This window comes from Bos grunniens, chromosome 20 (genome assembly GCF_055505025.1).
Source record: "Bos grunniens cultivar Pamir isolate PY7600 chromosome 20, Bosgru_T2T1.0, whole genome shotgun sequence".
Taxonomy (NCBI): domain Eukaryota; kingdom Metazoa; phylum Chordata; class Mammalia; order Artiodactyla; family Bovidae; genus Bos; species Bos grunniens.
This window is the reverse complement of record NC_141184.1, coordinates 66879930-66950327: the sequence shown is the minus strand read 5'-3', so window position 1 is coordinate 66950327 and position 70398 is coordinate 66879930. Positions and strand designations below refer to the sequence as shown.

Here is a 70398-nt window from a genome sequence, read left to right as displayed (position 1 = left end):
ATCCCCTGGAGAAGGGCACGGCAACCCATTCCGTTATCCTTGTCTGGAGAATTCCATGGACAGGAGGAGCCTAGTGGGCTACAGTCCATGGCATCACAAAGAGTCGAACGCGACTGAGTGACTAGTACACGGCACACGTTTGGCCCCTTTAACGGGGGAGAGAGTAGGTCTAGATTCTTTTTCTTTTTCCCATGTCACTGTTCTGGCGATAGTGTTTTTTAAAAGTATTTATTTATTTGGGTGTGCCAGGTCTTAGTCGTGGCATGCAAGATCTTTAGTTGTGGCGTGTGGGATCTATTTCCCTGGCCAGGGATCAAACCTGGGTCCCTCCATTGGGAGCTCGGAGTCGTAGCCACTGGATCACCAGGGAAGTTCCGGGTCTAATGTTTCCAGCTCTTTCCCTTTCTTTGGGCTTTTGCCTTTGTGGTCACTCTGCATCCTCGCCACCTGTCAGGCACATGGCCGGGGTGAAGGCTGCCAAGGCAAGAGAGGTGGAGGTGGAGGAGAGCGTGTGGCAGGGATGGCTGCAGCCGAGGACATGGCACGGGGCCGCCCTGGCTGTGGGCCGCGCAACCCACCGGCCACCGCTGGCGCCAAGGTGCTCAGGGGCCCCCTGGAGTTGTGCGGGCTCATTCTGTAAGACTGACAAAGACCATACACACGGTTTGAAGTGAGGACACAGAGCTCACAGGGGCTTGCCCTTGGCTTAGATTTGGGAGAGTTGGGGACACCTGTGTAGCCCGCCAGGCAGGCAGGGGGAGTCTGCATGGAACAAGCCAATGGCCTTCTCCTCCACCCGTCCCCCAAGCTGGCTGCACCCTCAGGCTCTCCTCTTTTCCCCATCTGTCCTTTGGCCCCTCCCTGCCTCTCATCACCTTCCCCCTTGCCTCTCTTCTCTTGCTTTTTTTCCACTGCCTGAGCTACCTTCACACCTGAGGAAAGGCTCTGCTGCTGGAACCCAGCTCCAGGGCCCACGAGTGTGAAAATCGGGATCACTTTGGGAGGCCTGCCTGGCCTTGCCCCATCTGTCCATGCCCCAGCACCCTTCCCTCCCACCTCCTGCATCAGCCGCTGCGCAGGAGGGGGCCAGCTTCATTTTAACTTCAGCCGAATCAAAGTCTCGGAGAGGGAGTGGGTATCACTGCGGGTGAGGTGAGGCTCCTTCCTCCTTGAAGCCTCTAGATTTCTCTCTCCATCTCAGGTCAGGGATGTGCCCTCAATTTCTCCGTGACCCACAGATGGGCAGCTTGGTTCTTGGGCAAATGTGGAGGAGGGAAGAGGAGGAGCAAGCAAGGAGGCAAGGAGACATGGAAGAGAATCCATGCCAATCTCCCCCCAGGGTTTGCTGAGGCTCTGGTGCTTGTGACTACAAACCAGTCGTGTCCTTTTTCTATTGGAAGAAGGACACACTGATGGGTTTCCCTGGTGGCTCAGAAGGTAAAGAATCCGCCTGCAATGCGGGGAGACCCGGCTTCGATCCCTGGATCGGGAAGATCCCCTGGAGAAGGAAATGGCAATCCACTCCAGTATGCTTGCCTGGAGAATTCCATGGACAGAGGAGCCTGGCGGGCTACAATCCATAGCGTTGAAAAGAGTTGGACACGAGTGAGTGATTAACACTTTGACTTTTTCAATGTCATTTTTCTATAGGAAGAATGACACAGGGTTGCCACGTGGCTCCTGGGCCCTTCTCTGGCCTGCAAGCCGCCTTGGGAAATTGCTCGTGTGACCTCTGTCTGCCACCCACACCCGTGACCGAGTGCTCCTTGGGCACCCACACACTTGATCAAATGCCAGCATTGCAGGGCAGTCAGGTTTTCAAGCTGGGATATTAGCTTTTTGCGTTTGCTTGTCTGGATTTCTTACCATCTACTTTTGGACTGCTGATGGACAAAGGCAGATGTTTGGGCGATCTTGCAAAGAAGGCGCCTGGAGACAATAAAGCAGAACAGTAGTTAAAGGAGCAATAAAACTGAATTTTAGGTTCTGAGTCACCTCTCTTGAATCTGTGCATTTGGAAATGTTCTGCTGGAGACCTCTTTTTTTCCCCCTAAACCTAACAACAACAATCAATCATAGCAGTTTACCGTCACGGAGTGATTTTTATGTGCCAGTCACAAAGCTCACGTCATTCAACATAGAGACTATTATCACCATTTTACAAATTGTAAAACTGAGGCCCAGGAAGGGGAAATGACTTGCCCCAAATTACAAAGTGAATAAGGCTTAGAGCCGGTATTTGAATGCAGCAGCAGCAGCAGCAAGGCAACTCCAAACGCAGGTGCATTGTCGCGTCCCAGCAAGCTTACTGCCGCTCAGTTCAGGAATTCTGATTCGGAGAAGGCCGGTGATGTGCCAAGGTTGGCTGCCAGGGCTGGGCTTGAAGGGGAAGAGCTAGAGGTCTTTTAAAAGTTGCCCTCAGCCCCCATGCTGGGTGTTCTTGATCCAGGGGGCCCGCTGCCTGGTGGATGGAGCGAGGAGGGCCCCTGAAGCTTCCCCCACGCTCACAGCTCTCCCACTGCCTTCCCTCCTTCATCCTGCCCCTGTCTGGGCCCAGCCCTGAGCAGAGGTGACTGGTGGTTATTCCAACTTCCTGGACAGTCCAGGAGTGACAGAAACCCAGCATCATCTGCTCACATTCACTCTCCTGCAAGTGCTCTGCTGGAGCCCACCTCCCCCGCTCAGGACACTTACTACCCTTGGGAAGGTCTGGAGGGAGGTTCTCCACAAAAAGAATCTTTTTTTTTTTTTAAAGAAATTTTTATGTATTTATCTGTTTATCGCGGCTGCGCCGAGTGGCACGTGGGGCTTAGTTCCTCCACCAGGGACTGAAGCTGTACCCCCTGCAGTGGAAATGGGCCGCTGCACCTCCAGGGAAGGCCTGGAGAGAGCCTCTTAAAAAGGCAAAGGCCAAGGCAAGGCAGGATGGCTGGGGCTGGGGACAGCCTCCCCAAGTCGGTGGCCTGCTCTTTCTTCCTTGTGACGGCTTATAACCCGCATCTGGGCCAGGGTTGCTGGTGTCATCCCGTGGCCCCCTTCCAGGAACAGTGGGTGGAGTTACTCTGATGTTTTTCTGAATTCAAAGAATCTCTCCAATCCCTCAGAACTCAGGGATGGCCTTGTCTTGGCCCTGGAGTGGCCAGGCTGTGTTTTCCCGGCCTTTGGCGAGTGGTAGGATTCCTTGGGTCACTTCTCCGCCTCTCATCTTTGCTTCCCTTTCCTGTCTCCACTCACTCGACCCCGCAGTCCTAACCCCACTCCTGCCATGATGTACCAGAGGTGCATTCTTGGAGGCTCTGCATTTTGCTCTCCCTGCAGGGGCCCTGTAGTTTTGATAGTTTGCGATGTCTCAGGTAGAACTCCCTGCTCTAGCCCTGGCATCCTGGCTGGCACCTGGCATGGCCAATCCCCGTCTCCCAGCCCACAGCTGCAAGATGAAGCATGCCAAAGGGAACAGAGGGGTAGTTGTAATAAGGCCTGGCAGCCCAGGCCCCTCCTCTCTCGGGAGGTCCCTCCTCTCTCAGGAGGCCCCCTCCTCTCCCAGCTCTTCCCAGGACTCTGAGTAGTGCCAAAGAGTGAGCCTCCAGCAATCTTAAGGTAGAAACAGGAAAGGGGAAACTCAAGTGAGAAACAGATAGAAAAAGGAATGTGTTCTGTGCTAAGTCACCTCAGTCATGGCCGACTCTTTGTGACCCCAAGCACTGTAGCCCGCCAGGCTCCTCTGTCCATAGGATTCTCCAGGCAAGAATACTGGAGTGGGTTGCCATGCCCTCCTCCAGGGGATCTTCCCAACCTAGGGATCAAATGTGCATCTCTTATGTCTCCTGCATTGGCAGGCGGGTTCTTTACCACTAGCACCACCTGGGAAACCCAGAAAAAGAGAAGAGCAGCCACTGTTGAATGTGCTGTGCTAGGTAATTCACATAAGTTCTCTTAGTTGGATTCCACATCGGCAGGAGATACTGTTATTCTACAGAAGAGGAGACAAAGGTTCACAGTGGGACACTGGCTTGCCCAAGGCCCCACGGCCCAGTAATAGCAAAACTGGTAACATCTCTATCCCAATGAGTCCTTTTTTATTTTTTTTAATCTCCAGACCAGGCTTTTCTCATAAAATTCCAGACCCTTGTATGAAACTCTGTACATGGCTGCAGTCTGACCAATCAATGGATCCTTCTCCCTGCACAGTGACTGTGACACAAAAGGGGTCAATGAGGGCCCTTGGGAAGGAGAAGCTCTTTTTCCTCTGCAATTGCCAGCAGGAAGGAGGTTGTAAGCCTTCAGCCTCCAGGGGATGCCACATAGCATCTTAGAATGAAGCTGGTGCGGAGGGAAGCAGGGCTGAGAAGAGGGGGCTGAGTCTTCATGTCACTGTCTGAGCCTGGATCCAACTATGCCTGAAGCTGGAACCCCTGGTTTTTTTAGTCCAATGAGGTAATAAACTTCCGATGTTGGCTTAAGCCAGTTTAAATTGTGTGGCTGCCACTGGCAACCAAAATCCTCTAATACAATTGCCAGGACTTGGCCTAATTTCCATTTAAGTGACTTTGTTAGATGTGTCCTTTGGAAGCACCATTACAACTGCCTTAGAGTCAGTCTTGCCCCTCAAGTGGGCTCTGCCCTTTATACTTAGCTATATGCTCCCTAGCCTAGTACACAGAGGTGTTTTATTCAGATTAAATTTTTTTCTACTGTTTTCAAAAATAATAATAATGTTGAGTTCTAGACTAACAGCCAGGAGCCACCTTCTCTCTTGCCTGTTCTGATCTAGTCATGTATTTAGTTCTCTTCAACCCTCTCCCAAACTTTGTAGCCCCTCCATCTCTCTGGTTCCTGTTGCCTTTGGTGATGAGTGGTAGGTTGTGAGTTCTCAGAAGTCTCTTTTACGTTGGTGCTCCCAGGAATAATGTAGGAGCACAGGTTCTAGGGACTGGGACACTTTCGTCTGCCCAGCTTCTGGCCCTCTGCCAGTCTTCCATCTCCTGGGAGAGATGCTTGGGGCCTTAAGCCATCAGCTGGTGGTTCAGCCTTCCAGATTTCTGCTTCACCCAGTGAAAAGTGTACACCGAGAAGTGAAGAGGCAAGCTCAGCTGGACTGCAGTCCTCTGCACCTCGGGTGGATTTGGCAGTCTAGAAAGTTCTCTATAAAAAAGCGTTGGCTTGGTTTTGGGCGACTGTTGGAACCTGGGTGAAGTTCTCACTTTATCAGACACCGCTCGTTTCCCGGAAACGATCCCCTCTCCCTCCATTTTAGCAACAGGAAAACTGAGGCAAAATCCCCAAGACTGACCTCCTCGAAACCATAATTGAGCATCTGACCTTTGGACCTGGAATCCCACGCTGAGCAGTTCTGCACCACGTAATTCCTCCTGCTGCTTTATTTGGTTCCTTCCCTTCCGAGCCAGGGGGAAACACAGCTGCTGAAGCTTTGGGGGAGGATGTCATGCTTATTAGGACCACGGCTCCCCAGGCAAACGGTTCAGCGGGTGAACTCCTGACCCTTGGGCTGCTGCAGGAAGTGTGACGTAGCGACTCCGGCTGGATTCTCAAGTCTGCGGAGAGAGGCAACAAGCCGGACTGAATTCTTCCGTCCAGGAGGTTAAAAGTCTGTAAGGGAACGACAGCGCTAAAGTGCTGACGCGCTGCGCTCAGCTCCCCGAGGAGTCGCCCTGCTGGAATGCCCTGTGAGCATCCGCGCGCCTGCTGCTGGGAGGGTCCCGGCAGGATTTGGTGGGGCCCTCAGAGGCTGCAGGTGTGGGCGCTGGGCCTCCAGGCCGCCGCTGGATGCCTGCAGCCTCCCTGTACTGCCGGGAGCTTTCACAGCTGGGAGTCTTGGCCAGAGCAGGTGGTGAGCTGCAAAGATGGGGTGAGGGGATACACCTGTCCCTTCTCTGGGGGCTGCAAGTTCTCTTCCGAAACCCAGCTTTTGTTTGGGGACTCTCCTTTGGGAAGACAGGGAGTACCTTGGAGGGAGGGGGATCATCCGACAGAACGGTGGGCCCCAGACGCAGGAATCGTGGTTGTGAAGTATGCCCAGCCTCCTTTCACCTTTCTGCCAAGTGTGTATTAAGCTCTTTAGATTTTTTGCTGCCCAGAGAATATTCCCCTTTCTTTTTGGTAACAGGATCTTGATTTTCCTGTGAGGAAATCTCAGCCCACATGATTAAGGTGGGGCTGGCCTCAGTTTCCTGGTTCCCTCGTTGGGTGTGCAGCTCAGTCGGGTCAGTCACAGCACCATACCCTACTTCAGCCTGGCCAATCAGAGCACCGTACCCTACTTCAGGCTGGCCAATCAGAACACCATACTCTACTTCAGGCTGGCCAATCAGAGCACCATACCCTACTTCAGCCTGGCCAATCAGATCAGCATATAGGGGTGAGTCTATATGCTCACTCTATATGAGTGAGGGGTGAGACTCACTCACTATAGGGGTGAGTCTGCGTCCCAGGCTAGACATACAGGGCATGTATTAGTCAGGATAGACCAAGTTAAGCTGCAAAAACAAATAAACCCTCAGAATCTCTTTACAACAAAAGTTTTTGTTTGTTTGTTTTGTTTTGAGTACCTCTAAACTACTGAAAAGAGAAGCTTTCTCTTCCTCCTGAAGTTGCTAAGCTGTAGGATCCATGTCTAGGGAGCCACCCTAGAGGGAGCCAGCCTTGGAATGACACTATCATAGAGGAAACCAGAACAGAGAACGGTGGATTCCTGATATTATCTGAGCACCTCGATCCAGCCATGCCTACATTTCATTACATGAGTCAATGCAGTTTCCCTGTATTTTTTCTCCTTGACTCCTTCACTCCCCCTTCCTACTTTTTCTTGTCTTTTGGGGCTTAAGCTACTTTGAATTAGATTGCTGTTGCTTGCAATCAAAATAATTCTAATATATTCTCTATTTCTCTTAGTAGCTGGTTCAAAATTCACCTTCTCTAAGAAGCCCTCCCAGATTAATGGCCCCTCTCTCTGATTTACTTATTTTTTCAATGCTTCCTCAGGATTTATGACTTTGGTGTTCATAGCATCATTTTGTCCTTATATTTCATTTTCTCATGAAGTTCTTTTTTAATCTCCTTAAATAGATTATTTTCAAGTGTAGTCAAAGACAAAGATATTTACTAAGCTCTTCTGAGTACCCTGCATTGTGCTGGGATCGAGTAAGAGTCAGTCATTTTAAAATAACAATGTGTACTCAGTTGCTCAGTCATGCCCAACTCTTTGCAACCCGGTGGACTGTATCCCACCAGGCTCCTCTGTCCAAGGGATTTTTCAGGCAAGAATACTGGAGTAGGTTGCCATTTCCTACTCCAGGGGATCATCCCTATCCAGGGATCAAACCTGCATCTCCTCATTGGCAGGTGGATTCTTTACTGCTGAGCCAATAGGGATAGAAGATTAGAATTGAGTCAGAGACAAAATGCATGCATTGGGAAGGTCCATTCAAACTGGAGGTGTCCAAGAAGAGGTCATGGATAAGCAAGACGTTGTTCTGAGTGTTGTCACAGAGTCCTGGGGCTGCTTTGAAGGCCACCTGTTTGGCTGTGATGATTTGGAGGAGAAGGTCCTTCTGAGCAGGTGGACAGGAGGGAGGTGGCCAGGCACGTGCTGCTTCCTGAATTGCCTCTGGGGCTTCCCTGTCCTCTCATCCCCAAACATTCGAAGTTGCCTCGATTGCAGACTCTGGCATCAGCTCCGTGACTGATTAGGGAGAGTGAAAATTTCCTCTAAGTTCTCTCTGGCTGAATCAGCATTATGTCACCTCACTCTGACCTACAGTCCAGCAAGCCTATCTCTTGTCATATTTCCTGATGACCAAGCCTCAAGGCTCTACTTGGATCCTTCATTTGACAGTAGATTTCTTCTTGTGGCCTGAGTCTTTGCAAGACTGAGCCCTGTCCCTGAGCCCTGGGCTGGGTCCCTCCTGCTGGCCTCTGCACTCTCTGCCCCGCCCTTCCTGACTACCTGCCACTTTCCTGTTGGGCCATCTGGGCTCTGCGCTTTGACTGGTCCCCATGAGCCTGTTGTGTCCAGACAGACCTGGTTGGATGGGTGCTAGGGGCAGTAAGCTCCTGCCCTCTGCAAAATCACCTTCGTCCCCCTGAGAGCCATCTTATTCTCCCCTGAGAGCTGGGGTGCAGGAAGAGGAAATGGGTGCCCAAGGTCACTTGGAGGGTCTGCAGTTTTATCCAGAAACACTGGTTAAACATTTTGGGATTCTTGGAAGGGATGCAGTAGAGAACTCACATTAGATCAGCCCAGACGGACCTTCCCTTCTGGTTTTGGAGAAATTGGAAGGGAAAGGCTTGGAATTCTATATGCTCAGGCTCGTGGCCTGGGCTTGACAAAAGCCCTTTCAGGATGGAAATAGCTCACGGCTCCCAGCTCTGCCACCCATCTCCAGGACCAGCAGTGCTTTTCCTTTGTCTGCAAACTGCTGCGCTGGTGTTTGCAGAAGAGGTTCCTGCCTGCTAACTGTGTACTCTTTCAGCCCTGCAGAAGGCAACTTCCTAGGAAACAGGGCCTCTCATCCCACCGGGCCTCCCTGTTGTTTATCTTGTCTTCAGATGAGTCATGGCATCTTGTGACTTATTGACAGGCCTGATGTGACTCTGCAGAGAATCCAAAAGCTTCGGGTGGCCGCCCAGACCCCTTGGAGGAGTGCCTGTGTCATGGAGGAGAGAAACCAGGACTCTGTCTTGGGGATTCCTGAGGTCAAGTCCTGGCCTCTCCAGATATGACCTGCAGGAAGTTACTCAACCTCTGGGAGTCTGTTTATCTGTAAAGGAGGAATAACAGTTTCTACCTTTCTGGGGTCTTGTGCGATTTTTATCTTTTAAAAGCTGTTCTAAATGTGGAAGGCTAGGAAAGGTTTCTGGAGAAGGCAATGGCACCCCACTCCAGTACTCTTGCCTGGAAAATCCCATGGACGGAGGCACCTGGAAGGCTGCAGTCCATGGGGTCACTGAGGGTCGGACACGACTGAGCGACTTGGCTTTCACTTTTTACTTTCATGCATTGGAGAAGGAAATGGTAACCCACTCCAGTGTTCTTGCCTGGAGAATCCCAGGGATGACGGAGCCTTGTGGGCTGCCGTCTATGGGGTCGCACAGAGTCAGACACGACTGAAGTGACTTAGCAGCAGCAGCAGGAAAGGTTTCAGAGCTTGGGGCTATCTGAAAGGTTGTTGTTGTGGAGTTACTTGGCCCTCACATGGATTCTTGCCCTGGCGTGCACCATCCAATACCTTAATTCCATATATCACCTCCTTAGTTTTCCCTCTGAGCCCCCTCTGGCTCCCTTGCTGTGGTGGGAAGACTGAGGTGGTGGTTACGCGTCATTAGGTGTTTTCTGCTGCCTACCTGGGACAGATGTCGCCTGCGGTACAGTAATGCAGCAGAACTACTCTTCACTGTGCTGTTGACTGCTCATGCTACTTCTTTTTGTTCAAATTTTTATTTTTAAATCAAAGTGATACCTATATACAGTTAAAAAATTTAAACATGAGTCCTAATGACAGAGACTACCCTCTTCCATTGTTGACGCATGGCTGTTCAGATTAGAGAAGATTTTTTTCCAGCCTCCCTTGCAGCTAGGAGTGACCATGGGACTCAGTTCTGACCAGTGAGATTTAAACCAAGGTAAGGAGCAATGGCTGTGCTTCGCTGGAACAGCCGTGAAGAGATACCCCACGCCCAAGGTAAGAGAAACCCAAGTAAGACAGTAGGTGTTGCAAGAGGGCATCAGAGGGCAGACACACTGAAACTATACTCACAGAAAAGTAGTCAATCTAATCACACTAGGACCACAGCCTTGTCTAACTCAATGACACTAAGCCATGCCAATGGGGCAACCCAAGATGGGCGGGTCATGGTGGAAAGGTCTGACAGAATGTGGTCCACTGGAGAAGGGAATGGCAAACCACTTCAGTATTCTTGCCTTGAGAACCCCATGAACAGTATGAAAAGGCAAAATGATAGGATACTGAAAGAGAAACTCCCCAGGTCAGTAGGTGCCCAATATGCTACTGGAGATCAGTGGAGAAATAACTCCAGAAAGAATGAAGGGATGGAGCCAAAGCAAAAAGAATACCCAGCTGTGGATGTGACTGGTGATAGAAGCAAGGTCCGATGCTGTAAAGATGAGATGGCTGGATGGCATCACTGACTCGATGGACGTGAGTCTCAGTGAACTCCGGGAGTTGGTGATGGACAGGGAGGCCTGGCGTGCTGTGATTCATGGGGTCTCAAAGAATCGGACACGACTGTGCGACTGATCTGATCTGATCTGATCTGTCGTGGGGTTGCTTTGGGGAAATACAGGTACCCTTTTTCGTCTTTATCTCTTTTTCCATCCCACTGGTTGAAATGTGGATTTGATGGCTGGAGCTGGAGCAGCCATATTGAAGCATAAGGTGGTCTTGAAACTGGAGCCAGTGTTTGGTATAGCAGTGAGAAAAAGGAGCCTGAATCTTTGAGACCTTTGTGGAATAGTCCTGGGTTGTCTATCTCCAGACTTCTACATTTCCGTTTTAATTAAGGGGTTTTGTTTCAGGTTCCTGTTTCTTTTTGCCAAACCTAATTCCAGCAGATTCAAATGATCTGGCCCACACCTCCCCAACACTGAATGCTACTCCCCAGAGACAACCACTTGCTGCTCTTCTGCTATTTCTTCTTGTATTTACATTCAGAAGCCTCACTGCTGAACACACTCACTGGTATTTCTTGTTTATTTGTATATTTGATTTTACACATGATCTGTTGACTTCCTACTATAAAATATTAGGATTTGTCTCTCTTTACTCACCCCCAGCCCTCTGCAATACATAAACGCTACCCTTTTGCTCATCCTGCCAATAGAGATTTCTGGTTGAATCCGCATATAGTGTATTTATCTATTAGAACTGTGTTCACAGTTCACAGCCAAATGAGGTCCATATTACAGGGAGTGTCCTATGGTTATATTTTCTTTTTAAATATGTTTTTATTTTTCATGAAATTAATAATTTTTAAATTTATTTCATTTTCTTTTTTTCCCCCCGTACTTTTCTGGGGAATAAATTAACACATAATAAAGTGTATTTTAAGTTCCTCGATTAATGACTTTTAAATACAATATGCCTGTGACACCAGGACGTACCTGTCATCCTAGAAGTTTCCCTTTTGTCCTTGTCAGACTTGATCCCCTACAAATAATACTATTTTGAATTCTCACCCCATGGATTAGTATTTCCTGGGTATGAACTTTTGTAAGTAAACTTTTCTGTCTTTTCTGTGTTCTTTTCTGTCTCCTTCCTCGCTTCGTGTTTTGAAGATTCGCCCACACGGTTGTGTGCGTCACTCATTCCTTTCGATTGCCAACTCGTATTCCTTGGATGGAAGAATCATGCTTGGTTTTTCCGTCTCCAATTGGATGGACATTAGGGCTGGTTCCAGTTTTTGGCTATTATGCATAAAGTTACTCAACATTCTTGTACTAGTATTATTGTGGCTCTGTTTGTGTTCATTCCTCTGGATGTGTTCCTAGGAGTGGGGTTTCTGGGACACAGGATGGGCATATGTTTAACTTTCTAAGAAACTGCCAAAGAGTTTCCCGAAGTGTTTGGACCACTGGTGCCCCACTAGCAACGTGTGAGAGAGCCAGTTGCTTCATTGCCTCTCCAGTGCTTGGGACTCTGTTATTTGTTTGATCTATTCTGCTGGGTAGAGAGCGATGATCATAGGCGTTTTAATTTGTATCTTCCTATTGACTGATGATGTTGAGGCCTTTTTCATGTGCTTATGGGCTATTTGGAGATCTTCTTTGTGAAATGCCCATTCAAGTCTTTCCCTTATTTTGGTTTGCTTAGTCTCCTGTAAGTAATTTAACCATTGCTAACTTACCCCTCAGGACCTCTGGCCAGACCATGAAGTGATCCTCTGCAGTCCCCATGGTCCTCTGCTCCCAGGGGGGCTGGCTGCTCAACTGTCAGCCTGGGCTTTTTTTTTTTTTGGCATGCCATGTGGCATGTGGGATCTTAATTCCCAGATCAGGGAATTGAACCCCCACCCCCTGGAGTGGCAGCATGGTGTTTTAACCACTGGGCTACCAGAGAAGTCCTTGGACTCTTCTTACCATCATCCTGGGAAGCCCCTTCCCTCTCTCCTGGGCTAGGTCTCTGCTTCCTGGATCTGATTATGTCTTTGTTCTAATTTTACTCCCTCATTTTGGCAGCATGCAGCCTTCAGGAGCTTCCTGTGAAAGGATATTTCAGAAGGAAAGTTTTTGAGACCTGGCATGTTTGAAAAATATCTGGATTGTACTCCACTTAATTGATAATCTGACTAGGGATAGAGTTACTTTCCTGCAGGATGCCAAAGCATGGCTCCTTTGTCTTCTGGCTTCCAAAGTGGCTGGTGAGGAGTCTGAGGCCTTATGGATTCTTTTTTTAAAAACCTTTTTATTCTGTACTGGAGTATAGGCGATTAACAATGTTGTGATAATTTCAGCTGAACAGCAAAGGGGCTCAGCCACGCATATACATGTATCCATTCTCCTCCAAACTCGCTTGCATCCAGGTTGGCACATAACATTGAGCAGGGTTCCCTGTGCTATACAGCAGGTCAGTGTTGGTTATCCATTTTAAATATAGCAGTGTGTACATGTTGATCTTGATTCCTTGTAAGTCTTTTCCACTCTTTGGAAGCATTTGGGCTTTCCCCCTTTACCCTTAGGAATTTTGAACTTTCACAAGGATGCATATTGCTGGGGAGTTTTTCATTCACTGTCTTGGGTCCTCATTAGGCCTCTTCAGTCTGAAAGCTCTTGTGCTTCAATTCTGTACTATTTTTAGATAATTTTCTCCCTACCATTTTCTTCTCTTATTCTGGAAGTCCTTCTGATTGGATAAATCTCCTAGATTGATCTTTCTCTTCCATAATTAGTCTCTTTCTGAAGGATTTTCTTAAATTTACCTCCCAGTTGTTTTATTGATTCTTTTTCATTTTTCTCTGTTACATTTTAATTACCCAGAGCTCTTTTTAGATGTTCTAGATGTTCCTCTTTGCATCCCCCGAGGAAATGGAGTGGCCAGGAATGGCTGAGATGCATCCATGAGTTGGCAGGCGGCCTGCAGAAGTCAGTCTGGTCAAGTACGAGGGAAGCAGGCAGGGAGTAAGACAGTAGGGAGTGATGAGGACTGTGGTGAGCTGGAATGTGGGCCAGGATTGATGGCTATTATTTTTTAAATTTACTTGGACACGTCGGGTCTTTTTGGTTGTGGTGAGCGGGGTCTGCATTGCAGTGCTTGGGCTTAGTTGGCCTTGGCATGTGAGATTTTAGGTCCCTGCTCAGGGGTCAAACCCGTGTCCCCTACACCGGAAGGTGGAGTTTTAACTACGGGACCACCAGGGAAGCCTCAGAACTGATGGATGTTATTATTTTTGAAGGGAAGCTGGAAATTTGGATTTTGGTGGCTTCTCTGTGCTGGCAACTAATTTAACTTAAAAAAAAAAAATCAGTGTGTGAGTCAAACGAAACCTCAGACTATATGTGACCTGTGAGCCATCGTTTTGCGAACTTCTAGTAGGGGCCTTCTAGTTTGCTAATCACTGTTACCTTAATTCTTGTACTTGTTTTGGTTATCAAAGGGCTTACCAAAGGGCTGGTAGAACCTGTTTCAAGAATTGAATGCTCTGTTAAAGGATTTATTTTTGTTGTTTGGGTTTTTAATTAATTATTTTCTTGCAGTATAGTTGATTTACAATGTTGTGTTAATTTCATGTGTAAAGTGATTCATATATACACACATAAAGAATCTGAAAACGAACATATATATATATTTCAGATTTTCATATTCTTTCCCATATAGGTTATTACAAAATATTGAGTGCCGTATTACAAAATATTGAGTGCTATATCCCATGCTATACTATAGGTCTTTGTTTACCTACTTTATATTCATCCCCAAATTCCTAATTTATGCCCCTCTCAGCTTTCCCCTTTGGTAACCAAAAGTTTGTCTTCTGTCTGTGAGTCTGTTTCGTAAATAGGTTCATTTGTATCTTTTTTAGATTTCACATATGAGAGACGTGTTTGCCTTTCTCTGTCGGACTTACTTCACCTAGTACCAAGCAAGTTTAAAAAAAGCGGTAGGGGTTCAGTCCTCTCCGACTCTGCAACCCCATGGCTTGTAGCCTGCTAGGTGCCTCTGTCGATGGAATTCTCCAGGCAAGAATACTGGAGCGGGTAGCCATTCCCTTCTCCTGGGGAATATTCCCTACGCAGGGATCAAACCCAGGTCTCCTGCATTGCAGGCAGATTCTTTACCATCTGAGCAGCAGGGAAGCCCAAGTTTAAAAAAGGCGTTGGCTGAAGTTTAAGACGGCATTGGCTGTTAGGTAGCTGTAGAAGGGTGCTGCTCAGACCTCCCCGCTGTGAGGAGGGTAGCCAGTTCAGCTTCCACCTGCCACTCCTTCCAGCCCATCGCTGTGTGCATGCCGAGCCACCCTCTTCCCAGGCTGCTCCTGGCAATGACTGAGCTCATGGTGGGGGTTGGGGCAGAGCCTGCCACTCCTGCCCACACAGAGTGGCATCCCTGGGCTCTGCACCCTCTTGGCTGAGACTTTCTCAGAGCTGCCTGCAGTCCTGCTCAGCGCTCCTTCCTTCCCTGGCTCCCTTCCCTGGTGTCGGCCCTGCACTTTGGTCTGAGGCGCCACCTGCCTGCTTCTTCCTCTCACCTGGCTTTCACGCTGTTTCTCTTAACAGATCTCTCACAGTTTTAATTCTGTCTCTGCTTTCCCTCACCAAACCAGTTTCCGAGGTCCCAGGCCCTGGAAAGACGGGTGTGGAGGTGCTTCCCACGCTGCTTGTGGTTGTCTGTGTAGCGGGTCCCAGGCTGGTAAAGGAACCTCAGGGCGGCCACAGCTAGGGGAGCGACCTCAGAGGGCAGCCAGTCAGCCCCACGCTTTCAGTTTCTGGGTGCCTGAAGACCCCCTGCCAGGTGTTGGCAGCCGTTTGAGTGGTCCAGAGGGACAGTCTCGGAGGTGCTGGGATAACCCAGCGTGCGGAGGGCCAGGAACTCTCTTCTGGTTTCCTGTTTTCTGCTAGAATGTAGGGCTGCTGTCAGGGGAGGCTTCCCACCCTAGCCTTGCTTCTGCACAGTGGGACAGCTGGCTTTGGTCTGTCGACTCCCGCCCGGGTCCTCCCCTGCACATGTCATTGTGCTCCCCAGCAGGCTGGCCTCCCTGCTTCGCATCCTCCCAGGACACATGATGATTCCCCAGTGACAGGAGCCTTTGGGTAAATGCCAAGCAACTTGGAAAGGTTGACGGGCCTGATAGGCTTGTGCGAGGGGTTCACAGTTCTTCGGCCACGCTGAGCTCTTCTTCCTAATTTTTCCTCTTCTAGAAATGTGAGTTCCATGCTGAGGGGAGGTGTACTCCAGCATGAACCCAGCACTGGGTGAGCTGGGGGGCGTAGATACAGAGTTGTCAGTCAGCGGCTTCTCTCTCTCTTTTTTTTAATGACCACCCTGCTCCCCCCTTTGTTTTAACCATACCACGTGGCCTGTGGGATCTTATTTCCCCAAACTAGGGATGGAATCAGTCCCCTAACCACGGGACGACCATGGAAGTACCAGCAGCTTCTCTTTATTCTCATATCTCTTCGCAGTCTCCATTTGACACTTCTGCAATCAAGGTCATCTGCCCTTGGCTGTTGCGGGTAGGGGGTTAGTGTTGAGAGTTGCATCAGCTTCCAGGGAGGGAGCCTGCTTCCACGCCTCCCCCACCCCCCAGGATTTGATGTATGGAATGAAGCCAGGGAGGAGTTTGAAGGGCATCCTAGCCCCTCCTCCCAGCCTTGCCCTGCTGGCTGAGTGTGAGCCTGAATGTGAAATGAGTTTCTATCTAACTCCTCTGTGCAAAAACCGCCCCCATCTTCAGAGTCAAAACTGTGGAGGAGCTTCTGCACTGCTGGGTCAACCCCAGCATTTCTCCTGCAGAGGTGGGTACCAGCCCCTGGGGACCCCAGACCTGGAGGGCTCCGAGGGCGTCGGGCCTGGCAAGCCTGGAAGATGCTCTTCATTTTCGAGGTGTTATTCTTGGTCTGGAAGCCCTCGTGAGCTTGTTAGCGTTTTGCAGATTGGCCCCGCTTTGTCTGAGAAGGCATCTGGACCCTGTCCTGGGGCTCCATCTCATTCCTTTGTGCCTCTCATCGTTTCCCTTTTTAAAAATACATTTCTCTTTATTTCAGCTGAGTCATTTTCCTCCCCCTCCTTCTCTTCTTGACAGTCCCAGGAGCCGGAAGGAGTCCTGTCCCAAATCCTTGGCTCCTTCAGGCCAGATCTTTTCCAAATGTCAAACTCTCAGGAACCTTGGCACCCAGTGGAGTGGACTCTGGCCCCGAATCTCTTTCCTCCCTCATCTCTGTCAGTCTCTGCTTTCCTTTCTCATTAAGGAATTTATGAACCGGCTCTTTTGTGGGTCCCTTGCCTTGAGGTTTGCAGAGGGAGAGCCTGACAGGAAGGCCCTCTGCTCCCCAGCCTGTAAGTGGCTCCCCAGCCCAGTCTGCCACTGGGGAGCGGCTCAGGGGCTGCTCTCACCCCTCTGGTTAGGCTCTGCCCCCTCATGCCCGGTTCTAGCCCACCTCCAGCCTCATGCCCCCTCCTAGCCCACCGTGAGGGGCTGACCCTCTATCCTGGCTATAGAAGACCTCAGACCAGGACAATGGAAAGGATGGGATGGCTCATCCTCTCTGTGCTCTTGACTTTAGACACAAGCCTTTCAAAATGGCCAGGAGAAGTAATCCCCACTGTTGACATGGCATCCATGCTCTTCAAAGCATCCCCTGTGTATTGTCTCTTTCGTATAGCTTCAGTCATTTTCTCCTTACTACCCCTTGTGAGAGAAGTGGAGTGGCTGTCAGTTTCCTTATTTTGTAGCTGAGAAAGCGTACTGGATTTTCTAGGATCTCGGGGCTAGTCCTGACTTTTTCCAGTTGTTATTTAAAAAGAATAAAAAGATTTACCAGGTGCAAGACAAATGAGTGGTTGGATTAATATTCTGTCTCCTGACTCCAAAATTATTAGACTTCTCTGTGTTCTGACACTCACCCACGGACCCACTGACATGTTGGTGCTCCTTAGAGGACACAAGGGTACATTTCCTTTAGGAGTTAAAGTGCGTAGAAACTTATCTGATTTGACAATTTGGCATCCTTTTGGACAAGAGGTTTCACTCATTCATTCATTCTAGCTGTGTGATGGCAGGGTCACTGGAGGGACATGAAATTGTGTGCAGAAGTGATAGTCTCTGCCCTTGTGACATTCATTTCCAAGGATGAAGTCCAAACCCTAGTTTATATCTGCAGAGTGTGCTGTAAAATTCTCCATCCTCTCTTGGGGAAGCCAGTCACCATGAAAGAAGGGAGACTGACCACCCTGAAATGGCCACACTTTGCAAGGCCTCAGGGGTGAGAGGTCACGTGGAGAAAGAGCAAGAAGGGGGAGGGGGAAGGGACTGGGAGCTCTGAGTAGTCACCTTGACTACTTGAAGGGCACATCCATCCATCTGGGAAGGCAGCTAACGCCATCTGGGGAAGAGACCAACCACCCAGCAGAGCCCTTTCTAAGTTTCTGACCCACAAAATTGTGAGCAAAATAAAATCGTTGTTCCAATGTACTAAGTTTTGGGGTTGTTTGTTAACACAGCAACAAACGATCAGGACAAGATTCCAGGGCCTAGTTGTCTTCCCTGCGCGAAGCCCTCTCCGGTGCCCCTCCTCCTCTGCTGAGTGCTCTTCATGGCTTGTGAGGGCGAGCAAGCCGGCGGTCCCCAGCCTTGTGAGTGTGCCACTGCTTTTTACATGGGCACTCCTTTGCTTTAAGAGCCACAAAAATCTTTGGAAGCTCTCCAGTGGAACATGGAACTAGCCAGTTCTCCTCTGTACCTTGTGAACAGTTGACCTGCATCAGAATTCCTGGAGGGGCTTCTCTTGCCTCTCCCAAGCTTTAGCTCACCCAGCTGATGTTAAATGGTGCAGTGGGCACATGCCCAGGTCCTGTGGGACAGCAGGGTTCATCCTGCTGAGTGAAACAGGGCCCATTTCATGCATCAGCTTAGGTTGGCTTTGTGGCTTTCCCCCCATTTCTCTTTAGGGAGTGACTTTTGAATTGTATGTTCTTTCTGGGGAGTGATAAAAACTGAACTTCTTATGCTAGCAGCCTCATATGACTCCTAGCCCTAGGCTTGTATTGATCTTTTCTCTGACCCCACAGAACAATTTGACATGAAACTTGTTCTCTGGCCAAGACTTGTTCCCTCTTCAGTAGGAGGCTTTCTTTTTTGTCGACTTTAGAATAAATTCAGATTTCTGTCTCCAGATTGTGGGACCCACAGCTCCAGCTTCCTTTGAAAACTTTGCTTAAGTCCAGCATATTTGGAAGATCTTCTTGCCCTCCCACAGCCTCATCATTCCTGAACCAGTGGACTGGAGCAGTTCTGAGCGTTGGGGGGAGGGAGGTAGCTGCATTTCTGAACACTAGGTGTATTTAACCCACATTTTCACATCAGGGGTAATCGACAGATAGAAGACAATGATGACTGAGCCCTGCCACCCCCTGGAGCTTGCTAGCCTTGTGATGGCTCTAGGCAAATTAAGATGCCTTTGGGCTTCAATTTTTTCATTTGTAAAATGAAGCTCAGAAATGGTATCTGTAAAGCACCAAGCAGCACAGGGGGCACGTAACAGAGTCACAGGAAACTGCAGCTATCGTGATGAGGGGGATGGCGGTGGTGAAGATTTCAGCGAAGCCTGACGTCTCAAGACAGGGCTGGCGACTGGGTGGGTTTAGTGGAGAAAACTCAGTCTGCATGGTCACTCCAGCCAGCCACTCCCCAAAGGCTTTCCTTAGGAACACTTAAGAAGCATCTTAAAAAAAAATTACTCATATGCACTGAAAAGGATCAGACTCTGTGATTTTCCTCCTCTCCCTTAATCTGAACTAAAATCTGTCTTTGCAGAGAGGAAAGGTGAGAGCATCAATTTTCCTTTCCATTCTAAAGCAGAATTCCTTGGAGGCCTGGTGCTATAAATATAAGAGTATAATTATTCTTTCTTTAAGCCCTGTGTAAAATAGAATCATACTGATTGGTTTAAATTAAAAATAAATCGTATGTGAAGAATCTGGGCCTGAAGTAGGGGAAAGCATGAGGGCTTAGAGTCACAGATCTGGGTTCGAGTTCAGATGTCCCCCACCCCCACCCCTGCCCCTAGTCACAGGGTTTGGGAGAAGTTGCTTTACTTTCCTATACCTTGGTTTCTTCACCTGTAAAGTGGGGATAATATCTTCTGCATGTGGGATGTAGTAGGGATGAAGTTACGTATGCAAGATGCCTGGCATGGTGCTGAGAACATAGTAGGTATGCCAATGGTGGAATAAACCATAAGATTAGTAAATCAGGGACTCCAGCTCTCCAGTAGTGCTCAGGAAGGGAGAGGTGAGGAGGAGGTTTCCCTGCCTGTGCAGAGCCCCTGGCCCCTGAGCTGTTTTCTGACAAGACTTAATTATGCTGGTGGCGTCCTCTGTAGGCCCCATCTGCAAGAAAGGGTAGCTGACTCCAAGGTCTGTGCACTCCAGAAGGAGCTGTGAGGACCACCCTGATGGCCCTGGGGTTGGTGCTTTCAGGCTGGCCACAGAAGCTCAGCCTCCTCTTTGGGTGGTTCAGGCAGGGTTTTGGACAGAGTCCCTGTGGGGGAAGAAAAGCCCAGAGTAGTCTTCTTCCCTGAGTTCCTCTCCCTGTAAACTGAACATTCACCATTACATTTTTTAAACTGACATATGATTGATTTACAATGTTGTATTATCTTTTGCTGTATGGCAAAGTGACTCAATTATATATGTATATACACACACACACATATATATTCTTTTTCACATTATTTTCCATCACGGCTTATCATAGGATATTGAAAATAGTTCCCTGTGCCATACAGTACGTCTTTGTTGTTTTTTCTTTTGGTTACACCATGTGGCTTGTGAGATCTTCTCCAACCAGGAATGGAACCTGGGCCACCACAGTGAAAGCCCAGAATCTTAACCACAAGGCCACCGGGGAAGTCCTGGGGCCTTGTTTATCCATCCTATATGTAACAGTTTGCCTCTAGTCCCAAACCCCCAACCCTCCCAGCCCCCTCCCCTTTTGGCAGCCACACCTCTGTTCTCTACATCTATGAGCCTGTTTCTATCTTGTAGATATCTGAACATCCAGTATTTAATGGACTCAAAGTCCACTTGCTCACAGCCATCCCCTTGGCCCACCCAAAGCTCTCTCAGACAAAAAATGCTACTCAAGAGGAAGTCAGTTATTTAAAACCTTTATTAAGGCTTGGAGAAAGATAATGCAATGTGACAAAGTACAGATCCTGCTGCCTAAATCCCTAACAGAAACAGATCTTATACCTTATCACGGTGCTGATGCTAAGATCACACGAGGGCTGCTCTTCATTAGGAAAACGGGCCCTGGAAGCGTTGTTTGTCCATGTTATTCTAAACGAAGCCTTTTCCTAGGTTCGAGCTGAAATTTCTGTGTGTGTGTCTGTGTGTGAAAGTACAGCTACAGCTCTGGGCTAGCATTTTCTATTTATTTAGTTTTGAGTGTCAGCATTTCACTCTACTAAGGCCTCTCATTTCAGAATAACAGGGCTATTTATTGATACAAAGGAGAGGTGTTCGGATCATCTTGTTAAGATGCAAGGCTCAAAATAAACATCATATCTTTATTTGGAAATCCACATCCTTCCTCAAAGGAAGGCTCAGGAGTAAATTTGTATGAAGTACGAAGCCCCAAGTGGAGGGTCTAATTTTAAGGACGACTTTGCTTACATTTTAGACTGTACAAATGCCTCTGTCCATGCTTACAGGAATTTGGATTTTCCCCAGTTTTGAGATAAAGAATCTCAGCAATAAATACTACTGTAGGCTTCAAAACTTTAGGAACCAGAATGCAAGGATTTCTACCTGACTTTTGAGAAGAAACAAAGCAGCGGCATGAAAAAATATACAACAGTGATCAATGAGGGGGTTCAGAGCAACATAGGAAGCAATTTTATGCCTCGGGGGAAAACACCGAGATAATAAATACAAATGACAAATATTTACAACAGAAGCAACACATGGGGCGTCAGTAGCGAACATGTAAAACATTTACACTGAGGAAAATGTAAAAGTGATGCCTTTCACCCACCCAGCCCAGAAGCGGGCGAACAAATGAGCAGCTGACCCAGCAACGCGAGAGAATGTTATTGCTTCAGCTTTTGAGTGATGTAAAGAAAACAGTCCACGTGCTGTGTGGCTTCAGACGCCATGGCTTACGGTCAGTTGCCATGGCAGAGCCTGACACACCGGTCCTCCTCTCTCGGAGGGCAGAGCTGGATCAAGCACATCTCTTTTCTGCAACTCCCGCTCTTTCTAGGTGCTTCTCCCAGCCTTTTGTACCCCTCCCCCCAACAGATGGTTTCTTTCCAACATGCATCGTGAGAGATTGGGAAAACGGCACTCTGGCACCCTGTCCTGGCAGCAGTGAGGCTGGATTTAGGTTATCTAAACACTAGCTGGGCTTTGGGTAGGGCATTCTGGGAACAAATCATTTTTTAGCAGATAAATATAGCCTCTTTATCTCTGGCCTCAGGTTGCTTTGAGGGAGAGCTATGAGTTGATATAAATGGAGGATGCATACTTTTTTGCCCAGTCACTAGAACAGCAGTCAGCAAACTCAGGCCCAAGAGCCAAATCCAGCTGGGCGCTTGTTAAATAAAATCTTAATGGAGTGGAGCCAAGCCTATTTGTTATGTGTTGTCTATGTATGTTTCTGCTTTCAGGCAACAAAGGCTGAGTTGAGTAGCTGCAACAAAACCCATATAACCTGCCAAACTGAAAACAGTGTATTCACTATCTGGACCTTTACAGACAAGGTTTGTTGACCCCTGTTCTAGAAGGACCTGGCCCAGAACATCCATCCATTCCTTGCAATACTGGGCTCCTATTTGAGTACTGGCTGCAAGAAAGGACAAGCTCTGTCAGAAGAGAGAAAAGGCCTACCTCTGAGACCTCTTCAGTAACCACAAGACATCCATTGCCAGTGCTTTCTGTTCTAATCCTTTCCCTGTATTCTCAGTTCTGTCTCTCCTCCCTGCTTTTCTTTGTCCACTCTGACTCCTTTTCTCATTGCTAAATTTTCATTCTGGATCTGGGAAATCTTGTCCCCCAGTGATGTGCAGCAGTCTCCTCCGTTTACATAAAAGGTCGGCATTCCCTGGTGAAAATTACCAAGTAGTCCTTCTGTGTTCCCCTTTTCCAGCCTCTAGCATGGACAGGCCAGCTTTCCAACTCGGCCCAATGGAACCAGGGTCTGTCTTGGCTGAGGATCAAGGCGAGGTACCAAAAGGCAAAGGGAATTCTGTCAAATGCACTCCTGTGTGCATTTTTTCCAGGGTGGGCTTTGTGCTAGTGGCAATGAGCCCATGTCAGGCAGTCAGACATAAAGCTACATCACTTTTTGATTACTTTAAAAATAGCACTTAAAAAAAAAATTCAGCCCCCAAAGATGGGTTGCTTTTTGCTTTCCTTTGAGCTGGTTTTAATGACCCAGTTGCTTGTTTGAAAGCTATTTATTTAGACAGATACGGAGATGTAACTGGATAAATAAAAAAGTGAAATCGAGACTCGAAGCAGTGGTTAAAATACAGACACACAGGGGCCACTCCCTGCAGCAGGGTCCCCTAGACAGAACAATGGCTCAGAAATTACACTTAGAATCCCCGCCCCGTCCCAAGTTATTCCAACCTCAAGGTCCCATGCAAGAAACTGGATTTCTGTTTGGCACCAAGCACCCACACGGCCCTGCCCCCGCTCCACCCTTCTCCCGATTCCCAGGGAGATTTGCACACCCACTCCTGCGCCGGAATCCAGCTGCGCTCCGCTAGGACTGTCTGCACAGAAGCTTGGGGCGGGGCCCAGCACCAAGCGCACAGTCTGGCCCCCGCGGGTCACCCCTCCCCTCTCGTCACCTCCCAAGGCAAAGGGAGCCGCAAGCCATAGCCCAGGGTCTCCGCGGATGGAAAGAAGGCAAAGTTGCGAGGAGGACGACCTCCCGTTGGGATGTGTGGGTGCGGGACACACCAGGCACAACCGAGCCCTCGCTGCCGAGGGAGCCTCCGCCTCACCTGTTCATGCCGCTAACACAGCTCCAATCAAGTCCGCAATCCCCATCACATCCTGCGAGTGATCGCCCCCCTCTTTAATGGCAAATGTTTTGGAATGTCCAGAGAGAAGAAAATGGACGGCGTGGAGGAAAAGATTTCCCGGCCGGGCCTTTCATTTCACCTCCGGATATCGGAATACTCAGACTGTTCATCCTCCCACTCGCTGCTTCCAGAAGTTCCCTGGGCCCCAGGGCCGGCCGCTCTGCCCCGGGCGTGGGCGTTGGGGTGGCTCTTGCTACCTCGCTCACCCTTGGCACCTCGGCCGGTCTCCCGACTGCTGGGCTCCGCAAGGTGGTGACCCATTTCCGCGGGGTGGCCCCTAGAGAGCTTGGCCCTGTCGCCCTGGAGCTGGTGCTCGGGTGGCGCCGTGGGGGGTCTCTGGATGGCCGAGGTGCAGAAACTCAGGATGGAGCACAGGCTTCCCCAGCTCTGCTCACACTGAGCCTGGACGCTGTGGGTGATGGCCTCCTTCACCTCCTCCCCACAGGTCAGCAGCAGGTTCACTAGGTCCACGTAGGGTCTGGGGATTAAGACAGAGACCGGGGCTGGAGAACGCCTCCTGTGGGCTAAGGAGGGCAGGACCCACAGGAGGGGAGAGACCTGGCCAATGCTTGACTTGGGTTTGGTTTGGCAAAAGATGTTCCTGGAATTACTGCAAGCCTTTACCTGGATTCTGTGGAGTACTGGGCTCCCTGCCAGGCACTGGAGGGAACTGGAGCCTGGGGGAGGGAGCCCGCCACAAGAAAAAGGGCCCCTGACAATACACAGGTGTCTGTGCTAGAAGCCTAGAAAGAAGCCCTGGGGAGTGAGGCACACAGCTGTGGGAACGAGGAGGGCAGGGGAGCTCCAGGCCCGTTTGTGCTGTGCTCTGAGTAGTTGCTCAGTTGTCTCTGACTCTTTGTGATTCCCATGGACTGTAGCCTGCCAGGCTCCTCTGTCCATGGGGATTCTCCAGGCAAGAATACTGGAGTGGGTTGCCATGCCCTCCTCCAGGGGATCTTCCCAACCCAGGGATCAAACCCAGGTCTCCGACATTGCAGAATTCTTTAATTGTGTGAGCACCAGGGAAGTCCCCAGGCATGTTTAGGTGTGCTAACTAGGAGGATTTTAGCAGGAGGGGAAATGGGTCTTGGAGCCAGTGGAATACTACTTAGGCAAATGGTGACGGGCCTTAAATACTAAACTGAGGAGTCTTTATGGCAGGGAAGCGAGATTGGCTGGCTTTGCACTGGGTGTCCTTCTCCTCGATAAGCCTAGTCTTAAGTTAGGCTCCCCCAAAACCACTTTCCCCATGTGTGTATTTGCTCCTGGTTTGGGCTCATGATAATGAAGGGTGTTTGGGGAAGTTTCTGGACGCATTCTCCTTTGTATCTGGAGGCGTCTGGAACAGGTGAAGGGTGGGGCTGGGGTGTAGATTCCAACCAAGATATCCCTTCCTTGGTGGCAGAGGCTGAGGCGGGGGAGTGGCTGTCTGAACAGCTTTATTTTTTCGTTCTGGGCTTCCCCACAAAGGGAGGTGAGAGCTGGCCTGGCAGAGAGGGGCCTCTGTGCTTGGGACAAGAGCCAGCTGTCTGTGAAATAAGCATGCTTGGTTCCCAGGGGGAGGACCAGTTGCTCAGGCCGTCTTTAGGAAAAGTGCTGAAGGAGGAATGACTACGTACCTTCCTCTTGGGGGTGGAAGTGTGTGCAGAAAGCCGGAGCAGTATGCCTATTTTAGGGCCCATCTGGCAAAAGGTGCCCCCAGCAATGGGATCTCCTGGCCAACTCACCAAGTCTTTCTTACATCTCACTAGACTCTTAAAATCCCCAAGGTGTGGAGAGGGATATGGCATGTTCCAGGTGGCTAATAAGCTTTCTTAAGCAGCCCTCACTGGCAGAATTTCTGGGTCTTTCTGTCCATGCACTGGGCCATCCCCTTGGGCAGGAAACCACTCTGGCACGTGAGCTCATTTACAGGAACAAGCCTTTTTTTCCTCGGTGAGCCTGCACCACTGGGACGCTGCCCTACAGACCATTTGAATCTTTTCTCTGCACGTTGGCTGTTGTTGCCTAGCAGGAAGGGCAGACTATTTGAAGACTTGTGAAGCAGTTTGCTGCCATTTTTATGAATTAGTCCTCAAGTTGTAATTGAGTGAACTGTCCTCATGTCATAGATAGAAAAACAGAGACATGGTGGGGGAGAAAGTGGCTTTTGGAAGCTTCTGGGCCGAGAAGGCCTGGGGCTGGGCTGAGAGCGGAGAGGAGGAATGTTCCGGCTGACAGAGATCAAGCTGCCTTTTAAGGCTTACTTGATGCCTTTGGAGTCGGAGAGTCTGGGCACAGCTGATGGGCAGGGTGCGGAAAGTCTTGAAGGCAGGCCCCTCACCGTGACAAGGACAGTGATGACCCAAGTTGACTTCAGCCGAGAGAGGAGGGCATGGGCACACGAGGGACGTGCTCCCTGCATGTCCGTTTCTTTCCATCTTTTGAAAACTAGCACTGACAGCCTCAGGGAGGTCAAGTTCACTGAGTGTCTGCTAGAGCATCATTGGGATTGTAGCACCTGATCCTGCCTGCCACCTCCTGTGGCTAGATAAGCAGATCACAGAGACTAAGCATCTGTCTTTTGGGGATGCTTCTGGGGAAGTTTCTTTCCCCAGAGTAAGGAGAGGAAGGGCCCTCTTGGGAATCCATGGACTGCCTATTGGCCTCCTTCAGTAGGGCATCCTGCCTGACAGATGAACTTGCTGAATCCCAAGGCGGATCCCAGAAGGCTGGACTACCCCACGCTCTTTTCTGCCCTTGGCAGTCTCTGCCGAGGAGAAAGCTGTGAACCACGGGGAGGGGTGTGTTCATCTAAGCTGTGTTTCAAGCTGGCATGGTGCCTTCTCAGGCTGCTAGCTCAGCCCGTGTCTAATGACAAAGCCCAGCTCTCTCCACCGGGCGTCAGCAAGGCTAAAGGGTTTTTAAAAATACTTGGAGGGGGATGTGCCTGGAGGCTGCCAGCACCCAGTGACAGGGTGTCTGATGGCCAAGCGGGTGATATGGAGAAAGTGGGACGGGAAGCAGTGAGGGGAGCAGGGCAGCGGTGAGGGGAGCAGGGCAGCGGTGAGGGGAGCAGGGCAGCGGTGAGGGGAACAGGAAGTCACTTTAACTGAATGTGAGTGTTTTAGGGGTTAGGTGAGGGTCAGGTTGAGGGATGGGGGTGATGTGGATTCTAGGATGCCTATGATTTCCTTCTCTCTAGAGGGAAGAGCAAATTCAGTTTTCATTTTCTTGTCTGTGGCCAAGGTCACACATTCTTAAATGGCCTTCTTGATATTCGGGGACTGATGGGATCTTTGGTGCCCAAATCAGTTAAGATAGTTAAGAAAAACTAAAAAAAAAAAATTCAGTTCAGCTTTAAATACTAGTTGACAGAGTGCCATTGCAGCTTCAGAAGGGAAGGCAGTGGGATTTTGTGGGGAGCTAGAATTGCTGGCTTAGTAAGAGGAACTGCATATAGCCACACTGAGTATTCAAGGAAAAGGCCCAGGTTTGTTTTTGGGGTAGACCACCTGCATTTCCAGAGCAGGCTGGGGTAGGGGCTATATGGGCTCTAAATGATGCATGGAGCCTTTTGGAAGTAAGGGTCCCATGGATGATGTTTCCATGGAGGAGACATCAGAAAGCCATAGTGCTTTCTGTCTTCTTAAATGCAAAGGTGGGGTGGGGTGGCAAAACCCCTCAAAACCTTCAGTTTTCCCAAAGACTTTTCTCCAAAGAAACAAAAGTCTTCTTGGCTCCAGGAATGTGTTACAGAATTAAAAACTAGTGCCCTGTCACCCATTTTTGAAGCCAACAAACTATCTCTGATGGAGGAGAGTGAGTTGAGAACAAATGAACTTCATGAGTTTCTCAGCAGTGGAGTGTCTGCCTCTTGCAGGGGCACCTGAAGGAAGGGAATCTCAGTGTTCTGCTTGTGTAACGGGCTGTTTTTGAAAAAAGGGAAAAAATCTTGCTGCACCTGGGAACCAATGAGCCTTTAGTTGGTCTAGTGGGGAGAATGGAGGCCAGGACAAGGAGGTTTGAGGTCCATTCCTGACAACTGGCTTCAGAAGCACCAATTCCCAAGCTGGAAATTAGGAATTGAATCTCAGAGCAAGATCTTTAACTTCTTAGCTTCACGTTCTTTCTCTCTTGTGTGGGGTTAGTATTCTCCGGCTTGTAGCACTGTTGGGAAAGGTAAATGAGATAATCCAGGCCAAGTCCCTGGCCAAGGGCCTGGCCCACTCAGAAAATGACAGTTATTGTTATTGCTATTGTTGTTGATGCTATTCTTGGTTTGATTCTTTACAGAGATTTGGAAGAATAGAAAATATTTTATTGGGCATTAGTATAACTCAGGCTTTCTAGGTGGTGCTGGTGGTAAAGAATTCGACTGCCAGTGAAGGAGATGTAAGAGATGTGGGTTTGATCCCTAGGTCAGGAAAATCCCCTGGAGTAGGAAATGGCAACCTGCTCCAATATTCTTGCCTGGAAAATCCATGACAGAGGAGCCTGGTGGGCTACAATCCATCAGCCCACGAAGAGTCAGACATGACTGAGCGACTGAGAACACAGTGTAACTCAAGGCAAAGGCAACATCACTTTGCTCCTGGCAAGAGCTGCCTATAGAGATTCATGGTGTATCTAATAATTCTAACACTGCACCAGGGGTGTTGCAAGGTACCTAGAGCCTTATAACCAAGTGGAAAGTGACAGGTGATGGCTGCTATTCTCTGTGGTCTAGGTGGTGTGGGTGGGATGGGGAGTGGCCTGTTTAGTGACGTAGTTGAGGGAGGCTATGGCATGAACTAAGGAGCAAGGATTGATAAAATTGTACTGATTTGGCGCAGTGAGTCACTGGGCAAAGACTAACAGTGCAGTGACTTGTACTGGGCTGCTTAGTTAGTACCTTACTTTCTGCCCTGAGTCCCCAAGAAAGGAGCCATTGTATGCTTTTAAAGGAAGATATCCTGGGTTTATGATTGAATTGCAAGTCTTCCAAAGAGTATGTTCCTATCCCCTCATTTTGGCATAAAGGTGTTTAGCTGATTAAGGATTTTATCATTTGTTTTGCATTTTCTCTGGGAGGGCATGAATGTTGGAGAAGGTGAATTGGACCTTCTAAGGGAAAGCAGAGCTTATGGAGGCAAGGGAAAAAGCTATTGATATTTAAGAGTATAAGTCCTGGAGCTGGACTGCCAGGCTCCTCCATCATTGTCTGTGTGACCTTTACCACACTGAATCTCAGTTTTCTCATCTGTAAGATGGAGATGAGAATGGTACCTAGCTCATGGTGCTGTCATGAAGATCAAGTGAAAAATTCATATGAAGCCTTAGCACAATGCCTGGCACTCAGTACGTACTCAGTATATATTACCAACCCTTGGCCATCTGCTGGGGCACCTACATGGCAACTCGGAACACTCAGAACTGTTGGGATTCTGGCTGAAGGAAAGACAAAAGGTGTTCCTGAATTCCACACATTTCACGCTCAGTGAAAAAGATTTCCTGTTGCTATTGCTTTGAATTTTGAAACTGATGGTGGAAATTTCTTTTGCTTTTCCTGAAGGCCAGCCAGAAAGGGACGCTCAGGGGAGTCAGTGCAGCTTTCCTTGGTAAACCACAACTTCCCATTTAACAGGAGAGTTCAGCCTCTACAAGTCAACCCATCAGACTGAAGAAGACTGTCTCTGGACCACAGCAGACTTCTCCCTCCATCCACGTTGCATCACCCCACCCCACCCCCGCCCCACCCCCACAGGGCAGCACTCACTCATGCAGCAGCAAGTCCTTGAAGTGAATCATCTCCACCATCACCCGGATGTTCTCCTGTGCGGCAGAGCACAGATCATGCTTCAGGTAGCATTCCCGCTGTAACTGGAACACCATTTCCTTGATGGCTGGACACTTCCGGCTTATACAGCTGAATCTGTGCCGCAGAGCGTGGGCCTTACACTTCAAGGCATCTTTGATGAACGACTTGCCCTGAGAGCGGAGGGGACAGGGAAGGGAGAGGGGGTGGAAGAGACCAGTCCTTATTACACGCTTTGACAGTCTGACCCTTGTTGGGCTTACATGGGATTTTTCTGACGACTGAACCTTAAGGCCTCATCCAGATGGACGTCTTGCAGGTGACAGGCTGAGGCTACATCGGGAGGTCTGTCCAGAGTGATGTGAGACCTCTGCCTTCAGCCCCAAAGGATGTTACCTGGGAGACTGACACGGTTGCTTCCTTCCTCCCAAACTCCTCTACTAGCCTCCCTCATCCTGCGGCTCCCGTGGCCCTCTGTCCTCAAGGAAGCCCAGTGTTGACTGTATGGTGGCAAAACCCCGAGGGAAATTTGGGCAGGCATAAGCCCAGAGCTCCTGGGAGGTGCGCGGCGAGAGCTTTTCCCAGGTGCCTGCGTGTGCAGATCTCTCCTCTTTCCTGCTCCTTCTAGTGATGTGAAGGTCGGGTGCTAGCTGGGCCTGCCTTTCCTGCCTCAGTGCCTCCCGCCGACCCCAACCCGTACTCTTTCTCTCCTCCTCCTAGCCTTTATGGAGGAGCATTCTTTTCCTTTCTGAAAGCAATTCGACTCCTTTAAACTGTTAGGGTTATTGCCTCTAAAAGGCCCGCCTGGCACACTGCCTGCCAGCATCTGGAGCCTGAACTGCCCGGCTGACGGCCCCTCCCCCTCGCCCCAGGCCTCCGAGTGGCGAAGGCAGCCAGGCATACATCTGGCCTGCAGTTCTCTTTCCTGGCAACCCCATGAGATTGTTCTCATCCTAGAGAGGAGACAGCTGTTGGTGTGGGGGCGAGCCTGGGCCGTTAGCTTCCTTATCAACCTCGCGGGGCACAGAGGCACCGTGGGATACCCACCCAGAGATCTTCACATCCCCTCTTCTACAGAAGTGAGCTGTCATTGGAGAGGTCACCCCTGTGTTTTAGACAGGCCTGGAAGTAACGGAGTTGAGAAAGTAAATGGGTTTAGGTTGGAAGTGGGATGCCGGCCAGTGCGTTTATTTGTCCTCTCCTGAAGAAGCAGCTGAAAGGTCTACAGATAGTCTGATCACTGAAAAGCCACCTCATGGTGATTCCCTTTCCTCTGACGCACCAGTGGGAGCTGAATAGGATGGAGGGTAGGGTGTGCCGGTTGACTAAGTAGTTATGGGCTGAGACCTGACTTGAAAGGGATGCTTCTAACTTGAGAACATACTCCTGTTGGTTGAGGAAAAAAAGGAAGATGAATTTATGCAAGGGCTGCAGCAATCTGTTCTCAGTATTCTTCCCTGACATCCTGTGGGATTGCCCTGAAATACACATCTTTCCTCCGGATTTCCTATACGTTTCCTAATTCCCGTTAATCCAGAAGGGATGCTTTATTAGGGCATCTCAAGGAGTTCAAACACTTTGCTCCTCTTTCCTTCCCTGGTTTCCCTTGCTGGCACCCCACATCCTCTGTAGGGGAGGCTGCCAGCCCTGTCGCATCCCTTTCTGGTTCCCAGGCGTTGCTTTGTCAGGCTGTCTACAGGATGTCAGTACATGGTAACTGGTGATGTTCATAAATCACACCTCAGCTGTTGGCCTCATCCAAACAGTCATGGCTCTCCAGTGAAATGACAACAGGGTACTTCACAGTGTATATACAGGCTGGGGAGGACACTAAGGAGATGAGCCTAATGGTCCACTCCACCTGAAATGTGTTTGTATGGTGTGCACTGGAGGCATAAGGTTACTTGTTGGGTTCTTTTCCTACTCATGCGGCATCTAGGCTTTTACCCTAGGGATCCCGGGATAAGTGAAGTGGGTCAGGCCCTGACTATATTTATTATATAGAGCGGGACTCATTCAGGGTTCCAACTTTTCAGGTTGGGAGAGGAGGATCTGCTACTTAGGAGGAAGAAAAGTCTGCTCTCTGGAGGCCCTGATTTATCCATGCTGCCTGCCCACATGTCCTCTAGGAGATGACAAATTTCTACAAATTTCATGTCTCTTTTATTCTTACCTATTAGGTGAAAATAGCTTTTGGCATGTTTAATTGGAGTCCCCGAACTTTCCTGCCCTACCCCCAGCCTAATGTTATGGTCCTCACAGACTGGGTTCTGGGTAGCCAGACACCGTGTGTCCCTTACAAGATGTTTATTATTTATTATGAGTTTTCTCTGCTAAGAATCCTCAAATAATTGTTCAGCTTGGTCTCCATCCCATTCTGTGCATGCAAACTTCCTCCGAGTGGAGGAAGACTCGGCCGATATGACAGGTCCAGAAAGCTGAACCCCAGGAGTGGAGTGGGGAGTCACTGGCACCCTGCTGCACACCTGGAAGGTCTCTGGCAAGTACTAAAAGCCACCATGACGATCAGCTAGGAAACTCTGTTAACAGTTTTTTCCATTGAATGTTTCAGTCATGCTCTGCTAACCCAAAACATTCTTGGTGCTCAATATGGTTTTTACCTGGGCATCAAATTTTCCAGCGTTGTGCAGAAAAGTCATGCAAATTCCGTGTAAGCCCCGAATCTCACAAGAGTTGTTCTCGAAACATTCAAACACGCCACACCCCACATCGCCAGCGTTGACCAAACAGTGCTGGATTTCCGCTAAAATGAGAATTACACACAATCATATACAAAATTCTCTGTCATGCTGGGGAATGCAGAGAGAGGGTGGTTGAAATAAAAGTAATGACTAAAAGGAAAATTAAGAAAAAGTGTTAGAAATGATTGTTTTGGGATCCAAAAACCAAGGAAAGAAAATTTCATCACTTAATCTACTTATAAAGATAACTAGTATTTGTAAATTTTTGTAAAAATTAGCCAGACCTACATTACAAAAGTCACAAGAGAAGTTAGGTCAGAACACTCCATTTTTTCATCCTTCTCATCTTATTAAAGTATTTGTGGGAATATTTGGTTTGACAGCTGAAGATATTTCAGCTTTCTAAACCCACTGACAAAAATAAAATTTCAACCCATTAGCTTGGTCTTTCCCTTCTGTCCTTCATCAATGAAATACTCTTCTGTACTTGGATGAAGCTGCTGCTATTAAATCACGGCCATTTCCTTCCTGACCCCCAAATGAGAGCGTCCAAAAAGCAGTTTCAATTTAGCTTTATGATTCAACACCTAAAAATCAAAACAAAACTCCTATTAAGGCAGCGCCTCCAAACCATTCGCATTAAAAATACCAGGCTAGGGAAACTGCGGTTTGCTTGCATGCAGGCTCAGGAGTCGAGTCAGATGGGGGTTAGTCTGCAGAAACGCAACCTTTGCAGTTCGAGGTTCCTTTTTAATAGAGATCTGGGGTGAGATGTCGCTTAATTCCCTAGACTTCTCGCGACCCGGGTGTCCGCTGCCCTCCTTCGCAGAATGTGGCCCCAATTCGCCTCTCTGAAAGGACAGGCTGAGAGGGAGTTAACTATCAGGCTGCAAAGCCTCTCTCCCTTCCTTCCCCCTACCCAATTAAACCAACCACAAAATTACATCAGAAGAGTATATTTTGGAAGAAGGGCGGGTCGGAGGAGATAATCCGCATTCAGGTTAAATCTGCCGAGAGAATGAGGGGCGTGTATTTGTTGAGGGTCACCAACTAGCGAAAATCACGTTTGATTCTCAGGGAAAGCTCTGGGAGGGGAAAAGGTAGGTGAGACGAGCGGGGCGCGAGCCGGAGGTGCTGGCATCTGCCTATGGAGGTGGGAGACTCCCGGACGGTCCCATGCGCGGCCCCGGCGCGCCGGCCCGGAGCGCGCAGGGCCGCGGTTCACTCGCTCCCGGCGCCCCTAATGGGCACTCGTGCATTCCTGCTCGTGCGGTGAACGCACGCACGGCACTGCCGGGTTCGCAGGCCCCCTTAATAAAGGGAGGGCCGTGAAGAGCGAAGAAGCGCTAGGCAGATTTTCTTCCTCTCCCTGGAGCTGGGAAAAGGGCCAGCCCCGTGCCCTGCACGCCTGGTTGTGCTTGGCAGCTCTCGGGTAAACGGAGAGCCGGTCGAGCAGCTGCGGCGCACGGTTCGGGCCGTGTCACCATTTCTTCTCTTGCTGACCTGCTCTGGAGCCGGGGACGGAGGCAGCACCGCAGAGGTACGCTTCAGTGCACCCGCCCCTGCCCCTTCCGAAAGGAATGCCCCACAAGGGGGAAAGTTCGCCATGCAATTTGTCTCGCCTACAAAGTTCTTGGATGTCGGGCATCTTCTGAGGAGGGGGAGAAACAGTCCTGCCGCGGCCCGCCGGCTGGGAAGAGAAGTTCTTCGGTTCAGAGCGCAGCCCGGTAGCGGGGACGCTCCGTGCCTCCTGCAAGCCGGTTAGGATGGAGCAGGGAGGTTTGAACCGGTCCGGGAACGCTGGAGCCGACCCTGGCCGCGTGATGCGGTGCTTCCTTTACCCTCGACCCCGGGAGGACAGCAACAAGTCCTGCCCCAGCCATCTCATCACCCGGCCAGCACGTGCGGATTCCGGACGCGCGGAGCCCGGTGTGGACCTCGCTCTGCCGCGCGCTTTCCTCTTCACGCCCCGCTCCACCCCAAGAGTTTGCGCGGTCCAGGTTGGGCGCCCAGTTCTGGGCGAAGCGCCCGGGGCGCGCTGCGTGGGTGCGGGATGTCTTCTCCCAGCAGCTCCCCGCCTCGGGGGCTCACGCACTTACCTGTGTTCTGCAAGGACAGACGGCCTTTCTGCTGGGAGCTCCTGTCTTGGGGACCTTCGGGCGTGTTGGTGGCGTCGGTCCCTCGAGCTGGATCGAAGGTAACCAGCACCAAAGCCAGGGTCACGAACTGGCCCAGCCGCTCGGCACACATGGTTCTTGGTGTAAACCTCCAGCCCGGAGACCTGGATTCTTTGTGCTCCCCTCCGCCTCTTCCTCCTCCTCCGCCGCTTCCCCTCCTCCTCCCACTCTTCCTCCCGGCTCGCCTTTTCCCTCCTCGCGGCCGCGGCTCTGATAGAGGTTACCCAGCGCCCTCCCGTAGCTCTCTGGAGAGCATGTGACCAGGCCGTTAGCAGCGCCGCGAGTGCCGGGCAATGGCAGGGACGGTGCCTCAAATATCCCTGGAAGCTCTGGTGTCACTTGAATGAAGGAGTCGAGCAGGTGTTGTCCCAGCGGCTGGACCAATCCGAGACCCCCGCCCGTTTGACAACACGGCCGGGAGGCGGGGCCTGCGCCCAACTACTACAGGAGGAAGCCGAGCGCCGCTGGGAGCGCCCGACAAAGTTGCCGACCTGGCGACGGCCACGCGTTTGCGTGCGTGTGTGAGTGTGTAAGAGCGCGGCCGGAGATACATGCGCGTGTGCGGGTGCTCCAAGGCAATGGCCGAACGGACTTAACTAAAAGCGAATCCCAGCTCCGGTTGCAGCTAAAGAAAGGCGAGAGGGGATGGTCTGCGCTGGGACAGCGTTCCCCCTCCCCTCCAACCCCCTCAGGCTCCTGGCTCGCATCACACCCGCAACTGGCTAGGAAAGTTTCCTCTTTCTGCCTTTTGTAATTTAGTTGAGATTCCCAGCCCCGAGGCCTTGACAGATTGGAGAAGTTTCCTGGACACAGTGGTGCTCGGGGCAAGCTGGGCACAGATGGGAATTCCTGGCGGTGTGATGCTTTGCATTAAAAACAAAAAATCCTCCAAACTATTTTAAGATAGGAGCAGAAAGCACTAGATACAGGACTCTGCCTGAGCGGCTGCCCCATCTTCTTTTCGCCCCGCCGTGGTGGGCCTTGCCACACCTTAGGTGTCAGATTCTTGCCCCTCCCTCAATCCAGACGGATTCTGGGCTGGGCTGCAGGGATCCAGGTGAGAGACTGGACTTGCATCATTTACAGGCGGGTGGCAGGGAGGCCCGGGCAGCCCTGAGTCAGCCCGCGGCGGAGCATCGCGTGCCCCAGAGGCTGGAGCTTGAAAGGCAACTTTACGCGTCTCCAAACATACTCTTCCATTTTCCCAAAGCGCTACTCGCCGCCGCGTTCTGTGTTCCCTTTACTCTTCATTCATCGGATGGAAAAGGTCAAAAAAAAAAAAAAAAAATTCTCCCTAAACCCTAAAAACAGAACCCGAGGAAATTCTCTCCGTCTCTTCTCCTTTCTTGTTCGAGCTCCCTCCCCAAGCACGGCCGGGGCTGGATCGCCCTCGACTGCTTTCTCCCCCCGGCTTGCGGAAGCAGGGAGAAAGTTGGGCGCCGCTGGGAGCGCCTCTTCCCCCGCTGTGTGTGTACGTGTGCACGCTCACGTCTCCCCCGCGCCGAGGCCGGGGACAGGAACTGCTCCGGGCACCGTCAGTCCGACGGCGCAGCTCTGGGGGCTCGTAGGGCAGGGGGAGGGCGGGGACGCGAGCGCAGCGCCACTCACCCCGGGTGACGCGCTTTCGCCCCTCCCCCGCCGTCTCCACCCTCCTGCTGGAGAACAGGTGAGCTTGGGTACCAGCTCCAACCCCTCGCCCCCGCCCCGCTCCCAGCCCGCGCCCTCTGCGGTAATGCGCCCCGGAGGTTTCATCACCCACTGCCCGCGGCGACGCGGCTCTGGGTCTCCGCGGCGGGGCGCACGGAGCGCCTCATTGGGGCAGCCTTGTGACACGGTTGGGGGAAGGGGTGCGGAGACGCCGGGGCCAGGTCGTCCTCTGTCAGCCGTTCGACTTCCCAAGCTCCCCTCCCAAGGTCCCGGATGCAGGAGGGCGTTAGGAACGGGGATGGGGGCAGGGTGGGCACCAGTGGCTGCGGCTGTCCAGTGTCCAGCGGCCCAGAGGTGGGAGAATGATAGGAGGGGGTGGGAAAGGCACCTTCGAGTAGGCCCTCCCAGGGGTTGCAGCGCCTGGGAGCTAGCTGCTGTCCACCATCCCCATCCGATTTCAGAACCCCAAGAAAGGGTCACTTTGAAGGTCTGAGTCTACGTCGTGACAAAAAACTGATCACTCGTGCCCGTGATTCCAATAACAATGACCTCTTACAGCCTCAAGAGTTTTGGGGGGAAGGAGGTGGGGTACAAGTCCATTATATTAATAATAGATGGTGCGCACTTCCCACTCTGCTTTTGTTATGGTATTTATTTCCTTTATTAGTTTATGAAACACCATCTCCTGTAGATTCTTAACAGACAAAACATAACAAAAAAACCAACAGCAGTCTGGCCTCCCACGAAGTCCATAAGCCTCTGAATTTCCTGGGTAGGCTTTCTTTCCTTGGAGAGCCTCTTTTGTAGGTGAGAATATGAGTAATATTGGCATTAAAAAGGGCATCTGGTCTCTTGGCTCTTTAAGCAACACAAACAGGAGCGGTCTAGCAGGTGGGAGCAAGCCCACCTTTGTGGGATGCAGACACTCTGAGTCTTCTTGTTAGAAGGCTGGGCCACCACCTGGAGTAGGGGCCAGGCAGATGCAGGTCTCTGGGCTCCTGCATCCCAGAGCTGGGGCACAGCCTTTTGCCACCACAAGGCCCTGGGACTGCCCTCAGAGGACCTGCATCAGAAAAATTCATCTTGAAGCTATTTGCTCCAGTTTCACAGGGGACATTCGTGTCTCCTACCTGAGCCACCTGCCCCTTTTAGAACTAAAAAAAAAAAAAAAGTGGTAGTTGTATTTGCCGTATAGCAAGTACAGTTACCAGTTCTTAAGAGTTTTATATTCAGACCACTTAGCCAGAGCCAGACATCCAGAGAAGAATGCCCATCCCAGTCTGTCCCATCAGGGCTGAGAAAATTCTGCAGAAGCAGGAGGCAGTGTACTGGGATTACCAGTCGAGGCCACGGGCCTGGGGTCAGAGTAGGGAGAAGAGCTCAGGCTGGTGACTGTGCTGTGATCTTCCCTTTCTCCTTCTAGCCTTATAACTCAGGCCTGGTTTGGCAGCCTGTGGCTGGTGACAGTAGGGAGTAGGTAAGAGGCAGTAATAATGATAGTATTATTATTACTGTAAAGGAAACATGAATGGGGAACAGACACTGGGCCATGCATTGTGCTTGCAGATTTGGTCTCTCACTAGGTGGGAATTGAGCCTTTGGAGATGTAAGGACAGTCCAGCTGGTATTGCCCTGAGATTCAGCAAGGGTTCTTGGCTGGATGGGCCCTCCTTCTCAGTTTAAGACCCAACTGGCAGTGGGAAGGATGAGGCAGGCTCCCTTCGTGACATCTGGGGGCTTCTGTGGTTAATGCGTGGAACCGAAGTTTTCCTCTCTCACTCTAATTCACCAATTAAAACCAAACAGTGAGGGGGTTAATTTGGGTTTAAGTTTGAAAGGGGAGAGGATACTGACAAGTGGAAAAGGAACAGAGGGTATCATAGGAGGGAAGAGCATCAGGGGTAAATGAACAGAAGGGACGGTGCATTTCATAGGAGGAATAGGAGTTGCCCAGTTTGGTATTCAAATGCAAGATAAAGCTGTCAAGGGCGTCTGGGGCCTTGTCGCAGGGCCTTTGTGAACAAATCTGTGCTCACCAGAGAAGATTTTGTTATCTCATCCTGGTGGCATTTAGGGATGAAACTCCAGGATGCTCTTAGACTAGATTCCCTTTTGGAGTTAGGAAAAGGTCAGCGGCCCAGAGCTGCACTGTGAAGGAAGGGATGGATGAGAGGAATGCTAAGTAATTAGTTGGAATCTTTATGTGGATTGCTGTGCCTAGAAGGATGTTCTTACTTGGTTGTGAGCAGGTGGTGCCTTGGAGGATGGGAAGTTGTTGAATGATGAGGCAGTGTTGTGTAGGTTGATGTTAATACTTGGTGGCTGGTCCAGGCTGTCTGAGTTCCAAAGCCAGAGTGGGAAACGTGGCTTCCACGTGTAGAGCTCCTCCTCCTGCAAGCCACGCCCCCTTGGGGGCCCGACTGTCTGGACTGATGGCACCACCTTATGGTCAGAGAAGGAACTGCCTGTCCAAATAGTGGACTCTCTTCCAGGCTCAAAGACCTGAGACACTAACACCGGGTCTTCCACCTTCTCCTCAATTTCCTTAGCAAATAAGTTAATACAGATTTAGACAGTCTCCTCCTTGCAACCACATGCTTTAATCACCCCATCAAGGAAATCTCATTCAGACTTTTTGCTTTTCCTCCCCCATCCTTTGATGTGAGCCTCAAATCTGTTCTTATCATGGCTCCTTTGTGTCATGTCTGTGACGGAAAATGGCGAAAAAGGTGTACACGTGAAACCGGCCAGACAAAATAACAATAAAGTGCTGCTACCAGCCTCCAAAATAAGTAGAGGTCTTTCCCTAAAAAGTCTCTATCTTTCCCTTTGTTTTCTTTCATTGATCGGGTTGTTTCATTAAATGGAATTCAAGAGAAGGGATACTGTATCATCCATCTTTGAGTCTGTGTATTGGTGTTACAACAAAATTGCTCTCCACTCATTTTCACAGTAGAAGTCCAGGGCCTCAATAACATTATGAGTTAAGAAGACTTTTGTGGGGCTGCTCTGGAAACCTCACCATCATTTATAGTATTGTTTATTGGAGGAAAAACTATCCTAAGTTCCCAAAATAACCAAATCCCAAAGGTTTGGAGTACACCACTTTTGTGAATGGGACATTTCCTCTATGTTGTAGATTAATAGTCAAACCAGAGTTGTGGACTGACTGGAAACAAAAGATAAATGAGAATTTAAAAAACCCCAAGAGAATAATAATACTGTCTCCTCACCGTAAAGAATCAAAAGCCGTAATCATCAGGCGTCCGATCATGGTCTGAGTTTTGTTTGTGCCTTGCTCTGAAGCCTGCATAGTATTCCACTTGGCATCTCTGTTTTCCTCGGGTCGTGGTTTTTGCTTCCTCACTGTGTGCAGAGACAAAACTCCAGGAGGAAGTGTCCCAGGATCTGCCGAATCTCTACAAGGAGTGCTCATGGGGCCTGGAGGGGAGGCCCTCTGGCCTTGGAGCACTGTGGCGCTTTCTCTACGATGGGTTTGGTCGGAGAACTGTGAGTAAAGGACGAGTTGTTGTTTTACTGTGTGTGTGTGTGTGGGGGGCAATTTTCCAGGGAGCCAGATTTTGAAAATCTTCATGAAATGATCAAATCTGTTAATGTGATTTAACCAGCAGTATGCCATTAGGGTCCATGGAACTACATTTTCATTTTTGAGTTTTTTTTTTTTTCTTGAGGAGTTCTAACTATTTGTAAAGGTTAATATTTCATGATTTTGGTTCTTTTTAAAATAAATCTTGCAAAGATCAAAGAGAACATTTACTTTTTAAACAAAAACAGAATAAAACCCATTCTATCTTGAATGTACCATGTAGGACCATTGGGGCCATGTATAAATCTAAGACTTTATGAAATCTGATTTTTCTTATATCTTGAAACACTTTTCATTTTATCATCCTTGGAATTATTTTATCATTACCCATCAATTATTACCACTTATACTAAAAAATACTAAAATAATAAGAAAATGAAAGAATGATGGCATCACCACCCAGAAAGATGATGCAGTAGTGAAATAAATCATCATGATTGCATCACCCTTCAGTTTTCTTATTACATTGCTTAGAGGATTACATCATCTTTCAGGAAAGTTTAAAAGAGGCTAGAAGATACCATCTTTGTAGTTTTATTATTATTGCTTTCATTGCATGCCATTGAGAATAGAGAATTTTTCATTGCCTGCATAAAATGGTGAAGAGAAGAAAAGGGACAAAGGAAAATGTTTTTACAGTAGTCAGACAAATCGGAAGAGACAGTAGTGGCAGTAAAATTCACTTTGTAAGCAAAGTCTCAGACCCTGAGTTTTACCATACAATAATCTGGAGGGGTTTCTCACACTCCAGAATCGACAAACAATATATTTTTGAGGACAAAGAGAAAATATGATATTCTCATCCAGTTAGTCATTCAAGAAGAATGATTTCATCACCCAATATTTTGCAATAAGAACCGGGACCATCCTGTTTTGCTCGAAGAAGCAGGAACCAATGTTCTTTTACCTTTTGTGGTGTTTGTTTAACAAAATTTTCTTGACACAGTTTGAAGGGGACAAATGACAAAATCAGGTGTGTTTGCAAAAGTGATCCGGAGAATATTCTTGCCAGTGTTTATAAGTGTAAAAATGAAAAGGCTTTGCAATTATGGAGAAAGATGACCATCTTCTCTTTAGCAAAGTTATGACCCATCAGAGGTTTCAAAAGTACTGGTTTTATAATGCAAGAAGAACCAGAAATGACAATAAATTAGGACTTATTGGAGAATTACTTGAAATATGGAATTAGTATTTGTGAGATGGATCTGCCCCAGGTTCACATCTGACAGCTCGTGAGTAGTTAATTGCATGTAGAGAATATTGCTCATTTTGAATTTATATACCTTCAAAGTCAGGAGAATAGGGAATGAAAATGTGCTATATTTAAATGATTGAACGAATTTTGTAGTAAAAATGTAAAAACTATCCCTTTATTATTACTTCTGTAAATTACTCAGAAAAATAAGAAGACTTCCATTGGACCAGATGATGACAGCTTTTTCTTGCTGTACATACAGCAGGGCCTGAGGTTACATACATAGAATATTTTAAAAAAAGTCAAATAAACTCCTTCAGGTAAGCAGGAGCCAGTGTAGAAGACTCCGTCCATCTGTCTATTCTCAGCCCTTCCACCACCCCACTTTCCTTAAAGCTTGAAATGGCAATCCACTCCAGTATTCTTGCCTGGAGAATCCCACGGACAGAGGAGCCTGGCGGGCTATAGTCCACAGGGTCTCAAAGAGTTGGATACGACTGAGCGACTTCACTCACTCACTCACTCACTCAAGGATTAATGACTGTTTTACAGCAGGGTGCTTTGAATGAAAGACATTGTCATATAGCCTCTCCGTTTTTTCTCCCCTTTAGTGGAACTCAGTATTTCTCAAAATTCAATGGGGGTAAGAATCGCTGTATATGACATAAAATATGGATACTGCATTTTAGTGTATGGTAGGCAGGATTTGTAAGGTTCATTTTGACCATTCAAGAATTTTTACTTTGTGTGAAGACTTTACAACCAACCTGTCTTAGTCCACTGAGGTGGCCGTAACAGAATACCATTGTCTGGGTGGCTTAAACAACAATTTTCTTTTGGCCTGCCTGTACGGCTTGCCTGGTTCTTAGTTCCCTGATAAGGGATTGCAACTGTGTCCTTGGCAGTGAAAGTGCAGAGTCCTAACCACTGGACTGCCAGGGAGTTCCCACAAATGTTTATTTCTCATAGTTCTGGAAGCTGGAAACCTGCGATCAGGGCGCCAGCCTGGTTGGGTTCTTGGTGGAGGCCTGCTTCTTTGATTATACATAAAAAGAGGGAGAGAGAGAGAGATGCTGAGAGAGAGCTCCATCTCTATAAGGGCATTAATCCCATCATGAGGGTCTCACCCTCATAAACTATCTAATTACCTCCTAAAGACTCCACATCCAAATTCCATCACATTGGGGGTTAGACTTTCAACTTAGGAATTCAGGGAGGACACAGACATTCAGTCTATAGCACTGAGCCACTCTGACATTGATTCATTCAGTAAACTTTTGTGTGTGTATGTTTTAGACCTGGTGTTACATACCGGGCAGGAAGGAAGAGCTAAACGCAGGCATTGCCCTTCTGACTTCCCTGGTGACTCAGATGGTAAAGAATCTGCCTGCAATGCGGGAGACCTGGGTTTGATCCCTGGGTTGGGAAGATCCCTTGGAGAAGGGAATGGCAACCCACTCCAGTATTCTTGCCTGGAGAATCCCATGGACAGAGGAGCCTGGCGTGCTAGTATCCATGCAGTCGCAAAGAGTCGAACACGACTGAGTGACTGTCACGACTGCCCTTATAGCAGCATCAATCTAGAGAGGAGGAAGCAATAATTTTTCGAGCACTGTGTGGTCAGAATTACTATGGAGATGAGATCAGGGTATCCTGGGAACTCAGAGAATGGTTGCCCTCAACCATTGACACCTCAGTGGTTGACGCTTTACGAAAGGTGTCAAAGATGAACATTACTAGTTTTTACTTTCACTTACAAAACAGGAATTGAAGAGGAGAATGGTTAGGAGGCATTTGGAGGGTGGAAACAGGGAGAAAAAGCCTCCAGGCAGCAGGGCCCAGAGGAGTGAGAGAGAGCAGGCAGGATGGGGAGCTGGGTGGTCTGGTGTGGCCGGGCAGGATGGTGTTTGTGGAGGAGAGGACTCTCGGCTGGACACTGAGTGGGATTAGACCCTGAGGGCCTATTGTGTCTGTCTTCATCTGCAAGTAACGGAAAACCCTGAGCAAAAACCTTATTAAAGGCAAGTGTTTTACTCCCCAAACCTCCGAGGGGGGAACACACTGCGGAGTCAGGTAGCAAGTGTAGAGGTGGTTTTGAGAAGCGTGTGGGGGGCAAAAGGACAGGATAACCAACTTGTACACTTGAGGGGTAAGTGGGAAACATGGCGGCAGCTTAAGCCTCCCTTTACCTGCCCTGTGCTCCCCCCTTCTCTTCCACTCCCCACCCACATCTCCCAATCAACGCTGTCACTGCTTTTCTGGGTGTGTGTGTGTGTGTGTGAGCCGCTCAGTCTGTCCAACTCTTTGTGCCCACTAGGCTTGTAGTGGGCTTGTAGCCCACTTGGCTCCTCTGTCCATGGAATTCTCCAGGCAAGAATACTGGAGTGGGTTACCATTCCCTTCTCCAAAGGGTCTTCCTGACCCAGGGATTGAACCCAGGTCTCCTGTATTGCAGGTGGATTCTTTTACTGTCTGAGCACAAAGACCAGGAGTAATCTTCCATATGGAAACGAATCATTTTCTCCTTCCCTTTGCATGCCTCTGTGTGGGACTTATCAATTCATGCTGTTTCTGACTCCAAAATACCTGTCAGCTCTGTTCACCTCTCTACATGTCTCCCGTCCAAGCCTCAGTCATCTCTGTCTTGTCCTACTGTGGAGCTGACCATCTGCTCTCTCGCTCCCACTTTTGCTCACCAACACTCTATCCAGTCCTAATTCTCTGCACTGTAGCCAGACTGATAAAATAAAACAAAACAAGTAGCCAACAAAAATAAAACCCGAACCCGATCCTGTCACTCTATTGCATAACTCCAGAGGCCTCCTTAAAATCCAGGTCACACTCCTGACCATGGACCGGACAGCCTGGTTAGATCTGGCCCTGCTGGTTTTGCAGACCTCAGGGGACTCACTCCCTCAATCGCTCCCTTCCAGCACCTTCTTTCTATGCTACTATTAGGCCAAGCTCTCTCCTGCCTTAGGGCCTTCATACAGGCTGTTCCTGTAAATTAGGGGCCTTGATCAGTTATTACACTGTTGCCTTATTTTGTTTGTTGTCTTTCTCCCACCCAAAATGTATTACAAGGGCCCTGAAGGAGAGGGTATTATCCAGCATGTTCAATGTTCAGTCCCCAGCACCCACTACCCTGACTCACAGCAGATTGTGTGTGTGTGTGTATGTTTGTGTGTGTGGTTGTTGCGTGATGAAATGCCTCCTGGTTCCATTAGCAGAACTAGGACTTCCAGAGGGAAACCCAGTTTTGGGGAAAGACGGTGGCTGTAAAGGGTTAGTGGGCCATCAAGGTGCGATATGCAATGCACAATTCAACAACACCCTCCTGTTTTGCATTTCATAGTTCAGCCAGGACCCTGATTCCATACTACTTTATGCTGAGATAATTTCTAGGTTAAAAGTATTTTCATATATGGGGCCCCTTTAAACCTCTCTACAACCTTGGGAGGGAGTAACATTATTATTCCTTTACAGATGAAACTGTAAATCTCTCAAACTCAGAGATTCTTATCCAAAAATCACATATAGCTGGAAGGCTTCCTGTCCAGATTTGAATGTAGGTATTCAGATTTCTAGATCTTTGTATTTTATTGTTGTTCTGAGTTCATAATCTACTTCTCCATCCCCAGCAGTGACAATAAGGCTTGTAGATCGTGTTGCAGAACATTTTCATTTTGATGATGAGCAAAGTGAACTTAGCTTGATGGCCAGAGGAATCCAGTGGCCATGTATGTGCGTATATGTATATGCATTTTTTTCTCCTGAAGACCTTAAAACCTTGAGAGAGACGGAAGAACTAGGAAAGGAGAAAAACAAAGAGAAAAGTAAAAGAAAGTCCTCAGAAGAAAGAAATGAACAACAACTAAGATAAGATTATAATCTAAAAGAAAGTCACAGAATGTGTTTTAGACTCTTCTTGTTCTTTGGCTAGGTTACAAACAAGAAAGATGTGGATAACAAGATAAACTAGACATACAAAACTAAAGCAAGAGGGCTGCTAAGTGACAAGAAAAGAGTCCCCATGTACATGTGTGTGGAGGCGGCCAACGGAGGGAGAGGCAGGCCAGAGGGATGCTCTGCAAGCAGCCTGGGTTCATCATTAGCAGCCAAGTGACGGTCACTGCAGGCTGGTGGGTGTTTAGGAAAGACAGAGACACAGAGACACCGTCGTCACGGACGGTGGAGAAGCAGACGGGAAAGGAGAGCTAATCTGTGGAGTGTGGAGGTTGGGGCAGCTTCTCGGGGGTGGGGATTTAGGTGCTGCGGGCTTCAGATCTTAGCCTTGGTGCTCATTTGCTGTGTCTCCTCAGCTAGGTCCTTAGCCTCTCTGTGCTTCAGTCTGCTCATCCTGTTTCAGGATCATGCTGTGTGCTTCACAGGTTGCTGCAGGATTAAACGAGACAGCGTGTCAAGTGCCTCGCTCTGTGAGTGCTTCTCCCGGCTTTTTCCCGGGCGATCAAAGCTAGCGGTGGGGGCTGTGGCAACTCTCTGACCCACATCTGGGTGTGAGTAAGAACCATGACCTTCTGTTGCTTGGGACACTGTCAGATCCTCAGAAGCAGGAAACAGAGTCGGTGAGCTGCCCCCTCCTCCTACCTTGAGTGATAGTGAGATTGGGGTGGGTTTCATCTGGGGGCTGCTGTGTAGGCGGCAAGTGGATCCATTTATATTCACAGGTTACTGTGTGCCGTTACTTAGCAAATTTGCTTTTTCAAAATGCCTTAATGGACCGCTATAGTAAAAAGAGAAAAATCTTTTCCTTCGTATGTGTGTGTCGGCCAAATGATATTTTTAGAGATTTATTTTTGTGTGTTCATGATGTTCTTGAATAATGTTTCCACAAGTACAGTCAAAGATAAAACATGCAGTGCACAAAATCTGGTCGTGCGTGTCTTAGCATGTGGCTGTCTCTTGAGCAGCCCCGGGCCCCGCTTCCCCAAGCTCTGCGCTGGCCGTGTCTCCTCAGGAGGCCTTGTGTGAGCTGGCTTGCTGAGGCCAGGCTGGGGGGTGGTCCTCGTCCGGTGTCACCCCTCCCCCATTTCCACCCACAGCGCGGCTCTCTGTCTGGACTCGCGGAGGCTCACTGGGTTAAGAATCCACCTGCTCAGTTGAGAGATCAGCCCGGAGTAAGCTGGAGTCTCTCTGCTGTAATTCCAAATTCTGAATAGCTCCCAGTTCTGATGCTTTGTGGTCAGCGGGGTGGGGCCATGTGCTGTGATCCCGTGGATGGGGGCCCATCCTGGGACTCCGTGGGCAGGGTGGGGGCGGGGAGCAGTTCCCTAAGATGGGACCTCATGGTAGACAGGGCACCAGGAGGCACCCAAAAGTGTCAGCTCTAGAGATCTGGAGGGAAATTCGGCACTTGTGAATCTGCCTCTGTTCCCACTCAGCTACACCCAGCTTTCTGGGCTCCTAGGTCAGCGTAGGACTGGGCAGGGAGATGGCTCTCCCAGCCACCACAGAGAGGGCAGCACCAAGAGTCTGGGAGGCAGGAGAGCCGGACCAGGAAGCAGAGAACTGAAGAGCTCTAGAACTGGGTCTACTTGGAGCCCGGCTGGAGGGTGCCGGGGTCCTCGGCAGAAGAGCCTTGCCATCGGGCTTTGGGGGGTGGCTGTCAGGGTGACAGAGCTGCCCAGGACGTGACCTGCCGGTGTCTGCTCCTTTCTCACCGCCTCTAAAAGTGAGGTCCTCTGGTGACTTTTGCTGCTGTAAAGTCATCGGAGTCTGGAGTGGCTTCTTGGGATCTAGGTGATGAAGTCAGAGTGGAAGGAACATTCTAAGCACCTCGGAACTGATTAGGGTCTCCATGACTCTTCCTGAGCCCCACCCTGGGGTCCCTCCAGCCAGTCACGGGCTCCCTTTTCTTGTCTCCCCAGTGCTAAAGTCAGCTTGTCTCTCTTACAGACTTTCGTTCCATTCTCTCCCAGTTTCCTTGTTCTTTCCAACAAATTAATGGAAAACTTCCTGAAGTCAGGGGTGGCTGTGGGCGTTCTCTTTTCTCTGTGACTCACAATCCTGGACATGGCAAAGGGTCTCGGTGAATATTTGTCCACTGAATTGAAAGCGGTTTGTAAGTCTGACCTGTTCCCAGTTAACCAAGGACCAAAGCGGGCCTGTGGGCTGGTTCCATATCTACGCAGTTAATGTCAGCATCACCAGCCATGAGTCATTTGCTTATTGCCTTTGTGGCTTTTACCAAACCTGCATTCTACCCATGTGTTTACTACTTTTCTCTAAAGTGGCTTATGTTTTTCACTTAGAAAATTAATTTTAACAGGAAACTTTATTCCATACCCATGCATTAAAACCAGTTTTTATCTTCCTGGAAATGGAAGATACACATCTCTTCAGTAGAAAGCACATGTCCATCACCCAGTGAGTGATCTCAAGGTGTCCAGTAGCACACACATCACACTTTGGGGAATTCTGATTTATGTGATGGGTGAGGATGCATTCAGAAGAATGCCCGCTCAAAAGAATGCCAGCTGGCCCTGGGCACACTTCTGGATCTTGGGCGACTTGCCATTCTGTGATCTGCGGTCACAGCAGCCAGGCGCTGCTACCTGCTGTGGCTCTCACTGAAAAGGCAGCTTTGGTGACCGTTGAGAGGGCCCATGAAAGGGCTGTGGTGCCTTTCTCTCGTCTCTGGGGACCCCCTGCTCTTTGCCCTCCTGCCCCATTCCAGGCTCCTCCTGGCAGAGTAGAAGCCACTCTTTTGTCCCCATCATGGGAACAGCTATGGTGGAGGAGGTAAAGCAGACAGAGGAGCTGGGGGAGGGAATGAGGAGAGGGAGGGGACAGAGGAGGACAGGAAGGAAGAAGAGGAGGAGGGCGAGGATGAGGGGGAGGAGATGAGAGAGGAGGAGGAAGAGGCCAGGCTGTGTGGGCTTAGGGAACAAAGCCTGGGCAGTTGTCTTGGAGAGGAGAGAATGGGGTGAGGGGTTGGACAGTGGAGGAGAGGGGTGGAGGGTTGGCCATAATACTTTGCAGCAGGAAAATGGTTTTGGGTGAGAGGGAGAAAATAGCACAATGTATATTTGTCTCTTGAGTCTTAAGACCTTGGCTGGGTGGACAAGCACAAAATCAACATTTTGGTTCTTATGTTGCAATTGGTAACCCTTCTGTAGGGTGAAAGGTTTTATCAGTAAAAGTGAAAGCAAAGTCGCTCAGTCCTGTCCGACTCTTTGCGACCCCATGGACTGTAGCCCGCCAGGCTCCTCCATCCATGGGATTCTCCAGGCAAGAGTACTGGAGTGGGTTGCCATTTCCTTCTCCAGGGGATCTTCCCGACCCAGGGATCGAACCCGGGTCTCCTGCATTGTAGGCAGACGCTTTACCATCTGAGCCACCAGGGAAGTAAAAGGCAAGGTACAAATGTAAAAGCAATAGGTTATTTTTTAGGGCAAAAATGGTCTCTCTCTGTGTTGGATGTTTGGACTTGCCTTAATCACCAGTTTGGATTTTGGCAGGTTAAGAGGTCAAGTGACACAGCAGATCATCAGTATACCTCCAGGTTCCAAATCTGTGTTCTGGCTCAGCGTAGACACGAGGCTCCTAGAGCCGACAGGGACCTTGGTGTGAAGCATCTCCTGAGCTACTTCCAGCATACTCAGCATCTCTGGAATCTGACTGTGAGTCTGGTGGGGGACTTGCCTGGCAGGTGAAGCCCTAGCTTCTCAGGGCCCCTCCAGTATCATCCAAGCTGTGATGCTGGCCAGCCCCTGTCTTCTGGACCATGGACCTCTGGCTCCTGGGCACAGATCATGGTGGTTTAGGACAAGTCTTTGCAAGGATGTTGGGAACCAGTGTGCCTGGCTAAGGACTGGAGGGGGCATTGCAAGCTCCTGGCGAGTGTTCTTCTTCTCCCTCCAGATCAGGGTACCCAGAGGATGCTCCAGGCTGTTGTGCATCTGGGTGGGTAAACCAGCCACCATATGTGTATGCTTGTGGAGTTCTGCATTTCTCTTCTTGCTTTATTTCAGACAGGGCTTTTAGCCTCTCCACACCTAAGTTGACAGTCTAATTTGAATCCCAGTTCTGCCACTTGCTAACTGTGTGACCTTTGGCAGGTTCTTAACCTCTCTGTTCCTCTATTTCTCTGTAAAATGGTGGTAATTATCGTACTGCATCTCTTTAGGGTTGTGGTGATTCAGAGACTTGACATACATTAGCATACAGAGCTCCTTGAGTTGTGTCTGATGGTCAGTAAGCACCATGGAGAAGTGTGAGCTGTTGACATCATCTGGGGCTGCTGCCTCTACCATCTCTTGTTTAAAGTAGTCTTTTATTTTTTCAAGATCCAGCTGTTCCTCTTTTTCCACCACCCCTGTTGTGCCAGGCAGGGGTCTGAGGCAGTGCTGGTTGGTGATCACCAACCATCACCTAGTGATGCTATGCTAGCCCTTCCGTCCTAACACTGCTGCTAAGTCGCTTCAGTCGTGTCCGACTCTGTACGACCCCATAGACGGCAGCCCACCAGGCTCCCCCGTCCGTGGGATTCTCCAGGCAAGATCACTGGAGTGGGTTGCCATTTCCTTCTCCAATGCATGGAAGTGAAAAGTGAAAGCGAAGTCGCTCAGTTGTGTCCGACTCTTTGCGACCCCATGGACTGCAGCCCTCCAGGCTCCTCCGCCCATGGGATTTTCCAGGCAAGAGTACTGGAGTGGGGTGCCATTCACTACCACCACGCTAACCTTCATCCTTGCCTTGAGCCTCAGTATCCTGTGAACCGCAGAGTGAATCATCTACTTTGTCTATCAAGGAACAAGGTGCTGCTCCTCCTGCCCTCCCCCGTGGTCAGCTGCCCCCTCTCTCCCCCAGTTTACGCTCTCTCAGTGGCCTTTGTCTCTGTTACCTGCTCCTCCACTTTCAGTAACCGGTCCCCACCTCGACCCTACTAGGTGTCTGGGTGCTAAGTAGACCTCCACTGAAGTCCAGCGCACGTCCACCCATCGTCTCCTGGGGGTCCTCTGCTCACCCCTCTGGGGCTCAGAAGGGCTGGGGAGAATTTCAGGGAGAAACTGCTTCAGCCTCCCACTTTGATCACACGGCCCGTGCCCCAGGCTGTATTCTTCTCTCAGGTCCCCTTGCAGGTGGGAGAGCCCCTGAGGGCAGGTCATGTTTCTTCCTGGGGTTATGCCTAGCTGCTTGGTCGCTGTGCTGCTTCTGCCATTTGGAAAGCTTCTGCTTATACCCTGGTCTGCACGATGGCTCTCCACTCCCTCTGTGGCCTGGCTGGCATCTGTTGATGGCCCGTCTGACTTTCTGGTTCCGTCCCCTTGGTTTCTGGGCTCTTTGGCGCCATGCTCTGAGGCTCAACTCTCCAAACTGTTCTTTTCGGTCTCTCCCTGGGAGATGCCACCAGATGAATTAGCACTGGCCCATTTCTCTCTGTGGTCACCTTGAGCTCTGCTCTGAGTGTGGTTGTGTCCCCTGGGGGCTCAGTGAGTACACCCTCAAGACCCAGGACCCCCAGCCTGACCTCCAAGCTGGCTTCTGCTCTTGATCCCCACTGCTGCCTTTGGGGATGGGGGTGTCCTTTGCGGCTCAGGCCCCAGCACTGTGTCTGTCCCTTGCATCTGTCTGGGCTTCCTGCCTCTTGTAGCCATTCATCCTTCCGCTCAGCTCCTCTCCTCTCACCAGTCTGGGATCTGGTCCTTCCCTTGGGTGGATTCATGCAGATTTCTCAGTGGTCTGTTCTTCCTGGTTTATCCTCAGGCTCCCTGCAGACTGCAGAACTGCCTGTATCATGGGAAACCTTCAGTGAATCCAGAGGCTGGGTCATGCACCCCAAACCTCTGAGCACAGAGTGCAGAACATCCGAGCTGACACCCAAGTGGCAGTTCCTGCCCCGTGATCCTGTTTTCAGCTCACTGCCTTCAGCTCTCTGACCCACCATTCTCTCCTCCACCCAGCTGGGCTCCACCATCCACAGCCTGCCCCTTCTTGCTTCCTCTCTGGAGGCCTCCTGGGAGCTTAGTTTTACGTGTCAACTTGGCTGGGTCGTAGGCCCAGCTGGTCAATCAAATGGGAAGCTAAGTGTTGCTGCTAAGGTATTTTGTGGATGTAGTTAGCATCTACAGTCAGTTGACTGTAAGTAAAGAAGATTGCCTGGATGATGTGGGTTGTTCCCATACAGTCAGCTGAGGTGTCCCAGAGAAGGAACTGTGCCTGCAGAATGCGGTATCAACTCCTTCTGTGTTTTCAGCTCACATTCTGTCCTAAAAATTCAGACTTGTCAGCCCCCATGATCACAGGAGCCAGTTCCTTACAAAAAATCATCCTGGGTGTGTGTGTGTGTGTTCAGTCGTGTCTGACTCTTTGCGACCCCATGGACTATAGCCCACCAGGCTCCTCTGTCCATGGGATTTTCCAGGCCAGAATACTGGAGTGGGTTGCCTCCAGGGGATCCTCTAGGGGATCTTCGCGACCCAGGGATCTAACCCGCGTCTCTTGCGTCTCCTGCATTGCTGGTGGATTCTTTACCACTGTGCCACCTGGGAAGTGTGTGTATATGTGTGTGAACATACACACACACAGATATGTGTGTATATAGTCCTGGTTCTGTTCTCTGTGAACCCTGGCTGTGAATACCTCCTGTGGCTTGGCCCAGACCTCACTTTCTGGACCCCTTCTCTGAGTAGCCAGCCTTCAGAAGCCGTGCCTTCCCACCTGCTCTGAGTGCCCTGACTGGATCCCTGTGGTTTTGCTCACCTAGTGCCTGATAGGGTTATATAGCTCTAAGGCTGTACACCCACAATTCCACTGCTGAGGAGAGGTATCCATTTTGTGCTTTTAAAAAAAATTGAAGTATACTTGATTTACAATGTTGTGTTAGTTTCAGGAATACAGTAAAGTGACTTAGTTATACATACATATATGCCTGTTGTTTTCAGATGCTTTTTCCTTATCAGATCAGATCAGTCGCTCAGTCGTGTCCGACTCTTTGCAACCCCATGAATTGCAGCACGCCAGGCCTCCCTATCCATCACCAACTCCCGGAGTTCACTCAGACTCACGTCCATCGAGTCAGTGATGCCATCCAGCCATCTCATCCTCTGTCGTCCCCTTCTCCTCCTGCCCCCAATTCCTCCCAGCATCAGAGTCTTTTCCAATGAGTCAACTCTTCGCATGAAGTGGCCAAAGTACTGGAGTTTCAGCTTTAGCATCATTCCTTCCAAAGAAATCCCAGGGCTGATCTCCTTCAGAATGGACTGGTTGGATCTCCTTGCAGTCCAAGGGACTCTCAAGAGTCTTCTCCAACACCACAGTTCAAAAGCATCAATTCTTCGGCACTCAGCCTTCTTCACAGTCCAACTCTCACATCCACACATGACCACTGGAAAAACCATAGCCTTGACTAGACGAACCTTTACCTTATAGGTTATTACAAAATATTGAGTATAGTTCCCTGTGTTATACAGTAGAACCTCATTGGTTATCTGTTTTATTTATAGTAGAGAGTATGTGTTAATCCCTAATTCCTGATTTGTCCCTTCCCCACTCCCTTTTCCGCTTGGTAACCATAAATTTGTTTTCTCTGTCTGTGGGTCTATTTCTGTCTTGTATTTAAGTTCATTTGTATCATTTTTTTTTTTAAGATTCTACATGCAAACAGTATAGTGTGATGCTGGTCTTGGTTGGCTTGCTTTGCTGAGTATGGTGATCTCTGGGTCCACTTCGTGCTTCTCTGGCCCTGCTTCAACTCCCAGAAGAACTGGGCACATAGTGGGTGGCCACCAGGTCTTCGCTGGATGCCTGTGGGGAACCGGTGAGTTGGGGATGGGGGTGGCTCTAAGCTGATTGCAAACACTCTCCTAGATTCCTGGTGGGGGTAATCAAGGGTCTCTAACCCAAGGTCATTTTTCAAAGAGTTGGTTTATTCCTTTTTTTTTTTCTTTAATATTTATTTGTCTTCTCTAGGTCTTGAATCCCAGGGACGGGGGAGCCTGGTGGGCTGCCGTCTGTGGGGTCGCACAGAGTCGGACACGACCGAAGCAACTTAGCAGCAGCAGCAGGTCTTAATTACAGCATGCAGATCTTTAGTTATGGCGTGTGAACTCTGAGCTGTGGCGTGTGGGGTCTAGCTCCCTGACCAGTTACCGGACTGGGGCTCCCTGCATTAGGAGCAAGGAGTCTTAGCCATTGGACCACCAGGATGTCCTAGTTTATTCTTTTGTGTTTGTGACCTGAGGCTCTAAAACGTACCCAGACTACATTTCTCCCCCCTTGTTCTCTGATTCTATGCCCAGCAGTGGTTTCCAGATCATAAGATATTATACAAATTCAAGTATAGCAGAGGAGACTAAGCCTTGGAACTCCTGAGTGTCCAGGTGATCATTTGGTTGGTGGATACAACTTGGTTTTTGTGTTGCTTAGAACTGCATCTTGCTGGTGGTTGAGTATCATTCTGGGATTTGTCTCCTAGGTGGCCAAGCCTTGGGTATCTCTAAGGAGTTTCAAGTGGAAAACCACGGAAGTGGCTGTATGCATTCAGACGGCTGGGTAACCTGCAGGACGGGTGCAGCCTCAGGACCGGCGGCCCAGCCTCCACCGTCCAGCTCAGTCCTTCTGTGTCCCTGGTGATGTGACACCACATTCACTCAATAAGCTCCTTGAGCTTTTCAGTTTTAACAAAAGCCACAGCCTTCCCGGACTTTTCTTTTATGGACCTAGTACATAACCCTGCTGTACATCTGCTGGGATGTTTTGAAATTGACAGCCCTCCTGCTTTCTCTTTTAACCAAACTCCACTCCTGTTGGTGAGTGAGGTGGAGTTAATGAGCCCGTGGACAGCATGGCAAGTCACTTTTGAAATGACCCAAATTCCTTTAATTTTGTTGTTTTTAAGGAAAGGTCAAATAATTGGGGGAAAAAAAACTTTTGATGAGGAGTTATACTTAGGGTTTACAAAAAAGCACACTTTGTTGATAAAATATGAACTGTTTGAAAGATTTATAAGAGTCTAAAATCCTGCATAGCCCTTCAGAATTTGAAGCAGCAGGAAACCACTGTGATATTTTTAAAGCAAGTATTTATAAAAGTAATTGGGTACTCTTGATGTGGAATAAGGAGGAAAAAAATAACGGTAAGGAAGCTATATTGGACTTGACATAAAAGTGAGGTATGTAATTTGGGAGCAGAAGGAAGGGCAAGTGACGCGTACACACAGTACCTGCGGGCCTCTCGCCCTGCAGAGCTGGAGGCAGGACAGAATGGTGCTGGAGGGAGGAGGGCTCTGCAGGGCCCACGAGCAGTGCTCAGGTATCGCAGCTAATGTCTGAAACTCCAGTGTAAAACTCCGAGGCCCTCTAAAACAGATTCCATGCAAATGGGACAGAAAACACATGTTTCTGAGAACATTTTGGTTAAAATTAAAAATGTGGCAGAGATTGTGCCAATAATTTACTCGAGAATATCCAAACCAGATGCTGCTAGCCGGTAATTCCAAGTAACTTGCCAAAATTATGTATTTACTTTAATCCTAGAGATGAAGTTAAAATATGCATGGTTTTTGTTATTTGTGATGTAGAAAAAAAAATCTGATGTGACTTCAGCTAATACCGGGTAGAAGACAAAGAAATGGGCAAGGTATGTCTATTAACTGCTGCTCGAACCCATAGTGGAGTAAAATTGCTGAAAAAACAGTTTCTCAAAAAGTGCAAGGCTTTGGGAAGTTAGGCAGACATTTTTGGGTAGGATGTTAATTCTTGAAACAACAACCTTGCATTAAGACAGTGTTTCTACCGGTAACAGTTCTAATTCCCGAGTGGCTCCCACTCACGGACGTACTATATTATGGATGCCAAACATTTGGATGCAAATGGAAAAAAAGTTCACTCATCTCTCTGATTTCTGTTCTCTATAAAGCCAGATAATCATATAGTGGAACTAGCTGGTCAGCAGACATTTTTGGGTTCCTATTTAGATATTTAGCATCTATCTGGACAGAGGCAATTTAGTTTAGTAGGTCAACATGCAAGCTCTGAAGTCAGACTAGATGGGTTCAAATTCTACGTTGTCATATATAAGCTGCAGCTGCTGCTGCTAAGTCGCTTCAGTCGTGTCCGACTCTGTGCGACCCCATAGACAGAAGCCCACTAGGCTCCTCTGGGATTCTCCAGGCAATAACACTGGAGTGGGTTGCCATTTCCTTCTCCAATGCATGAAAGTGAAAAGTGAAAGTGAAATCGCTCAGTCGTGCCTGACTTAGCGACCCCATAGACTCCAGCCTACCAGGCTCCTCCATCCATGGGATTTTCCAGGCAAGAGTACTGGAGTGGGTTGCCGTTGCCTTCTCTGATATATAAGCTATGGGGTAGTTATTTAAGTTCTCTGTGTTTAGTTTTCTCATCTCTAAAATGAGTGTAGTAACAGTATCTACCTTGTAGAGTTGTTCGGAGGGTTAGATCAGTTAGTACTTGGTATAGTACTTAGTATAACACCTGAACACAGAAAAACCCTAAAAAAAATACTACTCGACTTCATTCTGTATGACCTGGTAGCAGGCTTCCTGTTCCATCTAATTTGTATGTGGCTCTAGACTAGTCCTTCTAAGATGCACATCTGATCTCTGTCAGTCCTTTGGGGACTTTCCACAGTGCCCCCCAGCCCCTAAACCATTCCTACAGGATGAAGCCTGGCTCACTAGCATGGCAGGTAAAACTTCCTGCCCAATGGACCTGTACTTGGCACACAGGCTCCAAGAAGTGTTTGGAGGTTTCTGAAATGTGCTACCTATTCAGGTAAGGAATGAGGGATCCAGGCACCATGCCCATTTTATGGGATGAGTAGTGGTGTGGGCTTCAGTCTGGGACGGAACCCCACTTCTGACTGGGTGCTGTTTGGGGTCTGTCTTATTGTGCATAATTTGAGGGGCATTAAAAAGCAGAGACATTACTTTGCCAACAAAGGTCCATCTAGTCAAGACTATGGTTTTTCCAGTGGTCATGTATGGATGTGAGAGTTGGACTGTGAAGAAACCTGAGTGCCAAAGAATTAATGCTTTTGAACTGTGGTGTTAGAGAAGACTCTTGAGAGTCCCTTGGACTGCAAGGAGATCCAACCAGTCCATCCTAAAGGACATCAGTTCTGGGTGTTCATTGGAAGGAATGATGCTGAAGCTGAAACTCCAGTACTTTGGCCACCTCATGCGAAGAGTTGACTCATTGGAAAAGACCCTGATGCTGGGAGGGATTGGGGGCAGGAGAAGGGGATGACAGAGGGTGAGATGGCTGGATGCCATCACCAACTGGATGGACATGAGTTTGGGTAAACTCCGGGAGTTGGTGATGGACAGGGATGCCTGGCGTGCTGCGATTCATGGGATCGCAAAGAGTCGGACACGACTGAACTGAACTGAACTGAGGAACCAGGCAGCTCTCTCTGCTTCCAGATTCCTGCTTGGGTTTGGTCCGTCGTATGATATGGTGCCACCAAGGAGTCAGGTCCGACGACAGCGGGGCTCTGGTCCTGCCTCTGCCCCTCGTTTGCGGGTGGACCTGATTGGCTTCCTAGGTCTCTGTGGAAATGGAGGAGGCCTGTCGGGATGGGGGCGTGGCTTCCCTCCAGAGGGTGGAGAGACACGATCAGGGGGAGGAGGAGGGCCTCCCTACTTGCCCCTCTGCCTGGCTCTTGGCTCTTGGCGCCTGCTCGCGCTCGGGACATGTGCCGCCCGTGCCTGGTCCACAGGAGACCCCAGTCCGGTGCCCATGGATTGAAGAAATGATTTGTGTCGTTGGTGACACTTCGGACAGTCCTTCACTCGTGAACAGTACTCTCTTCCCTTCCGGTCTGATAATCAGCTCCTCCACCCAGGCTCCCTCTGCATTAGCCAGCATAATCTTGCGGTTCACCTTGGGGAATTGACATCTTTCTTCTGGATGCTTCAAAAAATAACCTAAGTGCTCACTAGGCTCCATTCCTGCAATTTGCCTCCTATTTCTTACACTCGCCCCTTAGCTTTGGAAACGATCCGGGACCTCTCTGGCTTTACAGAAGGGACAAGGGTCTCCCTGGAGGACTGCAGCTTCTCTACTGCTGCCCCTCCCCCAAATCTGTAGAGAGGCTGCTCTTCAGGGCACCTCCGTTATTGACCTGTTTTCTTCCTGATTATCCTTCTCACATGAAGGTGGAGTATCGTGCAAGCTGTCCCCAGGGAGGGCTCTGCTTTTTGTCTTGAGTTGAGAAGCAGTTGCAAAACTGCTGGCTTCTAGAACTTGCAGTATGCTCTGAGGGTATTGATGGTGTTAGCCTTAAGCAAGGAAGATCCCTGCCTGCTAAGAAGTTTCCATCAAGGCTCACTTTTTTGCTCTTTTCCTAGTTTCAAGAAAACTTCAAAAAGTAAGACACCTCCTCCCTGCCCCCCACCACCGCCTTGGGGGCAAGAACCGTACCAGCTATCAGACACACTTGAGACTGCGGTCATTGTCCCAGCCAGAAGAGTCCAGCCCAAGAATGTGTGGGTTAACCCGTGCGCCCCGCCAGAAGGAGGGTTTGGGGCGGTGACCTGCCTTCTCTGAGCGCGGGCGGTGGGCCACACGGCGCTGCCTGTGCAGTGCGGTACAGTGCTGGTCATTGACACCCTGTGCGTCTGCAGGGAGAGTGGACTAAGCAGACCTTTTTCTTCTTTAAATCCGAGGAATGTGTGAAAGGCAAGAGTGTCCAGCCAGAAAGGAGTGGCCACTGACTGTGCCTCTGGCACTCCCCCGCCCCCCCGCCCCAGCCAGCTCTCCCGGCCCCTCCCCAGCCACAGCCTTGCTTGCTGTCAGTTTGTCAACAACTCGGACTGAGGTGCTCTGTCTTGGGGCTCTGTAGGTGCATGGCAGACAGAAGAGGTGGCATCTGCTGCTGCTTCAAGCAAGGGGTGGAGGGTCGACTCCCCCGGGAAGCTGTTTATTTCTGTTGAGGAATTCTGCTGGCAATTAGGCCAGGTTGCCGCTGTGAAAACACAAGTGTGTTGGTGATGGTCTGGTGCTCATATGCACACGCATGCACACATCCTTGTCCCTGCGGACACACACGTGCACCCATACCTCCACATGCACACACTTACAGGCTCTTGTGCCCCCTCCCCCGCTGCATGCCCCCGTCATTCATGCAGGAGCTTGAACACACTCACACACACATGTGGACACACACTCACTTCACAGATCCTTTATTAAGCCGGAGAACATAAACATCAAACAACACCCTATTTATAGAAGCAGTAAACCGAGCAGAAACTAGTACGATCCATGCCAACCCTAAATCTCAAACTTTTCTCTCTACTCTTTTTAACTGGGAATGCTTCATCTGTTTCCTTCCCTCTGTCTCATTCCGCTCTGAGAGGCTGCTGCTTCTTCCCATGCTTTGGCTTTGAAAGATGCCCTTGAGCCTTATTTTCGGCTCTGACCAGGATGAAAGCGCTCACTCTGCCTTTTCTGGGCGTTTCGTGGCCTCTGGGATCAGGCTGCCTGGGGCTGTAGGGCGACTCTGACACTTCCTGGCTGTGTGAACTGGAACAAGCCGCTCTTTATGCCTCAGTTTCCTTTTCTGGAAGATGGGGATCGTCACAGTACCACCTTTCAGGGGTGTCTTGAGAATTAAACGCTGAGCCCAGTGTCAGGCACATAGATATATCCGATAAATAGTAATGATGATTTGTTTCCTCCTGCCCCTGACTAGTCTTCAGAGAGTCTCTTGGCTGTCTTGGGCTCTGATACTCAACTACCTAAGTGTTTGTGCTTTGTGCGAACAAACGGTCCTTCTTTTCCACCTGAGCTGGAAGAGAAAGAGCCAGCATGATTAGACACATTTTTTCATGATTCCTTTCTTTAATCCATAGGCTTCTGTGTACCTGACTGTCTCTGTTTTCACTCTTTTGAGCTATAGTTGGGATTATTCCTAATTTGCATCACATGGTTTCTTAGCAACCATCACTAATATAAGATCAGGTACAAAAATACTTTTGGTTAGAATTTCAAACGTCTTAGTTTATTGTAGACCATTGCTTTAAAAAATATTTACTTTGATTCTTTTCCTACATTATTTCAAAAGTAATGCGACTTCATTGTAAACTATTTAGAATGCTCAGATAATCAGAATGAAAATCACCCTTCTGTCAGCATCCTTCCAGTTTTAAACATGTATATATTTGTACCAAATGGGAATTGGTGTACACATTCGTTTTGCAAACAGCCCCTACCTCCATTTCACAATGTTCATCTGTCCATCATGTTTTTAAATGATTTTTTAAATTAAAATTGTATTTTATTATATAAATTGTATTGAAGTATAAATTGTATTGTATTGAAGTATAGTGGATTTACAACATTGTGTTAATTTCTGCTGTACAGCAGAGTGATTCAGTTATATATACATAGACATTCTTTTTTTAAAAAATATTCTTTCCCATTATGGTTTATCATAAGATACCAAATATAGTTCCCTGTTTTATACCATAGGAACTTGTTATTCGTTCTATCTATGATAGTTTTCATCTACTAACCCCAAACTCCCACTGCATCCCTCCCCCACTTTTATATGATTTTTTTTAAAAGTATTTTAAATCAGATGAAATGTGGCTTCTCCAAGAGAAGCACCGTTCCCGTGTACACGCTCAGCGGAGAGGGGGTGGCCGTGTGGTGGTAGTGAGCTGGATTGGCTGCATCCAGGAGCGGCCCCGCTGTGCACTCCTGTGGGAAGGGCAGGGAGGATGCAGTTAGAATGTGGGTAGGGAAAGCACCTCCCCCTCCTGACTTTGTTCTTGCAACTGTAGATGGCTTTCAGCCCTGGTGTGAGTAGACGGATGGACAGCCTGCTGCCATTGGCATTTACTGACACCAGGGCAGTTACAGGGAAATATGGACTCCTTGGGACCTGGCCATGGAGCTGAGGGATGTAGGGCTCGCCTCCCAGGGAAGCAGGCGGTGGTTCACAGAGATGCAGGAGCCAAATTATCTGCATTCAGGTCGCACTGCTGCTGCTTGTATGTTGGGCAGATCTTTCTCTGTGCCTCAGTGTCCTCAGCTATGAAATGAAGATTCTCTCTTAATGCAGTTATATGGATTAAGTTAATATGCACAGACAAAACACTTCGTGTCTGATCTGTAAGTGCAGTGTGAACATTGCTCGCGGGTGTTACTGTTGTAGGGAGTGATTTTTAACCTTGGTTGCACATTTGGGGGGAGCTTAAAACATCACTGATCGCTCTGTCTCACCCAAATCAATGGAATTTGAACCTTTGTCAACATAGTGGGCCTCAGGCAGAGAGCTTTTTTTTTTTTTTTCCTCGAGTGATTCTAATATGCAGCCAAGACTGAGAACCATATAGTGGAGGGGGAGCTGGTGCCCCTCCAGTCTTTGATTGACAACAGGACTTCACTGGTAATGAGGGCAGGTGACAGTACTTGGGATCTGCCTGTGGCTAAGGTAGTCAGACAAGGAGGCTGTTAGATGGCGGTGACCCTGGTGACCTTGGCGCCCTGTATAAGCAAACCTAAGCCTAAGCCAGAGTCAGTGCACTCAAATCTAAGAAAACAAAACTCAGGAATGACTAATTATAAACAGCCAACTAGATTTACTCAAATCTGAGAAAATGAAACTCAAGAGCAACTGTCCTGTTGGGCAAATAGATTTGTCCAATTAAAGTAACTGTTTAAGCTACAGCCAATTAAATGATTGCTTTGCTTTGCTTCTGTCTCTTCACCATAAAAGCCTCCACCCTCACCCCTGCCTTCCTTGCTCCTATAAAGCCTTCAAAATTTCACATGTCTCAGTTTACCTTTTCTCACTCTGCAGACATAAGGATTTACCCTGGCAGCTTTAAGCGACCCTGTGTGGTGGTGCTCAAGCCTACCCCCAAGGAACTTTGGAGCAGAGATTCTTGGGTTTGATTTGAACTTGGAGATTCCTGGAGATTCTTATTCAGAGGGTCTGCGGCAGGGCTTAGGAAGCTAGATTTTGAAAAGCGTCCAGGATAATGGGCGGACTAGCCGTTGCCAGTTACAGATCCTCCGCTTCTCTGAGCCTCAGTTTCCTCGGCTGTAAAATGGGGATGACAGGACACGTTGCAAGGTTGTTGTGAGGATTAGAGATGCGAGGACCCCTCCTTTCTTCAGACAGCAGACAGGGTGGATGCGGGGACAGCGGTGGCTGGCGGCTGAGCAGGCTCCATACCCATGTCCTCAGGCTGGCAGTGCCCCCAGGCCGAGCCAGATGGGATGGGATTCACGCTCAGGTGTGGCCAGCGCTTGACCCCACACCCTCCTTTCCCAGCAAGAGGAGGTGCCTTTTTCTGAGCCCCCAAGGCTCCTGTTTCTCTGTATGTGGAACGGATTGTGTTAGATGTGTACGGTTGCTGTAACAACTACCGTAAGCTCATTGAGTTAAGACAACACCAGCTTATCATCCAACATGGGTCTCCCTGGGCTACAGTCAAGGTGTCAGCATGTCTGTGTTCCCTGCGTGTATTGGTCGCTCAGTCGTGTCCGACTCTGTGTGACCCCATGGCCTGCAGCCCACCAGGCTCCTCTATCCATGGGATTCTCCAGGCAAGAATACTGGAGTGTATTGCCATTCCCTTCTCCAGGGGATCTTCCTGACTCAGGGATTGAACCCACGTCTCCAGCGCTTCCTGCATTAGCAGGCAGATTCTTTACCACTGAGCCACCTGTTCTCTTTGGAGGCTTTAAAGGTGAATGAGTTGCTTTGCCTCTTGCAGCTTAGAGAGGCTGCCTTTCTCCACCTTTAAAGCCAGCAGGGGCAGTTTGAGTCCTTCCTTTGAGAGCATCACTCTGACCTGGTCTGCTGATTCCCTCTTCCACCGTAAGGATGCCGGGGACTCTGTTAGGCCCTCCTGGAAATCCAGAATGATTCCCTTATTTTAAGGTCAGCTAATTATCAGCCTTCATTCCCATTTTCCATGGTAAGTAACATTTTCATAGGTTCTGGGGATTATAGGATGTGGACATCTTTGGGGACCATTCTGCTGCCCACCACTTCTATTGTCTTGAACGATTTTTTTTTTTTTTTAGATCGTTTGCTGTTACGAATCTCAGGTGGAGATTAATCTCATCACCCTATCCAGGTGTAAACTCAAAGACTGAAATTATGTCTTGCTCCTCCATGAATTGCCTATAACTTGCATTTTAAACCCAGGTTTCTGTTATCCCTGGGGGTATGGAAGAACTTTCCATGGGGATGTGAGCAAAGGTAGTTCGAAATGAATCCACTCCAGCATCCTTTGCTCGAACACGTCTGCCTGAGAGTGCACCTGTTGTGGAGGCCCGTTCTCCTTTGTTCCTCTTCTTTCCAGATGCTTTTCTCTCACTTTTTCAGAGGAAGTGGCAGCTCTTCCCCGCCCTAAAGTGCCAAACAGAGACATTAAAAATACCCATGTCTGTGAAACCCTCATATTTATTTATTTGGCTGCGCCAGATCTTAGTTGTGGCACGTGAAGTCTTAGTTGCAGCCTGGATCTCGTGGGATCTAGTTCCCTGACTAGGGATTGAACCCAGGCCCCCTGCATTGGGAGTTCTGAGTCTTAGCCCCTGAACCACCAGGGAAGTCTCTGTGGAACCCTCATATTGATTAAGACTTGTATTTTCAACAAATTGTATTATGTATATTTAACATGTATACACCAATATTTTTACTATATCTACAATGCTTTGATCAAATGTATAGACCCCAAAGGAAAAGATTTTAACATTCAGAGCCTAACATGCAAAAATCAAGAAGTAAATTACAATTTCAATTAATGTATGTTTTTCCTGCATAAAATTTTGATAGGATGATTAATAAAAGACTTTATAGCATAAAAATTACAAGTACAGTAAAATTATGTTAAGAAAAGTAAATATAATTTCAAGGAGGAAAAAGGAAAAATGTAAACTTTCTGACTCATAAAGAAGAGTTTGTTTATGTAGTTTTTAAAATAGCTGATGGTGGGTATCAAATTGCTATGGCATTTGGATTCCATTGGAAACTTTAAAAGAGTGATGTAACAGTTTTATATTTTATAAAATGTCAATATTTACAATACAGTGGGAAGTGCATGGTTTGTACTATTTAAATTTACAATGAAAATGTGCAGGGGCTTATACACAGCATCAGAATTCTTTTAGGAGTAGTATGCGCTTAAAAGTTTGAAGACCATCTACCCTATGGTACTTTACACATGATGGGTGCTTAAAAATGTTTATATTTGAAGAGGGATTTAAGTAGAGTTTGTAAAACAGAAGAAGAAAGAAAAGTGAAAGTGAAGTCGCTCAGTCGTGTCTGACTCTTTTCAACCCCATGGACCATAGCCTACCAGGTTCCACTGTCCGTGGGATTTTCCAGGCATTAGAAAGAGTACAGTTAAAGTGGTCATATGTGTTTAAAATGAGAACATTTCATGAATAAGATCCTCTGATGGATGGCTGGGATGTGCACCCTTTGACAGCTAGTGAGCATCTTTGGGATCTCGGTTTCATTTTTCCAGTAGCAACTACTTATTTCCTTCCCTGCCACCAACTGTCCTACAGTTCCATTCAGTTCTGACACTAAGTACCTGGAACTGGCGCAGAGCCCACGGGTCAGGATCTGAGTCTCATAAGACTGCTTCCCCCCGCCAGATGCCTGTTGCAAATAGGGTCCCCAAGCTACCTACACCTTTGTCTGGCCAGCTACAGATTGGGGGTTCCCATGACCCTCAGTCCCACTCAGGTTCCATAATTTGCTAGAATGACTCAAAACTCCAGAAAGTGCTATACTTAGCAATAGTAGTTTTATTATGAAGGCTACAACTCAGGAATAGCCAAACAGAAGAGATGTGTAGGATGAAGTTGAGGGGTGAGGGAACCTCCATGCCTTCTCTGGGGTGCCAGCCTGCTATCACATCCGTGAGTGCAGCAACCTGAAAGCTCCCCCAGCTTCGTGTTGCTTCATTATATAGGCACAGTTGATTAAACCACTGGCCATTGTTGACTAGGCTCAGTCTCTAGCCTTTCTCCTCTCTTCAGAGATTAGGGCTGTGCAGAGAGCGGGGGCGGTGCTGAAATTTCCAACCTGTGGTCCACTCCTGTGGCTGGTTTCTCTGGCATTCTGCTGCCATCCTGAAAGTATCCAGTGGGTCTGCCAAAGTTCATGTCATTAGCATAATTTCTAGTACTGTCAAAGGAAGTCATTATGAATAACAAAAGACATTCTCATCACTCAGAAAATTCCAAGGGTTTTAGGAGCTCTGTGCCAGTCACCCAGGACAAAGACCAACTACTGTGTGTGTGTATGGGTATATATATATATAATACATGTCATATATATGTATTTATCATACCACATTGTCATTCTTAGAAATCAGGAATCTTCTTTCTCAGTCTGGGAAGTTCGGGGGTTGGCTTAAGGGAGCAGAAGCAAGTATAACTTTATGGCCTTTGCCAAGTCTCAGAGGAATAGCACTTGGGAAGGCTCTTGTTAGAGACTTTAATTGCTCACTTAACTAACCACCCGGCCACCCCAGCAACTTCACAGTGTGCCAGATCCAAGGCTAGGAGCCTAGGAGCCAGGAGGTGGAGGGTGGAGGGGAGGCGGGAGATACAAAGTTGAATTAAGCACAGTTTCTGGCCTGGAGGAGCCTGCAGTCCATGGTGAACTGCCCATCTTTCTCTGCTGTCCTCTGCTATCCTTTCGGATCATGTCTCACTGGTAGAAGATGCTACTGGTAGAAGGGGATTGGGCCATCCACATGCCTGCCATTGGGAGCAGGGTCCCCAGTGTGGCAGCTGCTTTTCTCCCTGCCCCATTGCCTCTCACATCCCCCTGGGTGACCCCTGCAACCTCCCTCACCTATGCTCCAGTCTGCCTTAGTCTGTTCATTCCTCCTTAGCAGGTTTGAGTCCATTTTTAGGGGTGATGAGTGGATGGAAAAATGTCACTAATCACTTATGACAGATGTCGCTACAGCTTAACTAAGACCAAACAGTTTCAGCTCAGGAACTTCATAGATGATGTGGGAAGAATGTTTGATCGCAGAGCAAGGATTCAGGGTCTCCAGCAAACTCCTGTTATCAGTCTGTCTCACCTTTCTGCAAAGAGGTTAACTCTACAATGTAGGAGATGCAAAATGTGTGAAATGTAGTTTCCATCCTCATGGAGGTTTTAATTAAAAATTTAAAAGTTTGTGTGTGAAAAGAAAGAAGGCATAAAACTGTATTTAGCGCCAACACCTCCTCAGAGAGACAGAAACTGGATTTTGGAGTCTGTCCCTGGCTGCTTGGGTTCTGCCTCCTCTCTCTGCTAAGGGAGGCTGTGTCTGCTGGATCAGTGGTGAAGGAGTCAAGAACCTTAGGCTAGGTGTTGGGGAGAGATTTTGATGGAGAATTAGTCAAGACTGGGCAAGAGGAAGCTGTGGGTTAGAAGAGATAAGAGATATGAAGGAGAGCAATGGGGAAAGAGGGTTTGATTAAGTGTTGGTATAGATTATGAATTAGATCCCCTGTGATGTTCTAGAAGAGATGCCATCAAAGATTGGAATTCTCATTATTTTTTATCTCTAAACTGTGCTTCCTAAAATGGACTGTCAGACAGACACTGGCACCACCACACGGCACTCTGGTTTGTATTTGAGTTATATGCATTTTTTAATTAAAGGAATTAAGGCATCTAGTGGTGTAAATGATAAAATAGGATGCATTTGTTATTACCAAGACTCCAGTAAAGATAGGAACTCCCAGTTTAAACTGAGGCCAGCTATGCTTTTGAAAATACCTTCAGGGTGAAATGTAAATTAATCATGCTATTCTTAGGCTTAACACTCTTCAAGGGATCCCCCTTACACATGAAGTGAAATCCCATCTCCTTACTGTGACTTCAGGCTAGGCCTCTGCCCATCCCTCCCAGGAGACCTCAGGCCATCCTCACTCTTCTCTGGCCCTGCTAACCTTCTTTCAGTTTCTAGAGGACTGTAAGCTCAGCAGCTCTGGGGGCCTTGGCATAGGTTGGGCGCTCAGTCAGCAATGCCGTTCTCCTTGTCCCTATGCACGGTATGTGGATACCATACTCTCCTCTCCTCTGTGTGATATGTTCCTCTTCATCCTTCAAGTCTTGATTAAATCTCATCTCTTCAGAGAACCTTCTCTACTCCCTCCACCTTCTGATCTAAAATGAGTTATCCCATTGTTGTTTCCTATAGTTGAATGGTGACTCCCAAGTTCTGGGTTCCACAACCCCTGAGAACCTGTGAATGTGACCTTGTTTTGAAAAATGGTCTTTGCAAATGTATGTCATTAAATGAAGGATCTCAAAATGTGATCATCCTGGACTATCTGGGTGGGCTCAGAATCCAACAACAAATGTCCTTTAAGAGATACACAGAAAAGTAACACGTGGGGAGAAGAGGAGATGGCCACATGGAGATGGAGGGAGAGATTGGAATGACGCAGCCATGCACCAGTGAGCACGTGGGGCCACCAGGAGATGAGAGAGGCAAGGAATGATTCTCCCCTAGAGCTTTTGGAGGAAGCGTGGCCCTGTCCACACCTTGATTTTGGACTTGTAGCCCCCAGAACTATGGGAGAATACATTTGTGTTGTGTTCAGTCACCCAGTGAGTGGTCCTTTGTTACAGCAGACACAGGGAACCCATACACACAGCATTCTGTTCTTTTCCATCATGTTGCTTACGACAAGTTGCTTCCACATGGTGAACTTGGTGATCTATTGATTATCTACTTCCAACTCCTCCTCAGCATCGCTTGTTGCCGTCACATTTGGATCTTTTCCATTTCCTGCTCCATCCGCAGTGCCTGGCGTAGTAGCTGACACGCAGCAGATGCCGAATAGATATTTCTTGAATGAATGAAAAGAAAGAACATGACTCCTTTTTTAGAATTGCTAAAGAAGGTACCACCTTCTGGAGAGCCTTGGACTTGTTGAGGTTGGAAAGCGTGCTTCTCAAGTGCTTGCATCACCTGAAGATGTCAGATGATAAAGAGCTACTGTTCTTTGTAAGGGTTGTAACCATTTCCTCTCAAGTTGAGCCCATGCTTATAATTCTCCTTGCTGATCCTTTCTTTATGGAAAGGGAAGACACTTAGCTTCCTTGTGGTCTTTGAATGACCCCAGACACCAATGGGGCCAGAGGCAGCCTAACTTGGAGCTTGATGCAGAAGGCTTGGGCACATCAGGTTTCAGCAGGATTCAGTGCCAAAGAAAACACATTCTTTAAAGAGAAGGGTAATTGCTGAAGGCTTTGTCTAATGTTAAGGCAGAGGGGATGGACCATTTGAACTGGTTTAGTATTCATGATAATATATGGTTTAGGACTCAATAAAAGGGTATAATTCTATTCAGGGATTCCACTGAGCTCATAAACCACGGGAGTGTGGCTCGTCAGCAGAATGTAGAGATTGGGTTACCACGGAGCTTGTCAACAGGGACCACTCAGGGCTGTTGATCACTCTTGAGAAAGAATTATCATGGGGCTCCTCTGGACTGCATGCCTAGAAAGATTTGTGCCCAGATAATTCTGTTAAATTGTGTGTCTGTGGTCCCAAAGTATACCAAGGGTCACAGTGGAACAAACAGTTTCATTGCATGGTAAATAATGAAATTTATGTACAAAAAAGTTTGTCCCAAAAGATGCCATAAATAAGCAAGTGGGTGTTCCCTAGAACTCTGGGTGAAACAGTCTTTACCTTTACTTGAGAGTTATGACTGTAAAAGTGAGAGTGGTATAGTGTGAGACAATAGGGAATAGTGGGGACTGTGGTCAGTTAGAAAGTGATGTCTTTCTTAGACCCAGGGTTTGCCAAACAAAACAGGTCTGCAGGACAGTGTGAGATCTCGGTTTACATACTTATCTTTCCACTAGACTAGGGGTTCACAAACTGTAGCCCTTGGGTGAAATATGGCCCACTACTTTCTTTTATCAATAAAGTTTTATTGGAGCTCAGTCCATTTGTTTACATACTATCTGTGGTTGCTTTTGAGCTTCACTGGAAAAGCTGAGTAGTTACATGAGAACAAATGACCTTCAGAGACTGAAATATTTATCATCTGACCTTCTACAGAAAAAGTTTGCCAACTCTTGCGCTAGACTGTGAGCTTCTAGAGGGCAACTTGGCACATATTCTAAACTCAATAATGTAAACTTGTTTACTTTGAGGAGGAGATTTTATATTATCTCTGGCAGGTGCTGTGAGTTGTTTTCCCAGCAGCAGTTTCCCTCTTCTTCCTTGCTAATGGGGTAGCCTTGGGCTTTAAGAGTAGGGTATCAGCTTCTGCCCAGTCCCAGAGGGTGAATTTTGGTTAATTCAAGCCAATTATGGTTATTCCACTTCTCCTACTAATTCTGTGCTTCAGGCATAGGTTTGTGATGGGATTATGGCCACTGAGATGCAGGAAGTGTAGATTTCTCCAATGACTGAACTCTACTGGGGGTTCCTGAGAAGGGAAATCCTAAGGGATGGTTTCACATCCTTCAAAAAGGACCCATGGAGGAATTCCCTGGTGGTCCAGTGGTTTGGATGCTGTGTGTTCACTGTTGAGGGCATGGGTTTGATCCCTGGTTGGGGAATTAAGATCCTGAAAGCAGAGTCAAAACCACCGCCCCCCCCGCCAAAACCCAACAACAACAAAAAAACAGAGCAAAAGGGACCCAAGGAGTGCTGTTTTTCCTTTTGTGCCTCTGGACATTGTTGAGGGAGGCTGTGGCACTTGGATCAAGGGGAGCAATTGGGGACAAGCCCAAGGGCAAAAGCCAAAGTTGAGGACTGCAGAGTGAAAAAATACAGAGCCTAGGTTCTCAGTGACCGAAAACCACATTAATCAACCCAGGATCTATCTTGCTTTTTTTGGTGGTTAAATGACCTTTTTGCTTATTCACTTTTAATTGGATTAAGAAGCTTGCACATGAAAAATATTATATTGTTGTATCTGCCTATTCTTTATTTTGGAGCTATAATATTTATGCTTGTTTACTAGGAAGACCTCCTATAGATTTTATAAAAATGTTCTTCTAATATTTTTCATTTAGAACTTTATTAAGAATTAAAATTTTTATGTGGTATGAAGTAAGGGTCTAACTTTGTTTTTCTTCCAGATGGAGAAATAATTTTTTGTGTGTATGATGGTGAATGAAATCCAATATACTCATAGAATTTTCATAAAGATAATATTATATTTTCTGCATTGAAAACTAATATGACAAGATTGTTTTCTTAAAAATGTCTTAGAAAAGGGCTAACTTAATTGATGATTTTTAAATGTGATATTAATGTAACCAGAATGTTCTCTGATTTCCAAGAAAGAACTTAAAATAGCATGCAGATCTTTGCCAGAAGTTATCAATTTCAGACAGACCATATCATGTCAGAGAAACACCCATCCTGTTAAATTTATCCAATCTGGCCCATCCCAAGGAAAGATATTGGGTTATTTCCTAGTGCTGATTTAGAAAGTTGAAGAAAAAAGTCAAAGTGAAAATTTATCAGTATCTTACACTGATGTAAGGGAAAGTGATTTTGAACTGCAGAAAGTCCTCGAAGCTAATTATACTGGGAAACAACCTTTCAGGTAAATCTGCTTAAAATAAGGGTTAATATTTCTTATTGAGTCTAAAACAAACAAACAAAGCGCTTTGATATATGCTTTGTTAATTAAAAAATACCTTCAATAAATTGAACTGATAACTTAATAGGAGAAGATATTTGCAATACATACAACCAGAGATTAGTATCAACCTTATAAAAGGAACACCTACAAGTCAATAAGAAAGAAACTAGAGACATGGCAAGGACATGAACATATGTTTCTCAGAAGAGGAAGCACAAAAATTCAGTAAATTTATTAATTCTTGTTTGTATTATTTGTGTCAGGGTCAAAATCTCAATGAAATTCCTCTTCACACCCATTTAATTAGGAAAAATGAACCATATACTTAACCATATTTAGTTTTTAATTGCAACTGTGCACTAATTGGTAGAATGTACAAGGTACAAGTCAGATGTTTATCTTTTTGGTGTAATTAAAAAAAAATTCAACTCATACGATGCATTCTTGGATACCCAGAATCTTATTGTAAAAAGGATCAATGTTGACAAAAAAAAATTGAGGACATCAAATTTTCTGTTTAAATCGTTCTTTTTGAAACTCTTATTTTTGCATTATCCCTGCAGACTTTCCCTTTTCAGTTATAAGCTGTTTGATTTTGGCCATATCCTCCCTTGCCAATAATCTTACACTGGGCTTGAGCAGCTCCCCATCATCACTCATCTGTCATTCATGACTTCTTGCATCTTTGGGATGACTGTTAGTGTCACTTTGCAATCTGTTTGCACTGAAATGACGGTGCACTGGGGTGCCTTTGTAGTTCCCTTGGATGTTGACAAAAGATTTCATTTAGAATTGAGATTGGAGTGATGAAAGCATGTTTGCAGCTGGAGTGGCTTCCAGCTGCTTTTGTCTCTCTAGCAATCATTTCCACCTATTGGACATAGGATTCTAATTTTCTTGCAGAGACTTACCCCTCCCATCTCTTAGTCCATGTGATTTGACTGAGGCTGCTCCAACCTCTGTCTCCAGAGGTGGGCATGATCCCAGGACTGGCCACTCAGAACACTTGCATTTCCATGGCCACAAAGATTGGTTCAGAGGTGAGCGTGTGACTGAAATGAGGCCAATGAAATTTCATTCTATGACTTTTGATGGAGCCCTTGGAAAAGAGGGTGTCTCTTTCTCCCAGAGTTGCTGAGCTGCTGAAATGAGAGCCTGGACATGCTGTGGTCATCTTTGCTGCCACTTGGGAAAAGCAGAGCTGAGAACAGAGCCAGCAAAAAAGCAACAGTATGCTGTCATAGAGGGGATAGTTTCTTCTTGACATTTTTTGAGAACTGGAAAGGTTTTTATTTTCTAGTGTTCTTATAAATTGTGTGAGTTGGGTTTCTTTCACTTGCCTTCCAATGAGGCTGGTGGACAAATATGATATCAGAATTGGGATTGGATTCTTAGTCTTAGTTCATTGTCTTCTCTACTTGGGTGCT

The 70398-nt window shown here is 48.2% G+C and overlaps 1 protein-coding gene and 2 long non-coding RNA genes across 6 annotated transcripts in view; 1 reads left to right on the top strand and 2 right to left on the bottom strand.

Annotated features, from left to right (window-relative positions):
* Window positions 1-5552, bottom strand: part of LOC147350572 (uncharacterized) — a 7111-nt gene extending 1559 nt beyond the window's left edge. The window contains exons 1-2 of one of the 2 annotated variants that reach the window (XR_015148574.1): window positions 5291-5552; window positions 1867-1929 (exon numbers count right to left, since the gene is read on the bottom strand). This is a non-coding gene — a long non-coding RNA (uncharacterized LOC147350572). The remainder of the gene's footprint in view (window positions 1-1866; window positions 1930-5290) is intronic. The other variant, XR_015148575.1, reaches the window with a different exon arrangement.
* Window positions 5553-20337: 14785 nt separating this feature from the next.
* Window positions 20338-36748, bottom strand: STC2 (stanniocalcin 2). The gene is made up of 4 exons (XM_086362179.1): window positions 33859-36748; window positions 31679-31821; window positions 29019-29230; window positions 20338-23759 (listed from the first exon to the last, which is right to left on the bottom strand). Exons 1-4 carry the CDS (start codon window positions 34007-34009, stop codon window positions 23357-23359), a joined length of 909 nt encoding a protein of 302 aa, XP_086218305.1. The 5' UTR covers window positions 34010-36748; the 3' UTR covers window positions 20338-23356.
* On the top strand, window positions 35465-61784 carry LOC147350570 (uncharacterized). 3 transcript variants are annotated; one of them, XR_015148985.1, is made up of 5 exons: window positions 35465-35602; window positions 38960-39093; window positions 51998-52167; window positions 52320-52414; window positions 52825-61784. It is a non-coding gene; the product is annotated as an uncharacterized LOC147350570 (long non-coding RNA). The 3 variants fall into 3 exon arrangements; XR_015148986.1 differs by lacking the exon at window positions 52320-52414; XR_015148984.1 differs by having other exon boundaries at window positions 52320-61784.
* The last annotated feature ends 8614 nt before the right edge of the window (window positions 61785-70398 follow it).

Excerpts from the sequence above, each read along its gene's own strand:
- STC2 (XM_086362179.1), bottom strand. The coding sequence starts at position 34,009 with ATGTGTGCCGAGCGGCTGGGCCAGTTCGTGACCCTGGCTTTGGTGCTG. Across the intron at positions 31,822-33,858 it reads TCTGTCCTTGCAGAACACAG|CGGAAATCCAGCACTGTTTG; the intron begins GTAAGTGCGTGA and ends TTCTCATTTTAG. Across the intron at positions 29,231-31,678 it reads CTGGAAAATTTGATGCCCAG|GGCAAGTCGTTCATCAAAGA; the intron begins GTAAAAACCATA and ends CTCCGCTCTCAG.